The sequence below is a fragment of the Malania oleifera genome, chromosome 8 (assembly GCF_029873635.1).
Source record: "Malania oleifera isolate guangnan ecotype guangnan chromosome 8, ASM2987363v1, whole genome shotgun sequence".
NCBI classification, from domain to species: domain Eukaryota; kingdom Viridiplantae; phylum Streptophyta; class Magnoliopsida; order Santalales; family Ximeniaceae; genus Malania; species Malania oleifera.
Window position 1 is genome coordinate 103,069,836 of NC_080424.1, and position 72,089 is coordinate 103,141,924.

Genomic DNA, 72,089 nt, shown 5'->3' on the forward strand with positions numbered 1-72,089 from the left:
AAACACAACATCTCTGCTTCTCACAATTTTCTTCTCAACTAGATCATAAAGCTTGTATCCAAACTCATCTTGACCGTCGCCAAGGAATATACACTATCGCGTTTTCTCATCAAGTTTGGACCTTTCATATTTTGGAATATGCACAAATGCTTTGCACCCAAAAACACGCAGATGATTATAGGAAACATCTTTACCTGTCCAAACTCGGTCTAGCACATCAAACTGTAGAGGAACATAGGGTGTAAGATTCAACACATGAATAACAGTGCTCAATGCCTCCCCCCAAAAGGATTTTGGCAACCGGGCTTGTGAAAGCAAACATCTCACTCTCTCAAGCAGTGTTCTGTTCATCCTTTCTGCTATGCCATTCAATTGAGGAGTTTTCAGAGGAGTCTTTTGATGCTAAATACCTTGCTGTCTACAATACTCATCAAATGGACTAGAATACTCTCCACCGTTGTCAGCCGGATGCACCTCAGTTTCTTCCCAGTCTGTCTCTCAACTAAGGCTTGAAATTTCTTGAACTCAGACAACACTTGGTCTTTTGAATTCAAGATATATACCCACAACTTCCTTAAATGATCATCTATGAAGGTCACAAAGTATCTAGAGCCACCAAGTGTTCTCGTCTTCATAGGGCCACACACATCCGAATGTACTAAATCCAGTATCTCTGACTTTCGCGAATGAGGGGAATTCTTGAAGGAAACTCTGCTCTGCTTCCCTGACAAACAATGAGTACACCTTTTCAGAAGTGTACTTTTCAGTCCACATAGTACACTTTTCTTCCCTAGTAGAGCTAATCCTTTCTCACTCATATGAGCCAGTCTCTTGTGCCACAACTCTATTGTACCATTATCCTCCATTGCATTAACTGTAACGACCCGAATAAAAACGATATTTAAATAATAAGATAAGGGGAAAAGGAAACCAGAAACAGAAGGAAGCAGTCGACGATATTGAACATTGGAAGGGATAACCGAGGGGAGGTCATCAGGGCTTCATCGACGAATACAGGGAATTCGTCGACGAAGGCTTAAGAGAATTTGTCGACGAATACAGGGGACTCATCGACGAGAAAATACCGAGAGAGGTTCTAGGGCAGTCCGAATTTCGTCGACGAATACAGGGAGTCGTCGACGAATTTACTAAAGGATTCGTTGACGAAGTGGCGTGTCTCGTCGACAAATCTCGCAGAATAAATAGTGAAAAAAACTAGGATATTTTGTCATTTTCAGCACCTCTCCCTCTCTCCTCTCCCTCTCTCCTATGACTCTCCCTCCTTCTCTCTTCGTTTCAGGGCCAGTTTTATGCAAAATCGACAAACCGAAGTCACCACGACGTTTTGGAGAAGTTCTCTACAAGTCTGTCGGAGCGGATCGTTGGTGAAACGAAGTAGGAAATCATCCCTAAGTTGAGTTAAGGCTTTTTAAGCCAAATTTGATCTTATGGTAGTTGTAAGAAATGATGTACGCATGAAAATACTAAAGATTAATACTGGGAATTTTTAGTTTCAGGGTATTGGTCAGGAAGTCCTACGGGAGTTAGACTAGATTGTTTTAGGGACTTTCTCAGTAGACAGGTAAGGGGATAAACTAAGCTAGTATCTTATGAAAAATGTATGTATATTTATAGCACTTGATTTCTGGAAAGAACGTATGTATATATATATATATATATATATATATATATATATGATTTATATTTGGGAAATATTGTTGAATATAATCGTATGTTGAATATGGAAAACTTGTTTAGTGTGGCATCAGTATAAAATGTATGAATTACTGTTTTCTGGAATGGGATGGTGATATGGATTTTTATAATGGGAAAACCGGCGTACGAGCCAAGATTTTTATATATGATATGTTTTTCGGCGTACGGGCCATGCTATGATGTGATTTGCCAACATACGGGTTATGCTATGATATGTTTTCTGGCATACAGGCCGTGCTATGATGTGATTTACCAGCGTACGGGTTGTGCTATGATGTGGTTTGCCGGCGTACGGGCCGTGCTATGATAAAATGTGTAATATTGGCATACGAGCCGATGATTTTCATGATATACGTATATATGCGAAATGATATGATTAATGTGAAAATAAATGATATGAGATATCTATGTATCACAGTTTTAGTATATGTTATATGATATCAGAACCTTGTTGGCTTGATCTAGGCTAGCACTTGCACGGTACCGTTGCTATGTGTCCATGGTCTTCGTGATCATGATATTTGTGTTAACACCGCTGTACGGAGTGGTGTGAGATTGGATGGTCGATGTGGCTTTTAAGAAGTGTGTGTGATCGCCTCTGGTGTACGAACCAGGTCAGGCAGGCCCATTGGACTTACAGACTGTATGTTTGACTTGGCAGTGGTCTGCCAACCATTGTCAGGTCCCGCCTTCGGGCCACACAACCTAGTCATGTGGGGGTAATACATGACAACAGTCAGCTAACCTACCAAGATTGTTTTAATGTTATTATTATTATATGAGATGAGATATGTTTATGAAAATGTTATATGTTCCTCCATGATTTGATATGTATATGTTTTCCCATATTTGACAAAACAGTTCATATGTTCTGTATGGGATATGTATAACACAGTTTACTCATGTTGCCACACACTAGTATTAGTTTATTTCCCTTACTGAGAGGTGCCTCACCCCAAAATTTCATAAACATTTCAGAAGCCCTAGATACGAGAGCGGGAAAAGCCCCGCTGAATTAAAGTTGTGGTCTGCCCTTTTTGAAAGGTAAGTTTTTGTAGGAACAGTTAGATTTTGTGGGAAAAGTTCTTAGATCTCATTTTTGGGTTGTATATATATGGAAATACAGTGGTATAGTGACTCTGGTATTTGCATTAATGTGATAGATGTTTTGTATTTACAATATTGTGGTTGTATGTTTCCTGCTGCTTAGGCTTCCGTTGTGTTCTGATGTATCCCTAGTACCCACGGGTCCAGGTGGATTATGACCTGTTGAGCTGGGGTATGAGATATGTGATGGTATATTTTATTTTATAAAAAAAAAGTGAAAATTAAGCAGGTCGTCACAGTGTGGTATCAGAGCCTAGGTTGCTAGGTTCTATAGACTTTAGAATGCAGCAGAAACAATACCAGGGTTTAGAAAATTATTTAAGGTTGTTCTACAGTCTAGAGGCAGGACTTCCGTGGTAGTTTCTGTGTTTTTCTTGAGGTGATGATTTCAGGAAAATCATGGTAAGCTATTGTCGGGTCGTGTTCCTAGAATGTAGGACTGGGGATTAGAAATGAGTTAGAAATGTTGAGATAAGTAGTGAGGATAGGATTATTGAGTTGCAACTATTATTTTTCAGGATGGATCCAGAGGGAAATAGTGCCCATGCTAGTGGCAGTGATGGAGCAGGACCATCAGGTGCAGCTAGGACTGACTCTGACGCGGTATTACGTAGCGTGGCTCAGCAGGTTATGGCTGAGATCGCTAGGAGCTTGAGGGAGTAGAGTGGTCCATCTGCAGGACATTGGTGCACTATAGATAAGTTTACGAAGATGAATCCTCTAAAATTTTCAGGTGGAGTTGATCCTGTAGCTGCCGAGAATTGGATGCAGGAGACCGAGAAAATCTTGACTGTGTTACAATGTACTAAGGAACATAGGGTTCTCTTTGCCACCTATAGACTGACAGGAGAGGCTGAGAGGTGGTGGACTGCAGTGCGACTGTTGGAGTAGCGGAGGGTGACTCCGACAGCTATGACATGGGATCGGTTTAAAGATTTGTTCTTTGATAGGTATTTTCTAGCTACTTTCAAGGAGGCTAAAGTAGAAGAGTTCCTGAGTCTAAAGCAGGGACAGCTATCCGTCCAGCAGTATGCGGCACATTTTATCGAGCTCTCTCGTTTCGCCCCATACATTGTTCCTGATGAAGTGAGGAAAGCTAGGCAGTTTGAGAGAGGTTTGAGACGGAGCATATTCAAGCAGGTGGTAGTGCTGTGGATCCAGGAATTTGCTGAGTTAGTTGACAGGGAAGCTTTGGTGGAGATTGGTGTGCATCTCGATGCAGAGGAACAGGGACAGAGGAAGAGATCTACATCTACCGACTACCAGCAGGGACATAGACCAGGTCAGTGGAGAAGAGGAAATCATGGCAGAAGACGGAGGTAGGAGACGGGAGGACGCGAGGTGCAGTCAGGGCAAGGTCCTCCAGTCTGTCAGACTTGTGGTAGGAGAGACTGGGGAGAGTGCCGAGCTAGTGGTGTGGTATGCTATCGTTGCGGTAGATCAGGGCACATGGTGCGAGACTGCCCTACCCCACCAGATACAGTTCCGATGTGCTATCACTGCGGTAGACTAGGGCATATGGTGCGAGACTGTCCTACCCCACCAGATGCAGTTTCAGCTCCTAGACCATATCGGGGAGGTTATCAAGCGCCACGTGGGGGCCAGTAGAGGAATACGGCTCTAGCCAGGGTGTTTACTCTAATGCCGGGTGAGGTTGAGACGGTAGGTGACGTAGTGACAGGTATGGTTACTATGTTTTCTTTTAAAGTTATAGAATCGTTTGATTCAGGAGCTACGCACTCGTTCGTGTCATCGGGGTGTGTTAAATTATGTGGAGCTGAAACACAACTATTAGATGTTGAATTGTTGGTATCTACACCGACTGGGTTAGCAGTGAGGTGTAATAGGGTGCTCCGAGGTTGTCCAGTTGATATTCAAGGAAAGACTTTGTCTGCTGATCTGATAGTGCTGGACATGCATGGATTTGATGTTATTCTTGGCATGGATTGGCTAGTGACCCATTTTGCTAGCATAGAATTCCGAGCGCGAGAAGTGATATTCAGACCTCCGGGGAAAGCAGAGTTCAAGTTTGTAGGGTTGCGAGTGCAATCCCCGCCTCAGTTAGTTTCAGCTATTCAGGCCAAAAGATTACTGCTGAGTGGTTGTCAGGGATTTGTGGCGGTTGTGAAAGAGATGTCAGAAAATGAATTGAAACTTGCTAGCACGCCTGTAGTAAAGGAGTTTACAGATATTTTCCCAGACGAGTTACCCGGCTTGCCACCCGATCGTGAGGTAGATTTCTCTATTGATCTACTTCCTGGTACAGCGCCGATTTCTAAAGTACCGTACCGGATGGCGACAGCGAAGTTAGCAGATTTAAAGAATCAGTTGCAAGATCTTCTTGATAAAGGTTTCATACGACCTAGTGTATCTTCGTGGGGAGCTCTAAATTTGTTTATGAAGAAGAAAGACGGGACCATGAAGATGTGTATAGACTATAGGGAGATTAATAAAGTAACAATCAAGAACAAGTATCCTCTACCCCGTATCAACGATTTGTTTTATCAGCTCCAGGGTACACGGGTGTATTCGAAGATTGATCTCAGATTAGGCTATCATCAAGTGAAAATGAAACCAGAAGACGTATCGAAGACGGCCTTCAAGACCAGGTACGGTCATTACGAGTTTCTTGTTATGCCGTTTGGTCTGACGAATGCTCCTGCGATATTTATGGACTTGATGAATAGAGTTTTCCACCAATACCTAGACCAGTTTATTGTTGTATTTATTGATGATGTACTGGTCTAGTCGAGGAGCTATGAGCAGCATAAGACGCACCTGAGGTAGGTTTTGTAGACACTTCGGGAAAAGAAGTTATACACCAAGTTCAGTAAATGTGAATTCTGGCTCGAGAAGGTCGTGTTCTTGGGACATGTTGTATCTGGAGACAACATTTCTGTAGATCCTAGCAAGATTGAGGCGATAGTGAATTGGGCTAGACAGAGAAATGTCCAGGAGATCAGGAGTTTCTTGGGGCTAACTAGCTATTATCGCCATTTCGTTGAGGGATTCTCAGCCCTGTCAGGACCCTTGACACGAGTGATGAGGAAGAATGTCAGATTTGAATGGGACGACAGTTGTGAGCAGAGTTTTCAAGAATTGAAGCAGAGGTTAGTCACAGCTCCAGTACTGATCATCCCGTCTGGGGGTGAAGGTTATACTATCTACAGTGATGCGTCCTTGAAGGGACTTAGCTGTGTATTGATGCAGCATGGCAGGGTAGTGGCATACGCGTCCAGGCAACTGAAAGAATATGAAAAGAACTACCCTACACATGATCTTGAATTGGCTGCAGTGGTACATGCATTGAAAATTTGGAGGCATTACCTATACGGCGAGCAGTGTGAGATTTTCTCCGACCACAAGAGCTTAAAGTATTTCTTCACACAGAAGGAACTGAATATGAGATAGAGAAGGTGGTTGGAGCTGATAAAGGATTTTGATTGCACCATCAATTATCACTCAGGGAAAGCAAATGTGGTAGCTGATGCGTTGAGCAAGAAATCCAGGGAACCTGTGTTGGCAGCTATGGAGATCCAGCATCCGATCATGATGGATTTGGAGAGACTCGGCATAGAGTTGGTAGAGAATAATCTCCCAGTGTGTATTGCCAGCCTAGTGGTACAGCCTACTCTGCAAGAAAGAATTAAAGCCACCCAGAAGGAAGACCCAGAATTAACATAGGTGATGAATAGAGTACAGAGTGGTCAGGGGGAGGAATTCAGTATTGCAGATGACGGGGCTTTGCGATTCCGCTCCAGATTATGCATTCCTACCGATACTGAGATCAGGAAGACTATTTTAGAGGAGGCTCATAGATCTTTGTATACAGTTCATCCTGGTAGTATGAAGATGTACATAGATCTTCGAGAATCGTACTGGTGGAGTGGTATGAAGAGAGAGATCGCCGAGTATGTAGCCCAGTGTTTGACGTGCCCAGCAGGTAAAGGCTGAGCACCAGAGGCCTGCAGGGCAGTTGCAGCGGTTATTTATCCCAAAGTTGAAGTGAGATCATATATCTATGGACTTCGTGTCAAGACTGCCGACGGCATTACATGGCCAGAATGTCATCTGGGTGATTGTTGACCGTCTGACTAAGATTGCCCACTTTATACCTATCAAAACCGACTACTCCCTCAACCGTTTAGCGGAGATCTACATTCAAGAGATAGTTCGTTCTCATGGGGTGCCAGTATCAATTATATCAGATCGAAACCCGCGTTTTACGTCACGATTTTGGAGGGGCCTGTAGGAGGCTCTAGGGTCTCAGCTATTGTTCAGTACGGCATTCCATCCTCAGTCAGACGGGCAGACTAAAAGGATGATACAGATACTAGAGGATATGCTCCGAGCATGCGTATTAGACTTTGGGGGTAGTTGGACTCAGTTCATGCCATTGGTAGAGTTCACGTATAATAATAGTTACCAGTCCAGTATTGGCATGGCACCATTTGAGGCTCTATACAGTAGGAGATGTATATCTCCTTTGTTTTGGGATGAAGTGGGTGAGCAACGAGTAGTGGGGTCATAGCTGGTACAGTAAGCACGTGATAAGGTTCAGCTTATCAGAGACAGGATCAGTACAGCTCAGAGCCGACAGAAAAGTTATGCTGATAATCGCCGCAGGAATCTGGAATTTGATGTGGGAAATCATATATTTTTGAAGATAGCTCCGTTGAAAGGGGTTATGCGATTTGGGAAGAATGGTAAACTTAGTCCTAGGTTTATCGATCCATTTGAGATTCTAGATAAAGTGGGACCGGTAGCCTACAGACTAACTTTACCACCTGTATTATCCAGGATTCACGACGTATTTCATGTTGCTATGTTGAGGAAATACGTCTCAGACCCTTCTCATATCATCAGTTATGATGAGTTGGAGCTTAGTGATTCACTGGTGTACGAGGAGATACCAGTACAGATTCTGGATAAGAAAGTACAGGAGCTACATAACAAGAAGATTCCTCAGGTAAAAGTTTTTTGGAGGAATCATGTGATTGAAAAGGCTTATTGGGAGTCCGAGGAGCAGATGAAACAGAGGTATCCGCATTTATTCCAATAGATCTGATTGGGTAAAATGTAAGTGGATAGGTAATATTTCTTTTGTAGGTACATGTAATGGTTAATTAGGGTAGCACTTTATTTTTTGGAGAAGTTTTCTTTTATATATGTAATCTCCCAGGACTCGGAATGTAACCACGATATTCCTCCGCCACAAGTGAGGGCAGGTAATAAAATAAGTAGACCCTTTTCTTGTTAAGGAATGATGAGCTACGTGAATAGTAAATTTCGAGGACGAAATTTTTATAAGGAGGGGAGAATGTAACGACCGAATAAAAATGGTATTTAAATAATAAGATAAGGGGAAATGGAAACCAGAAATAGAAGGAAGCAGTCGACTTCATTGACGAACGCGAATTGAACTTTGGAAGGGATAACCGAGGGGAGGTCATCAGGGCTTCGTCGATGAATACAAGGGATTCGTCGACGAAGGCTTAAGAGAATTCGTCAACAAATATAGGGGATTCGTCGAAGAAGGCTTAAGAGAATTCGTCGACGAATACACGGGACTCGTCGACGAGAAAATACCGAGAGAGGTTCTAGGGCAGCCTGAATTTTATTGACGAATATAGGGAGTCGTCGACGAATTTACTGAAGGATTCGTCGACAAAGTGACGTGTCTCGTCGACGAATCTGGTAGTATAAATAGTGGAAAAGTCAAGATATTTTGTCATTTTCAGCGTCTCTCTCTCTCTCATACGACTCTCTCTCCTTCTCTCTTCGTTTTCGGGCCAGTTTTACGCTGGATCGACAAACCGAAGTCACCACAACGTTCCTGGAGAAATTCTCTGCAAGTCTGCCAGAGCTGATCGTTGGTGAAACGAAGTAGGAAATCATCCCTAAGTTGAGGTAAGGCTTTTTAAGCCAAATTTGATCTTATGGTAGTTGTAAGAAATGATGTATGCATGAAAATACTAAAGATTAATACTGAGAATTTTCAGTTTCAGGGTATTGGTCAGGAAGTCCTACAGGAGTTAGACTAGATTGTTTTGGGGGCTTTCTTAGTAGCCAGGTAAGGGGATAAACTAAGCTAGTATCTTATGAAAAATGTATGTATATTTATAGCACTTGATTTCTGGAAAGAACGTATGTATATATATATATATATATATATATATATATATATATATATATATGATTTATATTTGGGAAATATTGTTGAATATAATCGTATGTTGAATATGGAAAACTTGTTTAGTGTGACATGAGTATAAAATGTATGAATTACTGTTTTCTGAAATGGGATGGTGATATGGATTTTTATAATGGAAAAACCGGCGTACGGGCCGAGATTTTTATATATGATATGTTTTCCAGCGTACGGGTTGTGCTATAATATGTTTTCTGGCGTATGGACCGTGCTATGATGTGATTTGCCAGCGTACAGGCTGTGCTATGATATGGTTTGCCGGCGTACGGGTCGTGCTATGATAAAATGTGTAATACCGTCGTACGGGCCAATGATTTTCATGATATACGTATATATGTGAAATGATATGATTAATGTGAAAATAAATGATATGAGATATCTATGTATCACAGTTTTAGTATATGTTATATGATATCAGAACCTGGTTGGCTTAATCTAGGCTAGCACTTGCATGGTACCGTTGCTATGTGTCCATGGTCTTCGTGATCATGATATTTGTGTTAACGCCGTTGTACGGAGTGGTGTGAGATTGGACGGTCGATGTGGCTTTTAAGAAGTGTGTGTGATCGCCCCTGGTGTACGGACTAGGTCAAGCAGGCCCATCGGACTTACAGACTGTATGTTTGACTTGGCCGTGGTTGGCCAACCATTGTCAGGTCCTACCTTCGGGCCATACAACCCAGTCATGTGGGGGTAATACATGACAACAGTCAGCTAACCTACCAAGATTGTTTTAATGTTATTATTACTATATGAGATGAGATATGTTTATAGAAATGTTATATGTTCCACCATGATTTGATATGTATATGTTTTCCCATATTTGACAAAACAGTTCATATGTTCTGTATGGGTTATGTATAACACAGTTTACTCATGTTGCCACACACTAGTATTAGTTTATTTCCCTTACTGAGAGGTGTCTCACCCCAAAATTTCATAAACTTTTCAGAAGCCCCAGATACGAGAGCGGGAAAAGCCCCGCTGAATTAGAGCTGTGGTCTACCCTTTTTGAAGGGTAAGTTTTTGTAGGAACAGTTAGATTTTGTGGAAAAAGTTCTTAGATCTCATTTTTGGGTTGTATATATATGGAAATACAGTGGTATAGTGACTCTGGTATTTGCATTAATGTGATAGATGTTTTGTATTTACAATATTGTGGTTGTATGTTTCCTGCTGCTTAGGCTTCCGTTTGTGTTCTGATGCATCCCTGGTACCCATGGGTCCAGGTGGCTAGGGTATGAGATATGTGAGGGTATATTTTATTTTATAAAAAAAAAAAGTGGAAATTAAGCAGGTCGTCACATTAACTATGTCGTTGGAGATCTTTGCTTGCAGAATGTACAATGCAGAGTGCTTCATGCCACGAGCCACAACCATAGCACCCCTGGTGAGCTTCCACTGGCCATCACTGAAAGTGTTGCAATACCCTTCGTCATCAAGTTTACCTGCGGAAATCAAATTCAAACAAATGTCAGGAATATGCTTCACATCTCTAAGAACTAAACTCGTGCCATTATTTGTCTTCAGATACACATCCCCAATTCCAATGACTTTAACCAAGCCATCATTGCCCATCTTTACTGTTCCAAAGTCACCAGATCTATAGGATGTAAAGAGATCCTTCCGAGATGTAGCATGAATGGAGGCACCACTGTCAATCACCCAAATGGTCTCATGATATGCAACATTTATCATCTCATTATCATAAACAATGAGGAATTCTGCAGGAGTGATAGTAGCAACTCTATCATCACCATCTGTCATCTCCATTCTTCGTTCCCTTCCCATTCTCATTCTTGTTTTCTTTCTTCAATTGCCTGCAATATTTCTTGATGTGTCCCTTTTTCCCGCAATGATGACACTCAATATTTGCAAACTTGTTAGACTTGCTTCTACTATTATCTCCGTTCTTCGGACCTCTACTCTTACTTCTCCCCCTCTTTTCTGTAACCAAGATCTCTGACTGTGAAGAGGATCCCTGTCTTTTTCTTCTCATCTCTTCATTTAGCAAACAACTCTTAGCCATATCCATTGTGATTACACCTTCTGGAGCAGAGTTAGACAATGAAGTTCTGAGCGTCTCCCACGAGCCCGGTAATGAACCAAGCAACCATAACCCTTGTATCTCATCATCAAACTTAATACCCATTCCAGCTAGCTGATTAATAATTCCTTGGAATGTATTCAGGTGATCAGATAAAGGAGTCCCGTCTTGGTACCTCAAAGCCATCATTTGTTTAATTAGAAACAACTTATTATTTCCAGTCTTTCTAGCATATAACTGTTGATTACGTGTCAAAATTGCGTAATTGGGCACTTTGATCCGATCTTTACAGCTTATATTTTTAATTAAATGTCCAAATTTGTCCAATATTTTAATAAAGTTCTGAAATTATCATTCTTGAGTTTTATTGTGCAATTTACGAGTTTTTGATAATTTTTTATCGCAGGAAAAGTCTCGGGAACCAAAACTGACACCTGTTTATATTTCATGCATAACTTTTCCTTCCGAATTCCGATCGAGGCGATTCAAATTTTTGGAGAAATAGGAAAGGATTATCTACAATTTTTGTGTTTTGAGTTTTGTGATAAACTGGCTTCAAAAGGGTCAAATATTGCGGTGAACAGAGAGCAAAAATGTGACCCGGCCATGCAGGCCGGGTCGGGTTGGCTAAACCAGGTCTAGGGCTTCCCCCAATCTCTTTTAAATTCTTCTTCTTCTCTCCCTTCTTTCCTGAACAGCCCTGCGGGCTGCTCTCCATCTTCCCCTTCTTCATCTCTTCTTCTTCTTCTTCTTCTCCTTCTCCTTACCTTGCTTTATTCTCATCCTCTCTCTCTCTGTTTCTATTTTTATTTTTCTTTCCCTAAGCCTAGCACCTCCACAGCCTCCCCTCTGCAACCCCTCTACTGTAATTCCTATTCCGGTGACTCCAGCACAGCACCAGCCCGAGAGCCACACACAGCAGCTTCTCGGCAAGCCCTATTGCAGCAATCCGAGCCCTCCTTTGCCCCAGCAACCCGAGCACTGCAGCAGCAACCAGCCAGCCCCGGAACCTACCTGTTCAGCAGCAATCCAGCCGCTGTTTCAGCCATCTGAGCAACTCCACACGGCAACCCTAGCCTCTACAGCAGTCCACAACTCACGGCCAGCCTCCACAGCTCCATGGATCTCTCTCTTTCTCTCTCCCTCCCTCTCCTCTTATCTCTTTCTTCTTCCTTCTTTTTATTTTATGTTAAATGTTATTTCTTTTTAAACCATTGAAATTTTATTAAAGACTTGGTTCCCTTATTCTGTTTTATTTATTTATTTATTATTTATTTAGATGCTCATTTAAGTGTAGTTTCTCTTTAGTGTTTAATTTTATTTAACTTATGTATTTAATTAAACGAAGCTTGGGTTAGTTAGGATTGGTTCGATTAAAGTTCGTATTTTTCTCATGTTTCAATATCTTTAAGTGTTATGTTTGTTTTATTTTGATGTCTTTCGTTTTATTGATGCAATGAGCCACCATGGAATTAATTTAACCCGAAAAGTGTGTATTGTTAGCATGAGTGGCTAAGTTCGGTAACTCGGGTTGTGGGTCAATGTTGTTTGTTTTCTATGGTTTATTAGTTCTCCTAAGAAATTATTGATAAACTTTTATTTGGTTGAACCCAAAAATTTAAGGTATCGTTGATAAATTGCTAGCTCTTATTTCTTGTTTTGTTGTTGATGTTAGGCACATCAAAACCTTGATTTAATCTAGGATTTTCATCAACTAGTTTACATGACATTCGGTTGATGCTTAATGAGAGTTTTTATTTTCTTCCGTTTGGATGTGGCCAATTTACTCGATCTTTAGTAATAAAATTTCATCTTATTAATGTCTTGATTGGATTAACAAGAAGAGGAATAAGGCCTAGGAAATTAGTAAACGGTGGAAGAAAACAGACGTTGAACTCGTAACCCGAGTGTTTGGTAAAATTGTTTCAATTAATCTGTTTAGTTTTGGTTGCGTTATTAGATTTACATTTTTGGAAAATTGATAAAATTTCAGTTTCATTTTGATAGTTTACTCAAACTTCTCTCACTTTGTTTACTGTTTTTAAAATCGTAAAAGACAAAAAAGATTTTCAAAACCCATTTTTCAGCAACAGGATTTCACTAAACTTTTATAAATACTTTGATACTCAGTGGTCCCTGTGGAATACGATCCTGGACTCATTCTTGATACAACTTGACACTTCTAGACTTTGAAGCACAACTCAGAACGAGTTCAAGCTTATTCCATAGAGAACGTGCATTTGTTTCTCCACTAATATGATTCAAAACATTATCATCTACCCATTGCCTGATATACCCACACACTTGTCGATGTAACAAAGTTCATTCCACATTAGACTTTTTTTCTGGTTTTTCAACACTAAACACCGATAGGTAATAATATTTCACATAAATAAGATTAATCATTTTTCCTTTCCATATGTAATAATTTGAACCATTGAGATTAATCATTCTACTAGTATTTACTTCCATAACTCAAACTGCCAACCTGACAATCTATTAACCGAGCTCTGATACCACTTTGTTGGGAGAGATATCAATAAACAATCACAGCGGAATAATTCTTCTCCCTATACGCAAGCAAATATAGTATATCTATACTTTTATGCATGCTGGAAATAATAAAAGAAATAATCAATCACACCAAGCCACAAGAACACAAACAATTTTTTTACGTGGAAAATTTCCCCAGTGTGAGGAAGAAAAACCACGCTAGTCCAGTTAAAATCTCCACTATCAATCAAATAATGGGTACACAAAGTCTTCTTTAATCGTAATTAGAGGATACAAATATCTCTCATTAAGATATCAACAATCTTGGCAAATACAAAGAGAATTTCAGAGAATATACCAAATTCGTGATTACTGTTCACGGGCAAAACCCCAACTCCCGAGCTCCAAATCCGATCTCCACCGTTCATATTGTAGCTCCTTGAGTCGTAAATCTCTCCTCCAAATTTCAGCTCGATCGGACCACAGACGAAGCGGGATCAGAGTCTTGATGAAATCTGGGCAGCATGAGAAAAATCACGTTTTTCTCTCGTTCTTTTGAAACGTGACGGCTCCTCTCTTCTCCCTTCTCTTTTTATAACTTCCTTTAGGTTTTTTCACACTAAAAGGATTGGGCTTTGAGCTTTTAATAATGCCCACTTGGGCTTTCCTCCACATGAAAGGAAATAACCCAACACAATCTGCAATCTAAGGCCCAACTTCAGAATCTTCAACTTTGATGGTGATGGAGCAGATAACGAGGTCATGGAGGGTAATGAAGGACAATGAGGTCATGGATGACAGAGAAGGACGACGAGGTCGTGGATGGTGGTGGCAACATCAACAATGGCGAAGCAAGGGTCATGGAAGAGGAGGAGGAGGAGAAGATGAAGAACTAAGATTGGGGGTATTATAGGAATGTCATTGCACATAATGAGAAATGATTTCATTCCATTTGGATAGAAATCACAATTTCCTCAAATAATAAAATTAGTATTCTGGCGAAATTCCGCAAATTAAATGTAAGAATATGATTTAATTCCTGAAATTTGATTTCATTCTTGCTCTAATTGTGCAAATTAAATGATGGATATTTCTATTGTTATGTTATGCGACATAAATACATATATTCATACATGCACACACATATAAATTCAAACAAATAAATTCTAAAACTTCATTAATATTACCTTTAATACAAAAACAAATAAACCTGTATTTCTAGTGAACAATATACTCAAAAAAGTGAGAAGATAATAAATACAAATATTAAAATTGTGAAAAACATATAAAAATAATAAATAAAAAATTATTTCCCTTATTTCACAACTTAAAATTACAAAAAGAATTCTTTTATTATCGTTGTTATATTATTTTGCAAGCATGTGTGAAGATTCAAGTATTCAATATCATTTATATATAGCAAAAATCATTTTGTTTAACGATATTTAATCTTCAAAATTATGACAGTTAAGTACAAATCATTGAATTAATTTTTAAAAATAATTAGTTTTTGCTGTATGAACAATAAAAATCTTCTCATTATGTACTTTTTTTTCTATATGTAAAATATACATGTTACAATAATAAAAAATGAATTATAAAAAATTGTGTTAAGATTATACACACACACATTCATTTGCGGTGAATGGGACTAAAGAAAAATACAAAGTTATATAGTAGGAGGTTGAAAATGACAATGATACAATAGGATATCAAAATAGCATTAAAAAATGTATGCAATTGCAATTTATATAAAGACACATAGAATAGATCTTTTTTTGAAGTAAATCTTTCCAACTCTATAATTTTTGAGTATTTTTTACATGTTAAATACAAATATTTGAAGTCGTTTACATGTAAGAACAGTAAAAGGGTGCTTCGAATTGGTTATTTTTACTTACTAAGTAATTGCTGGTTTCTTACTTTTTAAACAATATTAATAATTTGTAACGAGCTATGGGTTTTGCTGCTGTTTTTAACGTTCGAAAAGTGAATGTGATTTCATTGTTAGAAAAATTATTAAAATTTATAACGATAAATCTTTGGGAAAATACAGGGTATAAAAATTTGAAAATGAAATGTATTCAGGGTATAGATCCAAAGCAATCACAGAATTGATAAGAACAAATTGTTCGAATTATTTCTAGCAATCTTTTAATTATAAAAATCATAAATGATAAATAATATTATCCATGAGCCCGGGATCGCCTTGGTGTCTCAAATAAAGATTTCAAAAACAAAGAGACCCATCCCAGAGTGCGAGCCAGCCTGCCTTGTGGAGAAAACATAGAACGAGACAAGAGCGCGGAGCAGGACAAAAAGCGCTCACATTACAGAGAATCTCATGCCTGAAAGAGCAAAATTTAAATTGCTTAAAAACATCTTATAAACATAACAGTTTACATAATTTCTAAAAAATAATATTTGGGAACAAAAATTATGAGACTAAAATTAAAAATTTACTTATATTTTAAAAGATTATATTTTATCTAAATTCACATAAACCCAAATCAAAGTTTCCAACCTGAAAAAATAATATAACCAAGAAGAATAGCCGAATAGAATTCCATCATTCAGGAATAGTACAGGAAATTGTTCTTATATTACATTTCCTCCCACACCCTGCTCCCCTCTTTCATTAACAAGCATAGAAAGGCCACCCATCCCCAACAACCAAGAACATTATTGCAAGATTGTAAAAACAATACAAAGACCATAGCTTGCTGAAATGACCAGGAAAAAAAAACAAGGGAAAAAGAAAAAAGAAAGAAGCAGAGCAGCAACAAAATAGAGGTCGGCTAAAGCCTCATTTAGTATATCAACGAGCAAACAGGAGCTGAGACTGATCAAACCTTACTCCAGGTTCTGAGGTGTTTTGGGGGTAAGGCGTGACTTTTTAACCCTCATAAGCCTCCTCGACGTCATCCTCATACTCAACATCATCCTCGGCAGTTGCATCCTGGTACTGCTGGTACTCGGACACCAAATCATTCATATTGCTCTCTGCTTCCGTGAACTCCATCTCATCCATTCCTTCTCCAGTGTACCAGTGGAGAAAGGCCTTGCGCCTAAACATGGCCGTGAACTGCTCGCTCACCCTCCTAAACATCTCCTGGATTGAAGTGGAGTTCCCCACAAAGGTGGATGCCATCTTCAGACCCTTTGGTGGAATATCACACACGCTCGACTTCACGTTGTTGGGAATCCACTCCACAAAATAGGATGAGTTCTTATTTTGAACATTGATCATCTGTTCATCCACCTCCTTGGTGCTCATCTTTCCTCTGAACATGGCAGAGGCAGTCAGGTAGCGCCCATGGCGGGGGTCAGCTGCACACATCATGTTCTTGGCATCCCACATTTGTTGGGTCAGCTCTGGGACAGTCAGAGAGATGTACTGCTGGGAGCCACGGGAAGTGAGCGGCGCAAATCCCACCATGAAGAAATGAAGACGTGGGAATGGGATCAGGTTAACAGCTAGTTTCCGGAGGTCTGAGTTCAACTGGCCCGGAAACCTGAGGCAGCATGTCACCCCACTCATAGTTGCCGAAATCAAGTGGTTGAGGTCACCAACTGCAAACATCACACGCAACATTAGCATCATTTTATTGTGTTTAGTCTAAGACTATTGATTCCCATAACAATAAGTCACTCACAGCTTGGGGTGCTGAGCTTTAAGGTCCTGAAGCAAATGTCATATAGTGCTTCATTATCAAGAACCATGCATTCATCAGCATTCTCCACCAACTGGTGCACAGAAAGGGTGGCATTGTAGGGTTCCACAACTGTGTCGGATACCTTTGGAGAAGGGAAGACAGAGAATGTGAGCATCATTCTGTCAGGGTATTCCTCCCTCATCTTTGATATCAAAAGGGTTCCCATGCCAGAGCCAGTGCCACCTCCAAGTGAGTGACATACTTGGAAACCTGTCACAGAAACAAGCGCAACATAAATGTAACATTACTCAACTCTGGGTGCAACACTGAAATCCCCCCCCCCTCTCTCTCTCTCTCACACACACACACACAACTGCAAAAGAGGACATTCTCCCCCCCCCCCACACAAGCTTCATTTGTCTCATAAATTCATGCCATGGGAGTAAGCAATGGGTCTGAAATTTTTCGTAAAGGAAAAATACCTGAAACATCAATCAATCAAAAGAAATCTAAAAGAAATTTATGTTGTCATTACTATATTTCCTGGAATGCAAACTAGTTAACTGAATAAATCCTAGTGTGCCAAAAACACACTTTGCCCTAATATTTCAAATGCATTAGCATCATCAATTCTTGGAAGCATATGCCGAAGTTAATAACTGTTTCTCTTTTTCCCAGTTTTTTTCTTGCAGACAGTGTGTTCTGGGGACCGCTAACCATAAAAATAAAAGCACCCATACATATTAAACCCTATATGATGAGAAATTTAGAGCCATGGTCCCTGCCAGGTGCCCCCTGGCCCCCCTGGACCACCACAGACTTCACTTTGGAAGATCCAGAACCAATATAAACCTTTGGATATGGAAGTTTAAAATAAAAAAACTCAGTGACAAATGCGTGGGCAATTTCTTTACACAGCTCACTTGGAGTAAATGCAGTTAAGGTTGACAAATTAAATACATCACCATATCTTATAAAATTTAATACACTATTTCTTCCTCCCCAAGAAACTTGAAAAATTATCTGACATGATCCAAACATTAAATCCTAAAAAGAGATGGAATGAACACGCAAATGAAAAATGTAAACATAAAATAAAGAGAATGAAAAAAGGTAACCATTATGATTGCCAATCAATTTATACATTTAAAATGCGAAGGCATGAACTTAGTCTTACCAACAAATAATGAAAAAGAAAATTTCCATATACATTTCAACAACAATACTGCCCCTCAGAAACCAGGACTAAAATGTGCGAGATATATTATATTTGGTTGGTTTAAAGTGATCTAAGTCTACAATCTCCATGGTTGAAATAAAATTTGGTTTAACATAACCATAACTAGCATGAATCCTGAATTTCCAAGGGAATAAAATCTCTTGAGCACTGCCTTGCGCATACAAGGTTGTAAAATTTTATTTAAAGTCAGCTGGAGAGATCGCATTTATAGAATTCTTGTAAAATCAACTCTCAGGATCTTGCTCATCCTCCTAATCAGGGATTCTTTTCAACCAATTCTCTTTGAAATGCAATTATGCAAGACAAGAAAAACTCAAGCATTCACAATTAAACCGCAAATTCGAAATGCATGAAAACGGAATAAAAATCACAATAACACATTAATACAAAACACAAAACAAACACAAAATTAAAACATAGCAGAAGGCAAAAGATTTCAACAAATCAATCTCCAGGCAATGCCGCTCAGTAAAATCTATACCAGCTCATCACAAATTCAAAACAACAGATGCAAACAGCGCTCGAAGCAATCCGACACTAAAACATATAATCTAACAAAGCAAAATCATTAACCGATTGGAAAGAAACAAGATCTGAATCAAATATACCTTGCAAGCAATCACAGTTCTCAGCCTCCTTGCGAACAACATCAAGAACGGAGTCAATCAACTCGGCGCCTTCGGTGTAGTGCCCCTTGGCCCAGTTGTTTCCTGCACCGGACTGTCCAAACACGAAGTTGTCAGGGCGGAAAATCTGCCCATAGGGGCCGGATCTGATGCTGTCCATGGTGCCGGGTTCAAGATCCATAAGGACGGCCCTGGGAACATACCTTCCTCCAGAGGCCTCATTGTAGTACACATTAATGCGTTCAAGCTGCAGATCGGAGGAACCGTCGCCCTTGTAACGACCGGTGGGGTCGACGCCGTGCTCATCGCAGATGACCTCCCAGAACTTGGAGCCAATCTGGTTGCCGCATTGCCCACCCTGAACGTGGAGGATTTCTCTCATGGCAGATCTGGATCTGGATCTGGATCGAATCGTTCGGTTAGGGTTTGGGAAGAGAAGAGGAAGCGACAGAAAAGAATATGAAGTATGGAGAGAGGGAGAGGCGGGAGGGTGGTTAAGAAGTGTAGGGTTAATAATAGAGCGGGATATTTTTGAAGCGTCATGTGCGTGACCCGCAGGTACGGACAAGTGGACAACAAGCGCCTAAGTCTTGACATGGACGTGTGGGGCCCAAGATGGTGCACGTTAAGACTGTACGCCTCGGGTGCGCACTGGTCCTCATTTATTTCGTTCCTCCGGTTTTTTTTTTTAACTTGTAATTATCAATTACTAAATATACTTTTATTTTTTATAGTTAATTAATTTTTTTATAATTTTATTTGTTTGTTTTTATGTATTACTTAAATTTTTTATGTCTATATTTACAATACATACATATATTTCTTACTATAGAAATATGAGTTATTATAAGTTATCGGATAAAAATTGAAAATCAGTCAATATATTTTTATTGAAATTTCAAAAACACTGAAAGACTAAAATTCAGCCCAAAAAATTAATTTATGAATCAATTGTATCATATTTATATGTTGTATGTAGTTTTATTTGAGTTATTTGATTTGCATTTTTGTATTACATCAATTTTATTATGCAAGTAATATTTATGTAGCAATATGATAATAATAAAAAATGAACTAAAAGAACTTGAACATTTTTAAAAATTGAAAATATTTTTTTTTAATTTAGTGGTAGTTGAGCAAATGCATATATAATATATTTTTTTCATAAAATTAATTTATTATTTTTGAATTATTTATTTTTATAACTTACTTTAATTTATTTTATGTAGCAATATAAACTAAAAAATGATCTAGAAATTGGAGATTTTTTTTTTAAGTTAAATTCCAGCTACTCGGTGGGTCCAAGATTTGTCATGGTGTTTGTTTATTAAATAAGCAAATAATTTGGTATGTGCATCTAAGTATCTTCTATAAAAAATCAAAAAAAATAAAATAAAATCAGTTACATTTCTATAATTTTTAAGTATTTTTATATAAACTAGTTGTGTACACATGCAATGTTGTACTCCGCAACTTTTGAGCGATAATTATAACAAAAATTTTTTAATATTTTTTAGAGTAATTATAAGGTTATTTTGGAATATTAAAAATCAAAGCAAAAAAGGAAATCTTCTTTCTCTTAGTAGAGATATCAAAAAATTAAAAAAAATAAGGTAAATTTTGAAAATTATAGTTTGCGAGGTCTAAAGGCATATTCATTTATAAAAAAATACAATTTTCATTTTTTTTTTTAAATTAAAAGTAGATCATTTTTTAACTTTTCTTTATAAATATTAAAAAATAAAAACAATGAGGCTATATTTGTAATCTTATAAAAATAAAATAAGAATAAGAATAAAAATTATTTCAAGATTGCCAAAAATATTTTTTATTTTTTATTTTAAAAAATTATAAACATATCACCGTCACATTTTATTTTATTTTTTTTCTTAGCATCTACATTTAAAAATTTAAAAGTTATTGCTTAAATGTCTTTTTCTCATTTTCTTATTCTTTTATTTTATTTTTTATTTTTTTCAGGAGAGGGGAAGAAGTATTTCAATGATGCGGGATGGAAGGAGGAAGGTGGTGGGCTGGCTCATGGCTGTCGGCATCCTGTAAGGACAAAGCTAGAAGTAATAATCTTTGCCAATTGATGCTTGTCTGAGAATACACAAATATATTTTTTCTTTGTTTACTTGTGGATGAACATTACGTTTTCACATCAACATTATTCTTCTTCTTCTTTTTTTCTTTTTTTCTTTTTTTTTGTGCAGTATGGGCTTCTAAAGGGTTGGAAAATTTTTTGGGTTTATTCGCAAATGTGAAAGGCTACAAAAATATGAATTTTACATATTAAAAAGTTTTTTTTCTTTCCACAAGTAATTTAAGATTAATAGTCACACCACACTTTAATTTTGGGATATTCCACAGGACTTGTCAACAAAAAATTAGAATTGACAAACAGATGATTAAGAAAGATTAACAATACATTCATTTGTAAAAAATAATTTTATTCTTATTCTTATTTTTTACAATAAAAAAATACAGACAAATAAATGAGTTGATTAGTTACAGAAACTAATCCTCATTTTCAATTTTTAAATTTCTAAAAACAAATACGACATCATGCCTTGTTTTCTTTAACTTAAAATATGATATAAAAATGAAAAATCTAAAACATAAAAATATACTTTCTAAAACAAAGGGCCATTTATAATTATTTTATGAATCCTCAAATGACATTTATTTTATAATTCCCAACATTCATTGAAATCACAATTTATTTGGAGTCCTCATTTAATAATAATAATAATAATAATAATAATAATAATGGTATCCCCTTTCACTTAAATATCAAGATATTAACTCGAATAAATAAATAAAAATGACCACCTCATTTTCAATCACAAAGAATGCCAAACCAAAACTTCAAAAGATTCCAAAAAGCACAAACAATGCAAAGTAACCCGTCGTGGAGAATCCAATGGGGTCCCTTGAAAAATGATAAGCAACTATTATTTTCAATTAAAATGGCAGGCATCACAAATCCCACACAAGGCAGTAACATCTTTGCCGACACTTAAAACACATTCCAGATTGGGTACTTTAATTTTTAAGCACAGCACCCGAGGAGAATAAGAAAACCCACATACAAATGAAATTAAGTTTCAATAAAGTCATTTCAGTACTGAAATTAATCCCCCTAGCAGACGCATTAACATACTTCAAATCATCCCTTTTTGGCACAAACTTTGCTGAACACTGTTTTTGTCAATCCTATATGGAGAGAAAATTTAGTGACCAAACGTGCATTAGATGAAAATCAATCATTCTTGGATATTCTTAGGTCATCAAAACACCAAATTCAGTTCTCATGCAACATTAAATCATTTTAAAGCAAACTACATTATGCAATTGATAACAAGCACAGGGAAAATAGATGGCCTTTATTGACACTGGGGCTAGTGTTGTGAAGTAATCTCATTGCAATACTTTTTGAAGTTCAAGCACTCTTCCACCAAAAAGTCACTGCCAAAATAACTCATCCCATAAGAGTGGAGCGAGCAAAAATGACATAAAACAGTACAAATCGTTGAAGATACTCACAAGATCCGCTCAGCCATCAGCAATGGCTCCCATCTTGGACTCCATGGAAAATCTGTTACAAGTGGTGACTTTATCGGGGCACCTTGCCCATTGAAATGCTACAAAAAACCAAAGATGACTAGATCAGTGAGGAAATGGCATTTAGATCGTCCAACTGCTCATGAAATGATGGAAAATGGATGGTTCTACAAGTTCTTCGACAATGCAGGTAAGTCTTACGCTGTATTTGGTAGGAGGGAAAGGGAAGGAAATGTAGAGGAATGAAAAAATATGAGTGGAAAATATTTTTTCCTCTACTTGGTGGATGGAACGTTGAGGAGAGAGAAAAGGGATGGAAATGGGGCCTTCTTTTTCCCTCCCAAAGCTCCGTTCAAAAACAAGAGGACTATGAGTAGAAATAGACTTGCCCTTCCCATTGTACTATTTCCTTCCCTCTTATCCATACCAACACTGTTAATATTTATTCACATGTAAGGCAGATCTGGGCGACAAATACTATTTATTCCACTATTTGTACAACATCTCCAGTCACTTTTCATGCACAATCCACCACCCACACCTAGCCATTTAAGGGTCGAACACCTTGCACATTGATCAGAGGACAACCCATACATAACCAGGAGTACATCTTTATTGCAAGTCTAAGGGTATCCAAAAATAATTTTCCACAAAATGCAAAGCACGAATGGTGTTGATCCATCAACCTCCACCTATGGAGCGCGAAGGAATTTAGGGCACCATTTTTCTGCTTTCCAGGGACCAGAAAATTCAACCATAAAATTGCATAACATTAAAAAGCAAACAATGCAGCCCAGTGCAGAATAACCAGTTTCCTTGTAGAAATGCAGGGGTACAAACACAAACACACAACTTGCAACAGTACATGTACAGCTGATGCATTTAACTACATCTTTCTCCATAAATATCAACAACAGCTGCACCAAATTCAACAGAAGTATATAGAAAAATACAATAATCTGTTAAATGGGAAAGAAAACAGACAAACAAGCAGACAATTATCACTACCTGACTACTTTGAAGTGTCAAAGCTGGCTGTTGCTTCGGAAACTGAGTGGGAAACTGAAAATGCACCTACAACAAACCAACTCTTATGATTACCCTCTCACTTGCCCATATAACATGTAAAAAATAAAGCATAGGATGATTAAGCCCACAAAACAACACCATCCATCATAGACAGCTAAAATCAGAAGCCAACCTCTCAATAGACAACCAGAACCCAGAAGTGCATAGCAAAATAGAACCACCACTAGATGGGTCATGGTTTAGGTTTCATTGTTTCAGAAAATTGCTGGCTTTGATATATATTCTCTTTTAGGTTCATTGAGGAGTGGTATTTTAGACAATTTAATATTTTCGGGCAGAGGCTGTGATTTATGGAACAAGATTTTCTTAGTATTTGGGGTTGGTTAGGTTACTGGGATTTTTCAAGTGACATTTAATACTAATAAGGCTGGTTCCAAGTCAAAAATTACTCTTCTGTACGAATATTTAGTCCCACTGCTAAAAGTCTTCCAAGGATATATATTCTAGTTCCATTCAATTCAATGGAGAACAAAGTTTTAAGAAAATTTCTCATTAAATTGTTCTCCAGGATTGTGCAATTGCAACCCTGAATCTATCTTTGATGCCAAAACAAGTCTTAGAGTGATACCTAAATCTGCTTCTTCTAGATTCAATACTTTTTCACCCATACTAAATCACAGTGGCACTCGTTGATTTAATTTCCATCATCAATCCTCTCCACAAAACCTTAATCCCTTCTCCAATATTGATCTTTAACAGGAACATCATGAACCCCAAAAAATCCCATTCATGACAGACTTGACAGTAGTTTTCTATTATCCATGTTTCAATTTACACTTCTAATGGACTAAAGCAATTTAATTTAAGCTAATAAGGTTTTTTGTGAGAGAATCATGGTGGCCCAGAAGGTCTCCACAGTATCTCCCTTGTGCTGTCATATGACTCAATGACTAGCATCCAAAATCATGCAGGTAGCAGCTCTTCCATTATTTCCCTTGAAAAAGAGTTTCATCAATTCCTTTTTTACACTCTTTAAGGAGTGTTAGGTTTCACCAGAGTTCGTCGGCTGCATTATCCCACTTCCACCCTTTTGAGTTGAGGCCTTAGCTGTTTGGCTAGCCTCCCTTGGGGCATGTCAGCGGGAGCAACCAAGCTACCTTAGGCTTCCAATGCCTTATATACTTAGTCGAGGTAGAGATTCCTCAAATCACAAGCTACTCCTCTCCCCACTCAACGGGTTGCCCTCAAACAAGGTTTGGACATTCTTTGCTAGCGTTCCCATTCGACTCTACAAGGCTTGAAATAGTTGAACACATGCCATGCCAAAGCTTGGGGCATGGGTTCTCCTTGTTGGGAAAGATTGCGAAGAAAAGAGAATATGAAGATGTGTTCTCGATCATCCTCAATACTGGCCTTTCTTTTTCTCTTTTAGTGGGTATATGATCAAGTCATGACTATGTTGGGGTGTTTCTGAGAGCACCAAACATTTGATGCAAAATTTGGTGGGAAGCGCCAATGATCACAAACTTGGTTTACAGGTGCTCCTAGATAGATGATGGTCTTTTCACGCAATGGATGGTTTCCGACAGGTGGGCATGGAGTCACAAAGCAAAGCTCCAAGAAAACCCTCTTATGCTAAAGTCAAGGGTGATCAACAAAAAGGACGTAGGGTTTCCCAAGTACTTGCGTTTGATGGTCTTTCCCTAAAATGGATGGTTTCCAACATAAAGGAGTGCACATAGTCACAGAGCAAGGCTCCAAGAAAACCCTTCGACGTTGAAGTCAATAGGGTGATCAATGGAAAAGACTTAGGGTTTCCCAATGCACTGGTGTTTGTTCTCCCTCACCTTAATCTTATACAGGATACTCATTAATTCTCTGAGCAAAGATCTCGAGATATACCCTTAGACGGTGAATGAGGAGCCGTTAGTGTAGGATCAAAGGAGCTCTTTGCGCCCATCTCCATAATTTGTAGCACTTGTAATGGTAATCGAGTCCTCATAAATACAGATCTCCCTTGGCATGCTCACTCCCTAATCAAAAGGCAGAGTTTGAAGGGCCTATGGAAGTTGCATCTCATCCAAGACTTGGACAGACCTCCTCCTAAGAAACCAAGGGCTGCTGCCCTTGCTGGATGAAGCCTCCACCTCCGTGGGTCTCCCTCTCCCAAGAGAGGGCCGAAGGTGGAACCCACACAACAAGAAGCCTAAGATTCTCGTCCTTCAGTCAAAGCTATGAAAGTTTAAAATGGACAAAAAAATAACCCTAGAAGGAAAGAAGAAGGACAAAGGGACTAAAGGCAGGAGAAAGAAAGAAATGAGGAGTGTTGTGGATGATTCCTGGAAATGAAGGAAGACCAAAGATAGGCAGGAGGGTGCATTCAAGGTTGAAGAAGCAGAAAAGAGAATGGATGACTAAAAATTCAGCTTAAATACCCAACGGAAAAAGAGAGAAGGCTAATGCCATTGCACACATGACGCAATTTGGGCACCTAAGGATCCCAAACAATAGCAACATGTCACGTCTACATAAGTTCAAAAAAGCAAAAGGGAAACCAAGGCAAGAATATGATGGTTGTATTGCGTCTCAAGGCATTTCCCACTAAAACGCATGGTCCAAATGTGGTCACTTGCAAAAGGGACTTATGACATGGGGTTACAAGTAGGAGATTCCCATCCTTCATAGCCTGGACCACAGATATCCATAATGGCAAAGAGTAACTATCCTATATAAGATTGAAGCAAACGGGGATGAACATCAGTACATTGGAAAATCCTAACACTATTGCTCTCTCATCTTTTCCATTGATTACGCTACTAATTTTGGCATAAAATATTTTTCCCAGAGCCCAACTCCATTGACTCTGTGTGCGCCCCTTTATGCAAGAAGCCATCCATCTCATCAAATTTTGCATCAACTACTAATAGTGTAAAGCAAATTAATTTATGCTAATAATGTTTTGTGAAAGTAACTTATGCAAGTGCATAGAGCTTAATAAGAAATCCTATTGAGATATAGAGGTTCATCATTCACTACTGTCAATGCTTGAATTCATCATTGGAGACCCCATGAATTGGAGATTAGAGGTTCATCATTCACTATTGTCAATGTTTGCAGATTTAATTCATTGATATGAAATCCAAGCAAGCTCACAAATTCAACTTTTAGTTAGGCGAATTGCATTTTGGCATGGGTAAAGGTTTTAAAATTGTATGTTGAGAGACTCAAACCCTTGATACAATGGGTTATCCCCACCGTGGGCACACACTATGTGTGTGCTCCACAGCCCTAAATTTACTGTTTTTAGAAAGATAATGGGCGAGTTATTAATTTAAACTTGTAGGAGGGCATCTAAGAAACAATGAGGGGTGAATGCATATTGAAAACTGTCTTCTCTTCCCTTGACTAATAGTACAGATATGCTTCAATGCATTCGCTCAACATGATTACACTCTACTATTATGCATAAATAAAAAATACATTAAATACAATAGATGCTCTACATGTTAAATATAAAGGATGTTCTATACTATGTATTAATATTTTCAAATCGCACTCCCTCGCTCTACGCACATAGTTCATTACTTCACTCCATGAAGCCTACCAGGAAATATAGATAGTTGTGGCATTCTATGGGCCTATGGATATAGAAGGGGTAAAATATATGCGATTAATATAGTTTTCCCGTACATATGATAATGTCATAACTCTTTTTTTTCTTACTTATCATATCACTCAGAAGAAACAATTTTGTTTTTCCTTTTTGGAAAGTGGGGGTTGTCAGTCTGATACCAACATGGATGTGACAAGATACTGACATAGCAATATGGAAAATTTTGAAAAAAAAAATGAGGATACAACATGGCTGAGATACATTAAGTAATTAATATTTAAAAAATACATATGAAAAATTTATCCCTTTTCAATAAAAATATTGAGGTAATTTTATTTTAAATGAAATATAGGCATTGCACATTTCACTAACTACAGTTATACAATCATCAACTTAGTTCATATTAGAGGACCAAAAAAAAACACTTAAGCATATAAATTAATCAAACATTTCATTAACTACAGTAATACAATCATCAACTTAATTCATATTAAGAATATTCCAACAAAAAAAAATTTCAAGAAGCATGTAAATTAATCAAAAAATATTGTCCATAAATTTATTACAAAAAATGAAATCAAAAAAGGCAGACAACCCTGGCAGTGAGGCAGAGGCAGTGACCCATGAGGCCATCAGTCACTCTATTATTCGTCAAGTTCACCCACCAAATTTATAAATAAATAAATATGAACAAGAAGAAAAAGAAAGACAAAGTGTCTAGGACGAGAAGTTGAATGGGTACAACCCTGTTGGAGACTAACAGGAGGAAATGGATCAAAGGTTGTTTGTGTTCAATGAATTTATGTGTGCTAGTTTAATTAGCAGTAGGATTATGTGTATTTGGGAGTTTGGTTGTAATATTTTGTGCATTTTAGGGGCTATTTTGCAATTCCATGCATCTTTAGGGGTATGTGTGTAAGTGTGTAGGACGAGAAGTTGAATGGGTACAACCCTGTTGGAGACTAACAGGAGGAAATGGATCAAAGTTTGTTTGTGTTCAATGAATTTATGTGTGCTAGTTTAATTAGCAGTAGGATTATGTGTATTTGGGAGTTTGGTTGTAATATTTTGTGCATTTTAGGGGTTATTTTGTAATTTCATGCATCTTTAGGGGTATGTGTGTAATTTATTGTATTTTAGGCTTTCTTGTAAATAGGGTGTGACTGTGAAGCCATTTAAGAGTTAGTTTTACAGTGATTCGAATTGAAAGTAAACGTGTGATTCTCCCATTGTATCTCTCTCTCTCTCTCTCTTGGCTGCAATTCTATAATGCTGTGTCCTGCATCATTGGAGCCCAACACGATCTCCATCCATCCATTTTCAGTCCCTATTTTCCTTCCAATAACTCTTCTTCTTGCTTTCCTTCTTCAATTCTCCTTCTGTCCTTTCTCTGTTCTGTTCTATTCAAATATGATCAGTTCTGCTCTCTTCTCTGCTGCCAGCAGCCCTCTTTTCCTCTCTCTCCTTCTCTTTTATTCTTCTCCTCCTCTTATTCTCTCCTTCTTGCTAATTCTCTCCCTTAATTCACTCTCTCACTAATTCTGATTTTCTGTCCTTTGTTCTCTTTCTCTTCTACTATTTCTGATTTCTGATTTCTTTCCTCCTCTTTTTCCCACTTCCTCTTATCACTGTGCTCCCTATTCTCCAGCAGAGTTCTTGAACCAAGACTTTTCTTGCATCTTTCATTTTCTCCATTCATCACACTCGCTCACTGTCAATCTCTCCTCTTAGCACCACCCATGAAAGCCCCTTCAATCATCTTATCTGCTATTAAATTTCAGTACCAAAAAAACCAAAACATGCAACCTCCAGCCAAAATTACAGTTGTCCCACTCATATTTCAAACCATCATCATCAAAAAATGCCAACACCCTAGCAAACCACATGTAGGTACAAACATTCTGAAACATGGTACATATTTTTATCCAAATCATTAAATCTAATGATCCAAACTTTTAATTAAATATTTATCACATAACTTTTTATTAGTTCTTTTTGCCAAACATCAAGGGAGGTCAATGTCTTTTGCCCTTTCTATTTCTATCATTTTTAAACTATTTCACAAAATAAAATCTCTTCTATATTTAGAAACACCACAACATCCTCTTCAAAATATACAAGTGCCATGACAGTTTTTTTTCACCTTTTTCACCAATATACATATTTAAGTATACCCCTAACCTTCCACATTTTAAAGCATGTGCCATACCGCAAACCTGTTCATGTTCCACAAACCAGAACATCCACATTCTAGGGAACATTGTTTCAAGCATTATTACCCCAGTAGATCTTCATGACACCACCACTGTAACTAGAAACAGAAACTGGCAGATAGCCCTTCCTCAAAAATTCATTGCCATCTGACAACACATATAGTCCCAGCACCCCTGTGCTTTTCTCATCACACCACCACAACCACAACCATTGCCATCCCCATTCCCTTACCTAACTTCGCTATAAATTTCATTGTCATAAAGCCACTGCCAGCGACATGCGCCTCACGCACTGGTGATGCACACAAGGAAAACTGCCAGAATATCCTGCAACTTCCCAACTCATGATAAATTGATTCCAGCCACAATATTTTTGGTATTTTTCCTGAGATTGTTATATGGAATGTGACATTTTGCAAACACAATATTTTAAAACAAAGAGCTAGATGTGTTCCATCGGCACTTGGGAGCACCAATTTGTCACTGCCAACAATAAGAATCAGATTCTGCAGCATTAGTTGAGTTTTCTAAGGGCCTGGTCCTCCAACATTTCAAAGTTCAGAATCAAATATTTTTTCCAACTGAGGGATATTTGATGTAGGACAAGAAGCTGAAAGGATAGTGCTATTCATTATGTGTGCTTAGTTTAACTAGTTGTAGGATTATCTGTACTCATGTGTTTGTAATATTTATGTATTTTAGGGATTCTTTTGTAATTTTATGTATCTTTAGGAGTATGCGTGTAATGTATTGTTTTTTAGGCTTTAGGCTTTCTTAAAATAGGGTGTGAAAGCCGTGTAACAGTTAGTTTTATGACGAATTTCAATTGAAAGTGAATGTGCAGTTCCCCTTACTATCCCCTTCCTCCTCTTCTTCCTTCTTCTTCTTCTTCCCTTTTTCACGCCTCTTCCAGTCTCTCTCGATGCAATTCCATGATGCCGTCCTGCATCACAAAGGAAAAAAAGAAGAAATACAGAAAGGCATTACCAGAGGCTGCCAAACTGTCAAACTGGCAAATGAGGGGACGGGGGGGAGCGAGGTAGAGAAGGAGAAGAGGGAATGGAGTTTATAAGTTGCATTAGCCAGGCAGAAGCTGATGAAAATTCATGCGAACACATCCAAGGAAACAGCAAGGAGTGAGGAACTCTCGAGGCCTCATGACTTCCCCCAGTCTTTTTGTCTCCCGAAAAACAAGGGCTGGGAACTCCGGAGGGCAAGGATCTGACCGTCTAACACAGTAGCACTTTGTGCTAAGGCTCTAAAATGGCAAAGCCCTCAACTCTGCTCCCTGTGTCTGTACCCTTTCATTGGGTTTTTTGAAAAAGGAGCCAAAGGTTAACAAAACATTGCATGCTTATGCAAGTGTCCCAGACATGTCGGCTCTCTGTCACGTTGTGTCAATGTGTGCCCCATTATGTCTGAATTTTAAAATTTAAAAAAAAAAAAAAGCAAAATACAAAAAACAAAAAAATATTGAAATGTTTCCCAACACGTGTCAAGAGCCATATCAGGGTGTGTTGGGCACATGTTGCCATGTTGGTGTCTAACACACGTCGGGTACAAACACTTGGGCCTCTTAGGAGTGTTGTTTTTCCTAGGTACGCATCCAAGGACTAAAATCAACAGTTTCAGCATGCACATATGTAGGTAAACATTGGTAAAATTATCAGCACAAAAAAAAAAATTAAATCAAAGAACCACAAGTCACACAAGGCAGCAATACCACTGGTAGCTGCAATGGAATTGTTAGCTTGACTACAGCTTCAGCTCCTCAATGAAGATTCAAAAGTACAGCGTATATACAAATGCCCGAGCATAAATCACAAGAAATTATAATTAAAAGGCTCTAAACATGTCATAACGTAATAGAAAAAAAGCTGGATTGACAATCTAGCAGATTGACAAATAGACATGAAGCATGGTTCACATATAGTCAATTTCCACTTGAGGGTGCATTATTCATCAATAAATATGAATATGAAGATTTTGTCATACCAGAAATGTAAAAACCCCAGATGCAGCAAGAAATGTTGCTTTTCTGCAAAAAATCTGTCAATGAAGCAATTAACACTTGCCAATTCTCCACTAATTTTATTTCTTGGTGCAAATAAAGAAATGCAAACTGAGCATACCGGATCAGCTTCCACAGGCCTTCCAAATACAGTAGCTAATGCCTCAATAAAACGCCTTCTATGTTCAATTAATGAAACTGCATCCAAAATCTTAAGAGAAAAGGAAAAGGAAAGGGGGTTCTCTAAGATCACAAATCATGCGTGATTGACGAGCATGAGCAGACATAAAAATTGTAAAGCTGTGAGCTGAGAATGAAATGGAATGTTTACCTGTCCCTGGAGACTGTCCTCTAAATTGGGAAGATATTCAGCCATGCACCTTAAAAGGATAAAACAATAAATAAATAAATGTGATGTCAGCAAATTTCAACCTATCTGCATTTCACTTGGGAGATGCGCAAAAAGAGAAAAACACTACCAGCAACATCAACAAACCAAAGTCTCACTATATGAAGTCAGTCATGATGCCCCTTTTCCACTGCTTGATCCATAGCAATCAAATGATCACTTACTAAACCTATCCAAATTAATCAAATTTTGCCACACCCCCTCCTAGTCCAACCTAAACAAAACATTATCTCGCGGGTGCTCTATTGTCTATGCTTTAAGAGCTCAAATCATCTCTAAAATGCCTTTCCCACATGCTGCCCTCTAAAAATTTTACAATTCGCTAAAACTATGTTCTAAAAAGCAAAATTTATTTTTTTTTAAACAATTAAAAGTAAATTTTATTTAAAAAATGATGAAGATAACAATGATGCAACAATTTTTCCCTGTGTTTTTCCTTCTACTTTTTTGTGCGGACAAACTACAGCAACAATTAACACTTGGGTGGACACAAGTTGCTTATGATAGAATGGAAGTTAAGAAGACAACACTTGGATAACAACTAAAGAAATATCAGGACCTAAACAAAACAAACTTTCAATAGATAAATATTAAAAAAACGAAACAATCAAACTATGCCATTTTACCCTTGTTACTTTACCACATACACCTGTATTTTGGGTACTTTAAGGTTCTAAAATTCCAAACTTTTCTTCCATCTATTTCTTTCCACTTACGGACGGAAACAAAATGGGACATTTGAGAGGGACGATTCCCTCTCCTCTTTCCTGCACTGTTGCCCTTAGGTTGTCCTGAAAAATCAGAATTTTCTATTTTCTACTCTTTTCGATTAATACAGCTCCTCAATCCTAACAAGTTATACCTTTATTTCACCTATTTGTTGTCTGCTCTAAGGATCTTTCGCCTCCAATCAATCAACAGGGAAAAATAAAATTTTAAAAAAAAAAAAAAAAAAAAAAGCTGAATGGGAAGACACATTCATTCTATGAAAACAAATAATTTTTTGCCGAGTATGAACACAAAAAATATACATGACTTACATGCAATCCAACCATGGTGGAAGCTTGACATCTTCAATCGAAAATAGAGCCTTCAACTCAGAAGAAGCTACCAACTTTAGACGAGGAGCTGTAGGTGCAGATGAATACTTTCTCCCAACAGGAAATATCACCTGCATTAATCACTAAATCCATTATGACAAGGAAATGAGGCAATAGTAATTGTCACAGTGAAAGAAGCTGGTCAGTAATATAAATGAGGGAAAGATTTCCCTCAGGATTTAAAAACTGGCATGGGGATTCAAGTGCACCAATCTTTCAAAAAATGCTTGGCTGACTAAAAATTTGAGCTAAGCAAAATCACAGTGCCCAGGCAAGGGTGGCTATCTTAAAATCTAGTAGTCCAAAATCTGTTTTGGAGCAGAAGGATTTTCAACAAGCATGAGTGAGAGATAAAGAAACTTCAACCCATGGGCAAGAGCAGCAGAAGCTTCCAATAAGGCATAGGAAAGACATTTTATACACTTAAAAGGCTAGATAGGAGTGCACTATATCTAAAATTAACTCCAGGCATTACACTGCTGACTGCTCCTAAAAGTCTGATCATTTTTATTAGTAGTCAAGAGAGAACAAATTTTAATATGGCATTTCTGCCCTTGAGAGCTTTTTAATCTCGAACTATAACTTCAACTGTGTCTCCATTACAAAGTCATTTGCACATCCTTAGAAGACTCCTGAGCATTCTGAAACAACTGCTAAGGTCCAACATCAATGAAGTGCTTCAAATGTCAGGGTTTTGGGCATCAAACGGCACAATGTCCTAACCATGTCGTGGCTATTGCAGAAAAAGAAGATGATGATGATGTCATCCAAATAATTGAAGATGAGACACAAGTCCCAAGTGAGTTAGATGACAATGTCTACGAGAAAAATTGATTAGTTCTTCGACCTATCCTCTCTTCCCACAAGGTTGAATAAAAAGAAGATTGGAGACAAACCAGCATCTTTCAAACTCAAGTGATTTGTCATATGCAATTTTGTACTTTGGTTGTTGATCATGGTAGTTGTACAAATATAGCTTCTGAAGAAGCTGTGAAGAAGTTAAATTTGGAAGTTCAACCACATCCCCATCCTTGCAAAATTGCTTGGGTGAACAATACCAACTTGAAGGTCAATAATCGTTGCTTGCTTACCTTCAAGATTGATTCAATTGTGAAGACAACGTACTGTGATATCCTTCCTCTCAAGATTTGTCAAATAATTTTTCAGCCGTCCAAGTTGTCTGACAGGGGGATCAAGAATGATTCCTATGAGAATTCTTATACCCTCTCCATTGACAAGAACAAGTATAAGTTGATGCCATCTCGAGCTCTTTCACTCACCGAATTGAAGCGTAATGAAGCAAGACGATTGTAGTCATGGTGACAGATTCCCTAGTGCGTCAACTTCTTATTAGAAAGAGGGAATTAATGTAGGATAGGAAGCAGGTACCTTGATGGATCATTTTGACATAATTTGGAGACCAATTTCAAAGAATAGGGTCCAAGGATTGCTGGGTCCTAAATCCAAATGTGTATGTTTATTTGTAGTATGCTTCTATGAATTCAATGAAATTAGCTTTTAATGAATATGAATTGAAAGTGAACGTATGATTCCCCTCATTTTTTTTCTTTACATATTTTTCTATTCATCACCCTTGCTACAAGTATTGCATCATTCCCCGTCTTCTCCTTTTCTTTTTTTTCTTTTTTTTATTTCAGACTCTAAGGCCTTCGCCTAATTTTGAGCTCTACACCCTTGGGTTTTGAGGCTAACAAGTGTTCATATAAATAAATCAGACTCTTCGCCTTTAACCCAATTCCAACCTCAATGCCCTTGGATTTTGGAGGCTAACAAGCTTTCATATAAATTAACCAGGTTCGCCCTTTACTCAAATCCAAGCTCTATGCTTTTGGGATTTTAAGGCTAATAAGCCTATAAATACATAGTGTTTTTCACGCTTCGCCCAATTTCACAATCTATGCCCTTTACCTAATTATGGGCTCTATTCTAATGAGATTTTGAGGCTAACAAGCCTTTATATAAATAATTTGAGTTCTTCACCCTTTACCCAATTCCGGGCTCTAGGCCTTCAGAATTTTGGGGCATGCAAGTCTCCATATATTTATATGGAGAGAAAAGAACTGAGTTAGCATTAAATTCAACCAAATATTTACATCAATATTTACAATCCATATACAAAGGTGCAAATGTTCTTCCATTCTAATTGAAGCATTTACACAAATTTTTCAAGTCCCAGGTCCTGAGTGCAGCCTCTTTTAACCAACATAGATAATTTGTATGTTCCTTGATGAACAACTTCTCTAACTTTGTAAGGGCCTCCCGATTTTTCCAAGAGCTTTCCATCTTCTTCCCCAATTCGAGACGCTATAGATTTTCCAAGTACAAAGTCCCCTCCAAAAACACGTTCTTGAACCCTTCTGTTATACTACTAAGCAGTCCATTGTTGAAAGGTTGTTGCTAAGCTAACTCTCTACTTTCTTCATCCAAATTAGCTCATAAGTCCTCGTCATTGGTAAACCAATTTCCACTAAGACAATGGCCCCAGCACCAAAAGCTAGGATAAAAGGACTCTCTCCCATTGTAGTGCAGCTGGTCATGGAGTAAGACCAAAGGATCATACGAAGTTGGTCCACCCACATTTCCAAAGCTCCTTCAATTCTTGTCGATAGCATGAAGGATGGTTCTACTTATCACCTTTGCTTGATCATTTGCTTGTCAATACCTCACCAAGGTTACCAAGTACATATATACAACTAAAACACAAAATTCTCTAAACATTTTCTATCAAATTGTTTTCCATTATATACAAGATAGCTCGCGGTATGTCAAACTTGCAGATCACGAATTTCTGGATAAGTTCTCACGGGTTTTCTGAGATCCGAGCTAAGGCTAGTGCTTCATGGAAAAAAAAAAAATCAGTGGTCAATTCCAGAAATTATAATTGCTCGGTTTATTTTTTGAATGGTCTGTGTAGATCCACTCTCCACCAAATGAAAAGCCATGGGATTACAACTGGGTTGAGGAGCATCGTCGAAATTCAAGGTAATAAGCACACATGCTTTTGATTTTTTGTTAACAAAAGAAATTCATTGATAGAATAGGAATGTACAAACAGGAGAATAAGTCACCACAGAAAAAGTGTAAAGGGTAAACCCAAAATAAATAAATAAATAAAACCTAGAAACAACCCAAAAAAATCAGCATGCCCTATCAATTCGACAAGGAAAGCCAATTATGCTGAATATTTGAAAAGCACATCTCCCCCTGAAGTTCCTATTACCAATCAACAAAGAGAAGCCAAATAGTGAATCTTTTCCCAAACCTACAAAAATGATAGCTTCTTCCCTCAAAAAAAATCTGCACGTTTTGTTCCATCCACAAACCCCAAAATAGAACAAATAGGGAACAATTCTATAACTCTTTACCTTCCTTTTTTCTTGCCAAAACTGATAAAAAGAATTGCCATAAACTCCTCCACTGCCTTTGGACAAACCCAACATTCCCCAAAATAATTAAATAACTTGTTCCAAATCCTCCAGGCGAAGTCACAATGTCAGAAAAGAGTGGAGCAGTTTCAGAGCAATTAAAACAAAGCAAGCATACATATGGAGAGAGAAAGCCTTTAACAGTCCTCTAATCTATAAAAAGTTATTGGTATTGATCCTATCAAGCACAACCAGCCAGAGAAAAGCTTTGATTTTAGGGGGGAGCACTTTGGCCTTCCAAATAGTTTTATAGAGATAAAAACAAAGACCAGAGCTAGCCCACATGCTTTTGACAAGGATTGCATTTCAATAGGAATTCCATAGCATTTTTCTAAAATGTGAAGTTGTAATATCCTTGGCGGGGTGTCCTTTATGCAAGTGCTTTCCCTCCAGGATGATTCCCACAAATGCCATCTTCGCAGCCTCACTTTTGTCAGCAGGAAGGGATCTGTCCTTTAAGTAAAAGGAAACTGGGTCATTCGACATGTAAAGGAAACTAGGACTTTCATCATGGTATTTGTTGCCACTATATTTTCTTCTTCTTCTTCATCTTTCTTTTGACCCCCCCCCCCCCCCCCCTTTTTTTTTTTTTGGCTTAGCACACTTGTGCCACTATTCTATCTCCTTTCTCCGTGCTCCATTGGAGCCAATTTTCAGTTGTTGCAGTCCACTTGATTCTAGATGATGATGTCGTTGCCAACTTTGAAAGAGCACCAACTTTGGCATTCTATGCTTAGGGGGATCGAGGATATTCTGAAAAATTTCAACTGAGTTATTTCCCCTGAAGGCAACAGTAAGGTTTTGTTTCATTATTTGTTCCTTTGCTTCGAAGTTCTTCAAGTAGCTGCTTCAACAGACACCAACTATGAATCACTGTTGACCTCCGGGTTATTGAAATGAATATTTCTTTTTTCTTTTTACCATACCATATAATATCAACTTGCCTATTTATTTCTCTATCTTAAAAGTTAAAAAAATCACATGGTTCCCATAGTTTTCTTGATTGCTTTCCCCAAGTCTAATTCTCATGTGAATTACTTCAGCCTTCCAAATAAAAAAAGCGAACTTTGTCTTAAATTTTATATAATGAAATGAAAATCTCTATAATCAAGGCTCACTGTTTCTATTTCTATGTTAAGCACTGTGTCTAATTAATTAAAGGAAAATCTCATTAAAAATCAAAAAATATTTTCAATTAAAACATAAAAGAAATATTTGTAGTTAAAAATTTTCCTCAAATATTTTTTTTATTAATTAACATTATAATATATAAACTAATTATTATTAAAGAACTTTTTAAGACACCAAAATATTTTTACACATGCAACACACATGCTTTGAATAGAACAACTTATAACTAGCAAAACATTATTGAGTTTAATTGATTTTAAACCTTTCATAAATTTAAATATTATAGCCCTAAAAAATGATCTAGCGAGTCTTCAAGACTAGGAGAACAAGAAGTAGCTTATATGGTAAAGCCCCCATGCAACAATGATATCACACATTCAAATTGTTGCATTCATTAATCAAACCAGCTTATAATGAAAAAGGATTAAACATCTATAAAAAAAACAAAAAATATTTGTTTAACACAAATTAGTCAAGGAATAACCATACAAACATCTAAGATATAAAGGGTCGTTTGGTATCATTGTCAAAAATTAGAGAAACAAAAATCAAAAATGAAAACCAAAAACTAGGAACAAAAATTTAAAACTAAAAACTAGCAACCTATGTGGTTAACATTTATAAATAATACAAATTAAAATTTTAATTAAAAAATGAATCATTTCATCTTTAAATCAAATAATATTATAAAAATATGATTAAAATAATAAAATTACAAATAATACACATTCAAAAAATCACTATTATAAAAAAAAAATTTATTATAATTATTTTACTAAATTGTTCTACTTTCAAATTTTACTTTACAATAAAAATTTTATTGGACATAATAATTGAAAAATAGTAAAGGTATTTGTAATAGGCTTTATTATTATTTTTTGAAATTTATGTATATTTTTATTTTAATTATATTTAAATTCATATGAACATTTCATTTTCATTCAAATTTAGAAATGTATAAAATGAATAATTTAATCCAAAAAAACTACTTCCGAGTATTAAAATTTCTGACAATAGGTTGTCAAAACAACTGGAAACCATAAAATCTGGTTTTCAATTTTTTGACGAACAGCTGAAAACCGACAACAAAAACAGAAAACTAACAACATAAACAAATTGCGTTTTTATAATTTGTTTCTTCGCTATGAAGAAACAAAAATAGAAACAGAAAACAACGACACCAAACAGACCCTAAATTAAACCAAAAACAAAAAACAAGATCTAAACTATCGAGCCGGCTAATTAACAATTGTATTAACATTTAGCCACTATTTGGTTCATTAGTATCTTGGTAATCATCATTGATTACACAAGTCAATCATTAAAATCTAGGGGTGGCAAAACGGGTCGTGACCCAACGGGTGACTTGTTACCCGCCCGTTTGGGTTTTGGAACTAAGAGTGACCCATTTATAAAAGGGTCAACCCAAACCCAACCCAATTAAAAAACAGGTTAGCCGGGTTTGGGTCCGGTACTCGCTGAGTCACCCTTTAGCTTTTTATAAAAAATATTTAAATTTTCTATATATGTATAAATTATGATATTTGATGAATGTATGATGTAGCATATATTTTTTAAATAAAAAGAGATAAGATACAAGTTATATAACTACATTTTTTGAAATATTTAGATGAAAAAAAAATGATAAATAGGTTGTAAGTAATATTTTTTAAATTTCAAATCACTTTTTCTAAAAAATATTTAAAGAGAAAAATAAATTAGATAATAAATAAGTGTTACTAACTCACAAATGTTAAGAGTGAGAAAGGATTAAATGAAAAAATAAATGTGTTTTTTTTTTCAAAAAGAAGATTTATCTCAATTTTGGTGAAATTTTAAAGAAAAAAATTAAAATAAATATATTATATATTTCTTAACGAGTACTTAAAGTATATCAGCTTCTAACCTGTTTATTAATTGGGTGGGTTTAAATTTGTGATTTGTTCACCCATTGGTAAACGGGTCAATCCAAACTCAACCCGTTTAAGTCCCACTCGTTTATGACCCGACCCAAACCTGACCCATTGACATGTTTTGACATCCCTATTAAAATCAACGTTTTAAAAGGCATAATCGAGGCTCGCCTCAAGGCATGGCATGTCTAGAATGCCTTGAGGCTCAATCTCAAATTCCAAATTCCAAAAAGGTTAATACATTACATGCTAAGGCTTATGCATTTGTAAAAAATGTACGCCTTTTGCGCCTTTTTAATTGAGGATTACGCATTTTGGTTGTGATTCTCAAGTTAGATTGGGTTAGAAAATTTTACCTACATGTTTATATAAATGAATGTCATAATATGAATTGATTTCTAAACCTTTCTAAAATAAATGACTTAGATCATGAAAATAATTTGAACTTTGTAATAGTACAACTATCTCTTGTCATGATTTACGTCATGGATTCATGTTAGCAAATTTTGAGCGGCCAACAATTTGTTTGTAAAGTATGTTTAATTTTCTTTACATTATATGTGTGTTTTTCTTAATTTTTTTCTTAACTTTTAGAATATATGTAATTCATTCACATATTTTTTATCTAAAAATAAAATTCTTAGAAGGCTTATGCCCCAATGCCTCAAGCCTTATGCCTTGCTCTTAAGAGTTAAAACGTCTCACCTTATGCCTTTGCCTTTTAAAACATTGATTAAAATCATAGTCACCATCTTCACTATTATTGGAATTAGTGTATTAAATACATATTTATGTGCTATCAAAAAAAAATTTAAATAGATGTTTGTAACCTCGAACTAAATATTTATGTTTGAAGGTTGAACCACATAATGAACAACAATTTTTTAGGCTCATAATTTTGTTAGTGTAAAATTAGATCAAACAACTAACTGAGTTTTTTCCTTGTACAAGTCATACAAGACAAAAATCAAGCCTATAGAACAGGTAATTTGGTAAAAATTTAAAAATACTATGTATTTAGGATTTTATGATCCTACCACTGATCCTACTTTGATCCTATCAATATGTGATTCTACATAGGATCAGGACCATAGTAATAATGATTTTAACAAAAATAACCACAAACAAACAAGTCTTTAGGCCCACTAGGTGTTGCTAGCTACAAGAATTATTTTCTATCATCTGCGCAATTCAAGTCAAAGGATAACATCCTTTGATAGATGGAAGATTGTCAAATCCTTACCTATCACCTCATGATTTTAACAACAAAAAACAAGCATTGAGTCTCACTATGTGCGGTCAGCTACATAAATCCTCTTCTACCATTTGCGTGATTCAAAACAATATCCTTTGATTGATGGCAGGTTATCAAATCGTTACCTATTGTCTCACTCTAAGTTATTCTAAGTCTACCCCCCTCTTCCTACACTAACATTAAGTCGCTCACGTCTCACTAGAGCATTATATGTACTCCTCCGTTGGACAAACCCAAACCACATTAACTGCCTTTTCTTTAACTTATCATCTAAAGGTGCTAGGCCTAACTTAGCATGAATATATTCATTGCTTAATTTATCTTCTAATTTATACGATTTATTTACCTTACCATTCTCATTTTGACAACTTTTACACATAGTATAATTGGTCTAATAGCCACTATAGAACTTTCCTTTTAATTTTAAGGGTACTCTATGATATTCAAAAAACAAAATGATTATGATGATAATAAAATTACACATGTGCATGTGTTGTGTGTGTGTATGACCCAACTGAGTAGAAGAGTATTAACCTGTAGGTTTATCTTCTGTTGATGTCTCCACGTGCACCCCATCACCATTTTGTTAATATCAATATCAAGTAGAGGCACTGCAAACTTAACTTCCTCTGGCTACACTAAAATTCAAAGGCATAGAAACCACAAAATATAGTCAAAAGTCAACACTGATGGAAGAACAACTACTGCATGTTCAGGAAATGAATTGAAACAATGTGAAAGTATGTTCCTTTCAGGAATACCTTGTCAATGCCTGAGCTCATATACATTTCAATTCCCTGCAGAATGATGGAAATTAAGAAATAATCTTATGCTCAATCAAAAATCATAATATATATATATATATATATATATATATATATATAATGTAAACAGCTACAAACTTGTGATCCAGGTTGAGAACGCATTGATGTAAGAAAGGCAGCTAGGCATTGAATGGATTAAATTGACCATCATTGGATGACAATTTCAAAAAATAGGGTTGAAAGTTTGTTGGGTTCTAAGCCTGTTGAGATTATGTGCATTTAATTAGTTAGGGCTGTGTTTATGTGGAAGGTCTGTTTTTTAATTGCAAGTTTTAATGGTTTTTATACAATTAGTGAAGGGTTCCGTCGTAATTTTCCTACTTCAAATTTTTCTTATAAATAATTCCTTGACACGATAGTTAAGTTGGTTGTTGGTTATTAAATTTAAGTAGATGTGTTTTCCCCAAGTGACCACACCACATTACTCGTATGGTAAACAAGAATTTCTCCAACTACTAAAGCTTTTCAGCCTTTTGCTAATAAAGTCCTCGAGGCAGGAAGAAAACACAGAATTAAACTGCAGTCAAGAAGCAAGGAACAATTAATAATGCTTATCAGGGCGTCCTCGAGCCACAAGGCTACCAACTTTGCGAGGGTAGGGGGAGGGTCTTCACAGTGAAAATAGCCTTACCCCTGCTTTTATGCAGAGAGGTTGTCCTCCTTGGACTTGAACCCTTGACCATTGGTCACAAAGGAGCAGCCTTACCGTTGATCCAAGGCCCACCCTTAAATATAATGCTTATCAAAAAAACCAAAAATAGAATAAAAATTTACCCTCTGAAGCAAATATAGGAACAGCCTTATGACATTCAACAATTAGCAATTCCACAACACTACAGATTATAAAAACCAAAGTCAAAATATCCTAGGTTAATGAATATGCATTTTTCGTTTTATAACACAAAGTTTCCTTTTGAGAATGACAATCACTATGACAACTGATGAATAGCACAATTGATGCTACTTGTCCAATATTTGTATAAATGATAGTGTTATTATAAAATTTGCATGAAATTTGTAACAAGCCAATGTATCAAAACTCAAATGGATTATCTTTTTTCTACCCCCTAAAAGTTGGGCAAAGCATGATTTCCCACCATCACATGTCAAACACTCAAACCCACACAATACAGAATGCACACATAAGTACTGATCATTACAAAGTGTCACAAGCCAAGTTGTTCAAAGTATAATGCTTGCATGTGACATCTTGTCTTGTGCATGTGGATGGGTGATCATTATGTAAATAGTATTGTAAGTTTTGCTCTCTAAGTAGGACAATGGCTTAGTCAAAAAATGGGAGCATGACTCCTCAATCAGTTTGATGGTTCCTAATGCCAAAGCTAGAATAGCAAATAAAACTCTTTAGGGGAGGGTGATTGTTCATCAATCATTGTAAAATTCACTAGCTATTGTAACATGTTTAGCCTTCTTGCCTTCCCTGAATAACTTTCTTCTATTCTAGCTTTGGCACTAAGAAACATCAAATAATCGGCACTAAGAAACATCAAATTATCCGGGGAGCTACTCCTTGTTTTTTGACAAAGGCATTATCCTACACAAGAATAAACCTACACTACTATTTACATGATAATTACCCATCCGATATGCAAAAGACGCAGTCACAAGCAGGCATAATACCTTAAAGAAGCTTGTGAAGGGCCAAAAACTTCACACCTTGTGTAAAGCTGCGCGGCACTAGTTATATAGCACACTAGCTAACTAGTCATCCGAAAGTACACAATAGTCTCACCCACATGAACAGATTCACAATTATCAAATACAAAGTAAGTGGAGGCAGTAAACAAGCATGTATGTAAACACAAGTCACATGGTAAATCAGAAAGCAACACAACTCATTATTCACACTTCTGCAGGCAACATTCGTTTACAATATTTAAACATTTACAATAGCTAGTGGGTTTACTAAATGTAGAAACATAGCAAAAATGTACAAACATGGATAACTTTGAAAAGTATAAAAAGGTGAGAAAAGATGCAAAAAATACTGTTAGTTAAACTAAACATAGATCATTTAATAATTGTATGCTAGATTAGATGCAAAGGAAGGGGAAAAAGATATACTTAAACTTGCTATGGCTAGAGAAAGAAAGAGTAAGGATTTTGGTAATTTAAAATGTATAAAAAGTGAGGATGATGCTGTCTTGGTTAAGGAAGAAGACATAAACAAAAGATGGTAAAGTTACTTCAGTAAACTATTTAAATAACAAATCAAGTAGAACGCTTAAACTTAGAATTGACAAATGAGGAAAAGACTAAAAATATGATATTTATTCACAAGATTAGAATTACCAAAGTAAAATTTGTATTAAAAAAGATTAAAAAAATGGAAAAACCATAGGACCAGATAACATCCCAATTGGAGTTTGGAAATGCTTAGGTGATAACAGAATTATATGGTTGACTAATTTATTTAACACAATTAGAGAAACTAAGAAAATGCTAGACAAAAGGAGAAAAAACACTTTAATACCTATATACAAAAATAAAAGAGATATTCAAAATTGTAATAACTATCGTGGAATTAAACTTAAGACTCATGCAATTAAACTGTGAGAAAGGATAGTTGAACAAAGATTAAGGCTAGAAACAAAAATCTCAAAAAATCAATTTGGTCTTTATGCCTGGAAGATCTACTATAGAAGCTATATATCTTTTAAGAAGATCAATGGCCAAGTTTAGGGAAAAGAAAAGGGACTTGCATATGGTATTTATTGACTTAAAGAAAACGTATGATGGGATATCTAAGGAAATTCTATGGTGAGTTTTAGGAAAAAAAAAAGTGTATGTAGTAGGTATACTGATGTCGGATATGTACAATGGAGAAATGACTAGTGTTAGGACTATAAGTAGAGAGACTACAGAATTTTCAATCACAATAGATGTACATCAAGGATCTACTTTATATCCTTATCTTTTTGCTTTAGTGATAGATCAACTGACTAGGAGCATCCAAAATGAGGTTCCATGGTGTAAGTTGTTTGCCGATGATATTGTCTTGATTAATGAAACTAGGGGTAGAGTAGAGTCTAAATTAGAATTATGGAGAAAAGCTTTAGAACCTAAAGGCTTTAAGATAATTAAAAATAAGAGAAAATATATGAAATGCAATTTCAATTTCAGTAATAGTAAGAGGAATATTGAAGACAAAGATAAACTTGATGATGAAGAAATCAATAGCACTAGTAGATTCCAATAGCTTGGACCTATTATGCAAGCTAAGGGAGAAATTGAAGAGAATGTAACGCATATAGTTAAAGTAGGTTGGATAAAATGGAGAAGTGCTTCAAGTGTGCTTTGTGATCGTAAAATACTCTTAAAATTAAAAGGAAAGATTTATAGGGTAGTTGTAAGACACGCTATACTATATGGATCAAAATGTTGGCCAACCAACAACATATCCAAAAAGTAAAAGTTGTTGAAATGAGAAAGCTTACAGGGATGAGTGGCATAACATTAGAAAATAAATTAAGAAATTAACATATTCGCCGTAAGTTAGACGTGACTCTTATACAAGATAAGATAAGGGAAGAACAACTCAGATGGTTTGAGCACTTACAACGTAGGCCACATAGTACGTCAGCGAGGAAGAGTAAGTTAGTTACTGTGAAGAGCAATAAAAAAGATAGGGGTATAGAAATTGCGGAAGTGACTTTCATTGATACAAAGATGTCTTATATCATGTAGTTGTAACCATCTTGATTTCCTTGACCAGACTAATTGATATATAAAGGAAGTCATGTTGTTGTAACCATCTTGATTTCCTTAACCAGATTAATTGTATTTTATCTCTTGTAAATCTGCTAACCGATAGATTAGGATCTTCTTGTTACGTTATTTGAATATTTTTTATATTGTTGTGTGTTTGAATTTGTAACCGCAATACTCTGTACAATCCTAATATATAGGACTTCTTCGTATCAATGAAAGTCACTTCCGCAATTTCTATATATAAAGGAAATCATGTTGTTGACATGTTGTAACCATCTTGATTTCCTTGACCAGATTAATTGTATTTTATCTCATGTAAATCTGCTAACCGATAGCCTAGGATCTTCTTGTTACGATATTTAATATTTTTTATATTGTTGTGTGTTTGAATTTGTAACCACAATACTCTGTACAGTCCTTATATATAGGACATCTTCGTATCAATGAAAGTCACTTCCGCAATTTCTATATGGTATCTAGAGAACGTTCCTCTAACGAGTTTTGTTTTTTGTTCCTCATGGCCGCATCCCCTAAGTCTATGATTGTCAATAATTCTGAACTTACTGGCAGTGGCGACACTCATCTTGTTGCCATCAATGCGGACTCCCAGCTTCCTCTGAAACTAACCCCTTCCAACTTTCCTTCATGGCGTGCCCAACAGATGTCCTTGATCATTGGCTACGATCTGCAGGGCTATCTTGACGGCACTGTCTGTCTGTCACCGACGCTCCCCACCAACACCTCCTCTGCCGGATCATCTTCTGCATATGTCCCCATTCCGGCCTTCTGGCGTGGGTTCAAGTAAGATAAGTTGATCCTTCACGCCATCTTCTCGCATCTATCTCCGAACCAGCGATGCCACTCATTGCTGCTTCGTTCATTACTCGTGATGCATGGTCCAAGTTGCAACGATTGTATACCAACCGTTCACATACTTGTGTTATGCAGCTTAAGGAGGAGTTGACTCTCATTCAGCGAGAGTCCCACTCAGTCTCGAAGTATCTCCATGCCATCAAGGTTTTTGTTGATGAACTTGCAATGATTGACTCTCCCGTCTTAGCGGATGACATCACTCTTTATGTCTTCAACGGCTTCAATCCTGAATTCCGTAATATTGCAGCACCTCTTCGGGCACGTGAGACTTCTCTTACGTTTGAAGAGCTTCATTACATGCTGGTTTGGCCACGAAAGTTACTTGAAACATCTTGAAGCTTCCAAACTCCGCCCTAGTTGCTACTGCAAACACCACTCAGTGCCGCACTACCACTTGCAAATTCAACCTCAAACAACGCTCCAGAACCGATTCCTCTAGTCAAACTCTAGTCGCTATGTTCACAAAGAGCAGTCTGGTAAGCCCCACAATGTTTGTCAGCTATGTGACAAAGTGGGACACTCGGCCAAGACTTATCGCTCGATTTTCGATGAGAAGTCTGTGAATTGTGCCACTATTTGCAGGTCCAACGACAAGAAGTGGCTTGTGAATTCAGCTGCCTCCCACAATATTACCTCTAATCTTGTCAATTTATTTGTTCACTTGTAGGATGATGGCACGGATGAGGTAGTCATTGGCGATGACTTAGGTTTGCGAGTCACACATGTTGGCACTATGACTCTTCCCTCTTCCTCGAAACCCTTTACATTAGCCAATACTCTTTGTGTTCCTAATATTCACAAGAACTTGATCTATGTTCATAATTTCACTCGTTCCAATAATGATTATCTCGAGTTTCACCCATTTCATTTTCTTGTGAAGGATTGGAGCACGGGGGTGACTCTTCTTCGCGATAAATGTCAGGATAGTGTCTATCCAATGTCAATGGTTTCTCCCGCTACCAATTCTTCTGTTTTAGCACTCATTGGTGAACAAACATCATCTGACACTTGGCATAGACAACTTGGGCATCCGTCGAATAAAATTTTTGATTTCGTTATTCGTCGATTTTCTCTTCAAGTTGTAGTGTCTTGTACCCCTTTAACATCTTTTTGCACTGCTTGTCAATGCAATAAAAGTCATAAATTGCCTATTTCTTCCACTTCGCTTATTAGTACTCATCCTCTTGAATATATCTATACAGATCTTTGGAGGCCTGCGTCTTCCACTTCAATTGAGGGGTTTCATTTTTATGCATTATTTGTTGATCATTTTACCAAGTATTGTTGGTTGTTTCCAATCCGTCAAAAAAGTGATGTTCGCTCCATTTTCTATCGGTTAAAAGGGCTAATTGAAAAACATTTTGGCTTTCAAATCAAGTACTTATACTCGGATAATGGGGGGAATATCATGCTCTTCGACAATATCTTTCTTTTAATTCCATTAGTTGGCTAACCACCGCTCCTCGTACACCTCAACAAAATGGTACAAGTGAACGTCGGCATCGTAACATCGTCGAAATAGGCTTAAGTCTATTGAGTCACACGAGTCTTCCTCCCTCTTATTGGTCCTATGCGTTTTAGGCAGCGGTTTATTTAATAAATCGTATGCCCACTACTATTTTAAAAAATAAGAGTCCATTCGAGTGTTTATTTGATCGTCTATCTGATTACAAGTTGCGAATTTTGGTTGTCAGTGTTACCTATGGCTAAAACCTTATTACACAAGTAAACTACAACCAAAATCAACGCCTTGTCTCTTCCTAGGTTACTCAAGCTCACAAAATGCCTATAAGTGTATGGACCTTGATACATCTCGCATCTACTTGTCTCGACATGTGATCTTTAATGAATATATTTTTCCTTTTTTCTTCCTCTGCCCATGTCATTGTGCCCTCTCTGTCAGTACACAAGATCTTGCCATACCAGCAATACCTTCCATTGGACCGATAGCTGCAGGTGTGGCGGGTGGAGTTATTTCTGTTGGCCAATATTGAGCAAGGGAAGAATATGGCTAGGAAAATGGAGTCGGAGCTGCAGGAGCGTTGTCTGTGACGATGGCAGGAGAGGAGGGTATCGGTCCAATGGAAGGCACCGTGGTATGCCAAAATCTTGGGTGTTAGCACCTAAAACTGACAGAGAGGGCACAGTGACAAGGGCAGAGGAAAAAAAAGGAAAAATATACTCATCAAAGACCACATGCCGAGACAAGTAGATGCAAAATGTAGGCAGTAGGCCCCCAAAGATTTGTATAGATATATTCAAGAGGATGGGTACTAATAAGAGAAGTGGAATAAAAAGGCAATTTATGACTTTTATTGCATTTACAAGCAATACAAAGAGATGTTAAAGCGGTACGAGACACTATAATTGGAAGAGAAAATCGACAAATAACGAAATCAACAATTTTATTCAACGGATGCCCAAGTCGTCTATGCCAAGTGTCAGATGTTGTTCGTTCAACAATGAGTGCTAAAATAAAAGACTTGGTAGCAGGAGAAGCCATCGACATTGGATAGACACTATCCTGACATTTACCGCGAAGAAGAGTTGCCACCATGCTCCGATCCTTCACAAGAAAATGAAACGGGTGAAACTCGAGATAAACATTAGAGAACAAGTTCTTGTGAATATTAGAAACACAGAGAGAATTGGTTAATGTAAAGAGCTTTGAGAAAAAGGGAAGAGTTATAGTGTCAACATGTGTGACTCACAAAGCTGAGCCATCACCAATGACAACCGCATCTGTGTCATCATACTCCGAGTGAACAGATAAATTGGCAAGATTAGAGGTAATATTGTGGGAAGCAGTTGAATCCACAAGCCACTTCTTGTTATTAGACCCACTGGTAGTGGCACAATTAACAGACTTCTCACTGGAAATTAAGCGACGAGTCTTGGTCGAGTGTCCCACTTTGTCACATAGCTAGCAAACAATCTAGGGCTTACCAGACCGCTCTTTGCAACCATAGCGACTAGAGTTGGTGCAATTCTGACCAGAGGAACCAGTGCTGGAACGTTGGTTGTGGTTGGATTTGGAAGCAGTAGTGCGGCACTGAGTGGTGTTTGTAGTAACAACCAGGGCAGAGTTGGAAGTTTCAATACGTTTCAAGTAGCTTTCGTGGCCAACTAACATATCATAAAGCTCTTCAAACATAAGAGAAGTCTCACGTGCCCGAATAGATGCTGCAATATCACCGAATTCAATACCGAGGTCGTTACGGACATAAAGAGCGATATCATTCACTGAGACGGGAGAGTCAATCACCGCAAGTTCATCAACAAGAACCTTGATAGCATGGAGATACTCCGAGACAGAGCGAGGCTCTTGTTGAATGGAAGTCAACTCCTCCTTAAGCTGGCATAACACGAGTACGTGAACGATTGGCATAAAATCGTTGCAACCATGCTTCACGAGCAGTGGACGAAGCAGCAATCAGTGGCATCACTAGTTTGGGACAGATGCAAGGATGGCGTGAAGGATCAGCTCATCTTACCTGAACCAACGCTAGATGGCTGGATTGGGGACATCTGTAGAAAATGATCTGCAGAGGAGGTGCTGGTGGGGAGCGTTGATGACAGACAAACAGTGGTACCGTCAAGATAGCCCTGCATATCGTAGCCAATGAGCAAGGACATCAGTTGGGCGCGCCATGAAGGAAAGTTGGAAGGGATCAGCTTCAGAGGAAGCTGGGAGCCGGCATTGATGGCAACAAGATGAGTGTCACCACTGCCAGTAAGCTCGAAATTATTGACAATCATAGACTCAGGGGATGCGGCCATGAGGAACAAAAATAAAAAAACACTCGTCAGAGGAACGTGCTCTAGATACCAAATAGAAATTGCAGAAGTGACTTTCATTGATATGAAGATGTCCTATATATAGGGATTGTATAGAGCATTGCGGTCACAAATTCAAACACACAACAATATTAAAAATATTCAAATAACGTAACAAGAAGATCCTAGGCTATCAAATAGCATATTTATAAGGGATAAAATACAATTAATCTGGTCGAGGAAATCAAGATGGTTACAACTACATGATTTCCTTTATAAGGGGTAGACCTAAAATGAGATAGTAAGGATTTAATAGCCCTAAATTTATCAAACAAAATTGTCCATGATCGCATAGATTGGGGAAAAATGATTCATGTAACCGACCCCACCTAGTGGGATTTAAGACTCGATTTGCTGTTATTTGTTGTTGTATTATCCTATTCAAACAATAAAACTTACACTACTATTTACATAATAATTACCCATCCAATGTGCACAAGACAAGTTGTAACAAGCATAATATCCTAAATAAGCTTGGTATTAGGGAGTGACAATGTAATGGGAAAAGGGGGGAGAGAGATACTGCTATAATTGTATTCTCCAGGGATTTAGAATGAATATATAATTATCTGTGTTAACGTTTGTATGGTTATTCTCTTGGATTTGAATAATACAAGTAGTCCTTTTCAGAGTGTTTTTTTGCCTTAGATTGTGATATCCTTGATTGTTATGGTCTTATTCTATGTATGAGAATATATTACTCGTGTGATATCCTATTGTTCCTTGTTTTCCTTGAGTATTGAGACTCACCTGGCGCTCATGCTTGCAGGCTTGAACGTGTGAGATTTGGCTGACTTGTCGAGGGACAGCTCTCAACGAGTGCCACACGGCCCTTACTTGAGTCCCATTTTGGGGGTCCGTAACAGTTGGTATCAGAGCACAGTGTGAGCGAGCACCATGAGTGGTAATATAAGAAACACGTCAGGAAAAGTGGAGCGCATTGAGGCGCTTGAGACAAAACTTGTAACCCTGGAGACAACGTGCAGTGAACTCCAAGGGTTGGTGGAAACATTGATAAAAGAGAAAGGCACAAAGCTTGAGGCTGCTGAAGAAAACCCCAGAGAAAATCTCTATGGGGTATCAAAATTTGTAGAGAGACTTGAGGAACTTGAAAAATTCATTCCACGTGTGAAATCCCTGGAGAAAAGGCCAAGAGAGCTTGAGACCTTCCAGAAGAGTATCGAGCAATTGGAAGCCTTTGAGAGTAGGCTGGAACATATTAAGGGCATATAGCCATCTCTTTCGTCCCAACGGGGAGTGCCAATAGAGCTTAAGGCCTCCTTATGGGAGCTAACGGTTAATTTTGATTTCCTTGCAGAAGATGTTAAGGAGTCCATTACTGCTTTAAAGGAAGATTCGAATGAGATGGGCAATGTCCAAAGTGCTATGGACCAGGTTCAAAGGGATTTACAAGAGATGATGGTGAAAGTGAATGCAGTGGCACAAATAGCCCAAAGGCCGGTTGCAGATCCAAGTGAAGGTTTTCAATTGAAGGTACCGAAACCTAAAAGTTTTGGGGGTACGCGAGATGCAAAGGAACTGGATAATTTCTTCTTTGATATGGAGCACTACTTCATGTGCTCACGAGTGGATCTAGAAGTGGATCGGGTAAATATGGCAACTGTATACCTGGTTGGGGATGCAAAATTGTGGTGGAGAACTAAATGGAATGATATTCAGCACAATAAGTGTGTCATTTACACTTGGGAGGGGTTGAAACAGACGTTGAAGACCCAATTCTATCTAGAAAATATGAAGTACATAGCAAAGTGCAAAGTAATGAAATTGCAACAAACCGGCTCAATAAGGAGTTATGTACGGGAATACCAGGCCTTGATGTTGGACATCATAGACATAACCGAATCGGATAGACTATTTCATTTTCTCTGAGGTTTGAAGACATGACCAAAGAATGAACTGCGCTGCTGGCAAGGTGCTGGTGATCTCTCTTCTGCCCTCGCTGATGCTGAACGGTTGGATGATTTTTCAGACAATTCTGGGAAGTGAAGTTTCCCTACGTCCGCCAATAATGATTCCAGACCCAATAAAGTGTATAACCCACAAATGGGAGAAGGAACTGGGAGACAAATAGTTCTTGGAAAGATAAAAGAGCGCCCATGAATAGGGAGTAGAGGGGGAGACGAACGGGTGGTGAAGAGCGTCAAGTGCTGGTCTCATGTTTTCTTTGCACAGGACCGCATTGAGTGGCGGAGTGCCCTGAACGAAAGGCTTTGAATGCTCCTTCAAGGGGAAACCAAAACCCCGACAGCATCCCCAAAAGAACAACAGAATATGGTGGGAGCATTGAGATTTTTGGGGGCATTAGAGCGCCAAGTAGTTACCAACAAGTCTCAGTAGAAGGGCTTAATGTACGTTGATCTACTTTTGAATGGAAAGAAAATCAAGGTCATAATTGATACAAGGGCCACCCATAATTTCATTGCTAATTCAGAAGCCCAACGGTTAAAATTACAAGTAGATAAGGATGTGGGGAAGTTAAAAGCAGTGAATTCTCAAGCGTTAACCACGGTGGGAGTTGCACCTAAAGTAGCCTGCCAAATGGAGTTGTGGTTTGGAACAGTTGATTTCACCGTGGCACCCCTTGATGACTTTGATGTGGTATTGGAGATGGATTTTCTTAAAGTGACACGCTCAATGCCGATCCCAACTGTGGATTGTCTTGTGATAATGGGAAATACACCTCGTGCGGTCCCCGCAGCCTACAACAATTTCGATGAGAGAAAGTTACTTTCGGCCCTCCAATTCAAGAAGGGAGTAAAAAAGGGAGAACCTTATTTTGTGGTTCTACCAATAGTTTCAGAAGATGAAAAGATAGGGAAATATCCAGTTGAAATTAAGGAAGTTTTAGAAGAGTTCAAGGAGGTAATCCCAGAACAGCTACCTAGGGTTTCACCACCTCGACGACAGATTGACCACGAAATTGAGCTTTTGCCGGGGGTAAAGCCGCCAGCACGTGCCCCTTATCGAATGGCACCGCCTGAGTTAGCTGAACTTAGAAGACAACTGAATGATCTAATTGCAGCAGGATTCATCCGCCCTTCAAAAGCACCTTTTGGGGCCCCATTATTATTCCAGAAGAAACAAGATGATCGTTTGCATTTGTGTGTAGATTATCGAGCTCTTAATAAGGTGACGGTTCGCAACAAGTATCTCATTCCACTGATTGCCGAATTTTTGATCAGTTAAGTACAGCTAAATACTTCACTAAACTGGACTTGAGATCGGGATATCATCAAGTGCGCATTGTAGAGGGAGATGAACCGAAGACCACTTGTGTCACTCGGTATGGAGCATTTGAATTCCTTGTCATGCCTTTTGGGCTAACAAATGCACCTGCTACCTTTTGTTCTTTAATGAATCAGGTTTTTTGGGACTACCTTGATCAATTTGTGGTCGTTTACCTTGATGACATAATGGTTTTCGGCGCATCCTTAGAAGAACATAAAGATCACCTTCGGAAGGTTTTTCAAAAACTCCGAGAAAAACAGTTATATGTAAAAGGAGAAAAGTGTGTTTTCGCTCAAAAGCGTATTAAATTCTTGGGGCATATCATTGAAGAGGGCCAGATACAGATGGATTCATCTAAAGTACAAACCATCAATGAATGGCGAGCACCTACATCCGTTAGAGAACTGCAATCTTTTTTGGGCCTAGCCAACTACTATCGAAAGTTTATAGAGGGGTACTACAGAAGAGTTGTATCACTAACAAATTTACTGAGGAAGGGGGTACCATGGGGGTGGTCAGAAGAGTGTCAATCAGCATTTGTTGAATTAAAGGAAAAGATTGTATGAGATCCTGTGCTAATCCTTCCTGATGTGACAAAGTCGTTTGAAGTACAAGGAGATGCCTCAGACTTTGTATTAGGGGGTGTTCTTTTGCAGGAAGGGCATCCAGTTGCTATTGAAAGTAGAAAATTAACGAGTGCCGAACAGAACTATACAGCACAGGAAAAGGAGCTTCTCATGGTGGTACACTGTCTCCGGAAATGGATGCACTATCTCTTGGGGTCCAAATTTGTGGTAAAAACCGATAATGTGGCAGTTACTCACTTTTTGTCACAACCTAGACTAACTTCAAAACAAACCCGTTGGCAGGAGAAGCTAGCTGAATTTAATTTTGATTTTGAATACAAAGTAGGGAAGACGAATGAAGTGGTCGATGCTTTAAGTAGAAAAATCGAATTGGCAACATTGAAACTCATCAGTCATTTATCAACTAATAAGGTGGCGTTACCTTTGAAGAATCTTATCAGGGAACATTTAAGTACAGACCAGCAGGCGCAGACACTGAGCAAACTAATAGAAAAAGGGAAGACACGACAATTCTGGGTAGAAGATGGACTAATAATGACTAAAGGCAGGAGAGTCTATGTGCCCAAAGCTGGAAACTTGAGGAAAACCTTACTAAAAGAGTGTCATGATACATTGTGAGCTAGTCATCCGGGATGGCGAAGAACTCATGCCTTGATTACACAGGGGTACTATTGGCCGAATATGCAAGATGATGTGATGAGTTATACCAAAACTTACTTGATCTGTCAACAAGACAAGGTAGAAAGAAAGAAGACCTCAGGTTTATTGGAGTCATTGCTATTTCCTGCCAGGCCATGGGAGAGTGTCTCTTTGGATTTCATTTCCTCGTTGCCAAAAGTAAAGGAATATGACACAATTTTGGTGGTGATTGACCGGTTCTCAAAGTATGCAACTTTCGTACCAGTCTCGACGCCATGTTCAGCAAAGAAGACAGCTCAGTTATTCTTCAAGCATGTGGTGAAATATTGGGGTGTTCCAGAAAGCCTAATCAGTGATAAGGATGTCAGATTCACTGGGGGATTTTAGGGTGAACTCTTTCGCTTGATGGGTTCAAACCTTAATTTGTCCACCAGCTACCACCCATAGACAGATGGTCAAACCGAAAGTTTTAATGGGATGCTGGAAGAATACTTGCGACATTTTGTTAACTCAAATCAGAAGAATTTGGTTACTTTACTGGACACGGCACAATTTTGTTTTAACCCTATGAAATCTTCTGCGACTAATAAAAGCCCTTTTGAAATTGTGACAGGTCAACAACCAACTCTCCCGCACACTCTGGATGGTCCATACAAAAAGAAATTGCCCGAAAGCATACCAATTCACGAAAAATTGGTTGCAAAACATCGAAGTCACCCGAGCTCAGTTAGAAAAAGCATCGAAGAGCATAAAGAAATGGGCTGACAAAGGGAGACGACCATAACAATTTGAAATTGGAGATCTAGTTCTTGTAAAAGTGCCGCAAGAGACATTTCGATTTCTTTGCGGCAAGGATAAAAGGCTTTTACGCCGTTACGAAGGTCCAATCAGAGTGATCGAGAAGGTGGGACATGCATCTTATCAGCTTGAACAACCCGAGTGGATGAAAAGCCACAGACGTACAGTCCATCCCGTGTTTCATGTAAGCAATTTAAAGTCATTCCACACTGATGAAGCAGATCCGCACCGACAAAAGGTAAGGAGATCAACAATTTCCAAAAGGCAACCTGTAAACAAAATGTCCACGAGATCATTGAAGACAGAGTCGTCAATGTAGAAGGTCGTCAACAACAACAATATGTGGTTCAGTGGCTGGGGCTGGGGGGAAAAGAGAATAATTAGGAAAAGGCAGAAAACCTTCAGCATGCCATACAGAAAATTGAAGATTTCAAAAATTCGAAGACAACGACATCAACTTCAACATCAGCAGAGTGAGACGGCCTTCTACAACACATCAATGAGGACGTCGATAAAATGAATGGGTGAGGATGTTAGGGAGTGACAATGTAATGGGGAAAAAGGGGAGAGAGATACTGCTATAATTGTATTCTCCAGGGATTTAGAATGAATATATAATTATCTGTGTTAACGTTTGTATGGTTATTCTCTTGGATTTGAATAATACAAGTAGTCATTTTCATTATGGTGTTTTGTTGCCTTGGATTGTGATATCCCTGATTGTTATAATCTTATTCTGTGTATGAGAATATATTGCTCGTGTGATATCCTATTGTTCCTTGTTTTCCTTGAGTATTGAGACTCACCTGGTGCTCGTTCTTGCAGGCTTGAACGTGTGAGTTTTGGCTGACTTGTCAAAGGAGAGCTCCCAACGAGTGCCACACGGCCCTTACTTGAGTCCCATTTTGGGGGTCCGTGACACTTGGCTCATGAGTCATGACACAAAGTCTTAAAATGATTATATTTTTTAATAGATTAGTATCTAAAATACTTAAAATAAAATATTTCTCTCAAACATAAACCACACGATGGCTTTCCTATTGAGTAACTGAAATATGCCAATAATTCTAAGCACCACCAAAATTTTATCTCTCAACAACAGCCTCCAACCATCCTTGCATTTAATTCTTTATACTCGCCATCAATGTTTAAAAGGGGGGAACATGTTAACCGGTGTTGTGCAGCATATGACATAAACAGACAAGTTGCCACTTGAAAATGAAGGACTCAAGTCGATATCAGCATTTGTCAGCACCATTTTCATGTTCTTTTGTCATTTCCTTCATAATGTTCCACATGCCACAACAAGCAGCCATTCTCCACAGTTTCACCCTTTGTATATCTATTTTTTCATGAATGTTATTTATACAATTAGGCGTGGTGCCCTCTGTTTTAACACTACCATTTTAAACAAAAAATCAGCAGCACAAATATCACCAACTTCAATAACTTTAAATTTGTTTTCTCTTCATGAGGAGTGCTCATTAAGAATATGTGTATTTCACTTTGTTTATCAAAATACATCATTTTTTTCAAGAACTTAAGAAGCTCTAGTAAGAATTGAGGGAAGTAAAAATAATTTAGGATATGTAACAACGGCATTCTTTCCTACAAATTCCTATTATGGAGCTTTCATCAAGCACAGTGAATTTGGGTATGACACCTTCCTGTGAAAGGTTTGGAAAACCAAAGCTCCTTCGAAGATTGCACTTTCTCTTGGCATCATATTTTACAACTACACAACTTGCCAAAAATGGAAGATCTTGGCATTGCAACAAAACGGGAGTTGGTTAATCACATTCTTTCGCATTTTAAAAAAAATGATTGCCAGAAGTTACCGAGAATTGATTTATACTATGCTGGGCATTTGTTGGGTGCCATCCAAATCTATGAAAGGAAAGCTTTTGCTTGGCAAGGGTGAATTAGGAGAAAGACTATGAAAAGGAGTGAAGCAGGTTTCACAGATTTTGAAGGAAAGATAATCTCAAAGGCTCAAACACTTGCTTTTGGGATGGGAGCAGTTTTACCGTAAACTCTAATGACGTTGTGGATTTTTTCAATGCCTCTTTTTAATTCTGATGTTGATGTAATGCTTGAATTGTGCTGCGTCCAGTTTTCTTGGATTTCTAATTTCTCTTCCCGGAAATCCTTATTATGAATTTGCACTTCTACTGATAAAAAATAAATGCATGCAACATAACTGAGGAGTCAATATTTTTTACCTCCCGCGGAAGAATAGTACTAATTTCAAATTTTAATCTATCATCATCGACTTCTCCAGCCCGCTTTCTCTGGTAGGCCCTGTACTGATCCCTTTACCCAAAACATATAAAACTTCATGAAAAAATTCAAATTTCAAAATGCTTGAATGTTTAAAAAATAAATACTCAAAACCCTAACCTAAGCTCAAGAATGAGAGACAATAACCGGGAAGGATCTTTGCTATTCCAATCACAAATAATATTCTTGGGTGACTTATTAGAATCACCATCTCCTTCACTTGTCGCTCTAAATGGTCGAAATGTCTCATCTTCTGGCGCGAATACAATATCTGGCGCGGCTAACGGACACTGTGCATTGTATATCACATCCCCTAAACATACATCAAACCATCAAAATGGCCGCAAGAAACAACCTTGAAATCTAATACTTAAAAAAAAAAATCCAAGAAGTTTCACTAACATCTAAGATAATCAAGGCAGAACGGGATGAGTAAGGTGAACCGATCGAGCAAGCCATGAGCCTTAGAACCAGACCACATATGATCAACCTGAAAAATCAAATAAAAATTATAGTTCGTCGCATACTTAGAGAAAACAACGAAAACAGAGTTCGCCAAAACCAAACCTGTGATCTAGGGTTTTTTTTGTGCATTTGTGAAGAAACAACAATAACAACAACAACGAAGTTCGTCAAAACCAAACTTGTGATTTAGGATTTTGTTTGTGCATTGTTAAGAAAAAGAAAAAGAAAAAAAAAACACTAATTTGGTGGGATGAACAAAGATTTACCTTTATGGACAGAGGAGAGTGAGTGAGGAGGTAAGTCAGTTGGGCACCGATGATAGGTGGAAAGCCATCGGAGGCCATGATCGTTGGGGGCTTCTCCGGCGGCACAGAATCGGGTTAGGGTTCGAACGCCAGCGATTCAACGGAAGTAAAAGTGGAATAGATTGCGAGAAGAGAAGACTGTATGTAATCCTGGGAGATGAGCAATCTCGTACTCTCGGATACTCCTCGTCTTTGATTGACTGACCGTTCGGTACTTTCACTGACGACGTTGCTCAGTTGCTCCCAAGATACACTGTCACTGATCTGTCTGATCCTCTTTCGTTCCAGGAGAGAGAGCCCTACTCTTTGGACCGACTCACTCAGATTGTTCGAATTGAAAAATATTTGGTGCATCTGTTGTAAAATTTAAGATGCTAAATGATAAAACTGGATACCAAATATAATTTCATTTGTATTTAAACTAAATTAAATAATTATAATTTTTTTGTCTTATAAATTATATTCATGATAAAATTATATTAATCCGAAAATACCAATTTACTAGTTTAGTAATGTACAAAATAATTCCTCTATTTACTAACTCTCTCAAAATGTTTAAATTCCTTCAAAAGGAATATCTAGGCTAAGGTTGAGGTTGAAATAATTTTGTTAAGTCATGCAATTAATTTTAGGAGAGCATTTTGTAAATGGTTGTATTAAAAAAAATCAAAACTCATAATGAAGTAATTTAGATTGAAATCTTTTGCCCATGTTGTGTATTTCAATTGGTGTGTGCGTTTTTTTTTTTTTTTTTTTTTTTCACACTCTCATTGTAATTTGTTGGCTGAAAACCAAATCTATAAATAGTTTTATTTGTTAGTTTAATTTCTTATTAATTGATTGTAATTGGGTAATATAGGAGTTAAGTGTCTCAGGTTAAAACCTAGGTATATATACATTAATATATTGCTGCCAAAAATTTAAATTGGGAGAATAGAATGGTTGCCGTGCTTGTGTTTCTTTGTGGATTTCTTGTTTTTGTTTATTTTTTTCTTTGATATTGATTAAATAATATTTCACTGAGTTTTGTTTTTCTACGGTTGGTATCAAAGCCTACATTCAAATATGGCAGGGATTCAATCAATGATCTCACATTTCGATGGTAAATCAAATTTTGAATATTGGTAGATACGTATGTAGGTGCTCTTTGAGTTCCATAATTTATGGGACATTGTGGATCAAGGTTACGAAGAACCAGAAGACAAAACATTTTTACCGACAGTAGAGAAAACGAAGTTAGTTACTTCTAGACAAAAGAACGTCAAGGCCCAACATTATATTTTTCAGGCCATCGATCCTATAATTTGTAATAACCCGAACCGTGATATAGGGAATTAATTAATTAAAAGAGGGGTAAATTGGTAATTAAGCAAACTTCGTCGACCAAGTCAAAGTTCGTCGACGAAGTCTTTGTAGTTCTCAGCGACGAAGTGCAGAGTCTCGTCGACGAGGAGTAGCTGGGTCAAAGGGTTATGAATAGATATTTTTATTACTTCTCAACTAAGAAAAGTCAAATTCTCTCTTTATTAATCTAGAAACTCAACCTACTCTATATCTCTCTAGATTTCTTCGTTGTATGTAGTGAGAATCGTAGATCCGACGTTACCACGAGGATCAAGGAAGGATTCTCTACAAGTTCTACAGATTGAAATTTCATTTTGGGCATTCTCGGGTTTTGGCCCAAAATAGAGGTAAGACTCAATTTTCAGTTCTGATTCGGTAATCTTGTAAGTAACAGAGTTGTGAACGAGTTTTGTACCTTGAGTTGTAGGTTTTGGAATTCGATTCGCGGTTTAGGGTCCTTGGAGTTTGGGATTTGTTATTCGGGGAAAGGTAAGGGGATTCAGTTTATGTTGGTTATTTTTGAAATCATACTCGATAGAACTGTGGTTCACGGTCCTGTGTGTGTTTTGGTTACTCATTTGGGAAAATCTAATGGGTAAAATTGTGGGTTTTTATGTAACAGTTTTTGGGAAAAAATGGGTATTGGGCTGCAATCCAAGGTTTTGTTGGAAAACCTTTGGTATACTGTGTTATGTATTGTGTTAGGGATGGTTATGCATTGACTTTATTAAATTGTATATGTTTGGAAAATCATGATTTATAGATTACCAAATGGATGTGATTTGTTTGGCAAGAGTGTCCGGCTTTATATACGAAGGCGTGTGTTTATCGCCTGCCATGTTTGGCAAGAGTGTCCGGTTCTATATCTGAGGGTGTGAGCCTTACCGACTGATCACCAAAGGGTATGGATCCACCAGTTTGTACTGGTACGATGCCATGGGAGCCTGGGGTTTGCCATGTGTCGAGGACGCCGTGTATCACGGGCCGGCTACGGGCCGACGCCGGGTATTGCGGGCCGGCTTTGGGGTGAAGGGTGTGACAACACCGGGTTACTTGATCATGTGTGTATGCGTGTATGCACTGTTTTGAAACTATTTTGTGAAAGTACTAAAACTGCATTTAACTGTGTATGTTTGATGTCATGATAATACTCAAATGTCACACACTAATATAACTTGTATCTGCCTTACTGAGGGGTGTCTCATCTCTACTGTACATACATATTTTTCAGGTCCTTCGGGTAACCGGAGCTAGCTACCTAGTATAGGAGCGTAGTGTTGGTGTACTATGGGAAGTACCAAGGTAAGTCCTAAGCTTATGCTGGGTGGTCTTTTGGGGGTTTTGACTGCCACCCAGATTTGTGTTGTATTTTATGGAGTTAGACTCCTTTGTATAGACTCTGGTATGGTACTGTTCATGTATAGAAAGACTTATCTTCCGCTGTGTTTCTGTGGTATATGTGAATGTGTATAGGGTGCCTCGAAACCCCATGGGGACGGACCCTCATTCATTGTACTGTATCATTGGTGATTTGTATGATATAGGGACAGGATTAGGTAACTTATTCACCATCGAGTCCCATTACTAGGTTTGGGGCTTGACAACTTAGTATCAGAGCTAACCAGGTTGTTAGGTATTGTAGACTTGGTTAGGCATTCTTGTGTGTACATACCAGAGCATAGGAGGTTGGATGTGGGTAGAGTTGGTTGAGGGATGTCTTGTTGCTAAACCGGGACTCGTCAGAGGTGTTATGTGTTTGTCCTAGAATGACGATTTCAATAAAATCACGACAAACCATTTATGACTTTCGTGTTAGTGTGATAGGACAGACCTAGACCTGATAGGTGATAGTTAACATGATTAGGGTTAGATAATTGTGTAAACTGTACATGTTGTAGGAGTCCTGATAAAACTCTATTGTGTTTTCAGAATGGAGTCCAAGGATAATGACCTGGGAAGTGGCTCCTAGGAGACGGTGAGTGATGAGTCTCCTATTGTGCCTCGAGGACTGACAAGACAGGTCCTACGGGAGATCGGGCGGAGTGTTAGGAGACGCGAACGTTCTCCTACGTTTGTGGGATACACCATTGAGAGGTTCACACGCATGCATCCTCCGACGTTCTCAGGGGGACATGACCCGATGATAGCAAAGGATTGGGTCGAGAAAATTGAGAGGATCTTGGAGGTCCTACACTGCACAAACAGGCAGAGAGTTCTTTATGCTACCATCTAGTTATCTGGGGAGGCAGGGCGATGGTGAACCGTCGTGAGTCTACTGGAGAAGCAGAGGGCTGGTCCTGCGGAGATGCCTTGGAGCCATTTCAAGGAAGTGTTCTTTGACATATACTTCCCGGCTTCTGTACGTGACGCTAAGGTGGATGAGTTTTCTGTGCTGACTCAGGGGAGTATGATGGTGCAGGGCTATGCTGCTCAGTACAGCTATCTCAGTTTGCGCCGTGTTTGATCTTGAACTAGTACGAGAAGACTCGGAGGTTCGAGAAGGGCCTGAGGAAGGACATCCGCAAATTAGTGGGTATGCTTCAGATCTGTGAGTTTTCAGTTTTTGTGGATAAAGCCACTGTGATTGAGACTGGTATCTGAGACGACGATGTGGATAAGGAGCCGAAGAAGAGGCTAGTACCTTCTGGTTCTCAATTTGCATCTCGTCAGGGATTGTGGAAGAAGAGGAACAGGGGCTCGGGTTATCGACATAATACCAAGCATCAGGGTTCTCAGATGAGCTAGGTGGGTGATTGTTGTACCATGTGCCGTAAATGGCATAGCGGTGAGTGCCAGTCGTTTGGGGGTAACTGCTACAATTGTGGCCAGTCAGGTCACATGGCTCGGGATTGTCACGCACCAAGGAGGGGTACACCTTCTTCGAGTCAGAATCGGGGAAGTAATCAGATATCCCGGGGAACCCACTAGACGAACACAGCTCCAGTGAGGGTGTACTCTCCAGCGGATGCTGAGCATACGGGGAATGTGGTGACAAGTACTATGATGTTATTTTTAAATAAAGTTGTGGTTTTATTTGATTCGAGTGCAACCCAATCCTTTATATCTGTTAATTTTATGAAACTGTGTGGGGTGGAGACCCAAATCATAGAAGAGGAATTGTCTGTAGCCACACCATATGGGAGTATATCATTCTGTAGGAGGATGTTGGAAGACTGCCCAGTGGTAATCCAGGGGAAGTTGCTACCAGCAAACCTTGTAGAGTACGACATGTCAGGGTTTGATGTCATATTGGGGATGAATTGGTTATTCTCCAGTTATGTTGTGATCAACTGTCATGGGAAGGTGGTAGTGTTCAGACCTCCTGGGGAGCAAGAGTACGAGTTTTTGGGATCGTGTGTGCATTCGACGCCACAGATTCTATCAGCATTGCAAGCGAGGAGATTACTCTTGGACGGATGCCAGGGGTACTTAGCTTGTGTGAAGGAACCGCCGCGAGATAAGTTGAGACTCGAGGATATTTAGGTAGTTAGCGAGTTCCCAGATGTGTTTCAAGATGATTTACCCGATTTACCTTCGAATCTTGAGGTGGAGTTCGCGATAAAGCTGCTGCCTAGCAAGGCACCGATCTCTAAAGCTTCGTACCGGATGGCTCCAGCAAAACTTCGGGATTTGAAGGAGCAGTTGTAGGAATTAATGGACAGGGGTTTCATTCGACCTAGTATTTCGCCCTGGGGAGCTCCAGTACTGTTTGTGAAGAAGAAGGACGAGTCGATGCACATGTACATTGATTACCATGAGATTAACAAGGTGACTGTGAAGAATCATTACCTTTACCTCGTATAGATGATCTTTTTGGACCAGCTGCAAGGTATGCAGGTCTTTTCGAAGATTGACCTACGGTCAGGATATCATCAGGCGAGGGTAAAATCTGAGGATGTAGCGAAAACTGTTTTCCATACCAGATACGGCCACTACGAGTTTCTAGTCATGCCGTTTGGGTTGACGAATGCTCTGACAATGTTCATGGATCTTATAGACAGGGTTTTCCATTAATACCTAAATCAGTTTGTGGTGGTGTTTATTGATGATATTTTGGTATACTCAAGGAGTATGGAATAGCATGAGAACCATCTGAGGTTAGTATTACAGATTTTGTGAGAGAAGAAATTGTATGTTAAACTAAAGAAGTGTGAATTATGGTTCAATCAGGTGGCATTCTTAGGCCATGTAGTAACTGGTGATGGTATATCAGTTGATCCTAGCAAGATCGAAGCTCTGGTCAACTGGGTGAGGCCGAATAGTGTGCAGGAGGTTTGGAGTTTTCTGAAACTGGTAGGTTATTATCGTCGGTTTGTGCAAAGGTTTTCTAAGTTGTTTGGGCCTTTGACTCGATTGACCAGGAAGGGGGTAAAGTTTGAATGGACTAGTGATTGCGAGCATTGTTTTCAGGAGTTGAAGCATCGGTTGGTTACTGCTCTAGTGTTAACTATTCCTTCTGGGGATAGCAGTTTTGTGATTTATAGCGACACGTCTCTGAAAGGTTTGGGTTGCGTGCTTATGCAGTAGGGTAAGGTAATAGCTTATGCTTATCGACAACTGAAGGATTATGAGAAGAATTATCCTACGTATGATTTGGAGTTGGTTGCTATTGTATATGTACTGAAGATCTTGCGACACTATTTGTATAGTGTGCATTGCGAGATTTTCACTGATCACAAATGCCTCAGGTACTTTTTTCACGCAGAAGGAGTTGAATATGAGGTAGATACGGTGGCTTAAGTTGATTAAGGACTACGATTGCATCATCAGTTATCACTCGAGAAAAGTTAATGTGGTAGCCAATGCGTTGAGTCGGAAGTCGGAACATGGTACAGCATCTGAAGTCGTAGCTCAGCATCACATCAGACAGGATCTGGGGAGCTCAGATATAGAGTTGGTGGCCGGTGACCATTAGGCTTTTATTGCTAGCTTGGTGATCCAGCCGACTTTGTTTGAGCGTATTAAAGCCGCACAGGCTAGTGATGCCGAGTTAGCTAAGATTACAGAGAAAGTGCAAGTGCAATAGGGGTTGGCTGCGGACTTTAACATCTCTGAGGGAGGTGTGTTAAGGTTTGGGACTAGGCTATGTGTTCTAAATGACGATGAGATCAGAAGGACGATTCTGGAGGAAGCGCATCGCTCTTTGTATATGGTAGATTCAGGTAATACAAAGATGTATTGGGACTTGCGCGAAAATTTATGGTGAAGTGGTATGAAGAGGCAGATTACTTAGTTCGTGGAGCAGTGTCTAATGTGTAGCAGGTGAAAACTGAACATCAAAAGCCGGCAGGGCTGTTATAGGCCTTAGCTATTCCAGTGTGGAAATGGGAGCATATTTCCACGGACTTTTACGATCGGATTGCCGCTAGCACTTCACAGGTAGAATGCTATTTGAGTGATCGTGGACAGGTTAACGAACTCTGCTCACTTCTTACTGATGAAGGTCAGCTACCCTTTGAGTAGGCTAGCAGACATGTATGTGCATGAGATAGTTAGAATGCACGTGGTATCGGTGTCCATTATATCAGATCGAGACCCGAGGTTTACTTCTCGATTTTGGACGAGCTTGTAGGAAGCATTGGGGTCGAAGCTTACTTTCAGTACAGCGTTTCACCTCCAGACTGATGGACAGTTGGAGAGGACGAAACAGATCTTGGAGGATATGTTGTAGGCTTGTGTGTTAGATTTCGATGGTAGCTAGATACAGTTTATGTCATTAGTAGAGTTTGATTATAACAATAACTTCCAAGCTAGTATCGGTATGGCACTGTCCGAGGCTCTGTATGGTCGGCAGTGTCGATCTCCTTTGTATTGGAGTGAGGTTGGTGAACACCAGGTGTTAGGACCTGAACTTGTGTAGCAGGCATCTGAGAAGGTAGGCTTGATCCGAGAAAGGATTAAATCAACTCAGAGTCAGCAGAAGAGCTACGTAGATGTTTGCCATCGTGAATTAGAGTTCGAGGTGGGGGGTAAGGTATTTTTTAAGATTGCTCCGATGAAAGGGGTGACGAGATTTGGGAAGAAGGGCAAGCTGAGCCCGAGGTACATCAGACCATTCGAGATTCTTAAGCAAGTGGGTCCGGTAGCCTATAGGATTGCACTACCCCCAGCACTCTCGAGGGTCCACGATGTGTTTCACGTATCCATGTTGAGGAGGTACGTGTTGGATCCTTCACATGTTATTAGCTACGAGAATATGGAGATTGGGAATACTTCAGCGTATATGGAGATACCTGTTCAAATTTTGGACCATAAAGTTCAGAAACTACGTATTAAGGACATATCTTTGGTGAAGGTATTATGGCGGAATCACGAGGTTGAGGAAGCTTCTTGGGAATTTGAAGCAAAAATACGCTGGAAGTATCCACAGTTATTATGAGTTATGTACATTACCCTACTTTGTATTGGAATATATGGTTAGTCTTGGGGAGTGTGTGTATTTGTGAACTCCTGAGATGGTTTATATTTGTAACCACAGTATTCCTCCGCCATAAGAGAGGGTATGTATATATTGTAATGGGGCTATGTTATAGTAGTCACCGGTTTTTCTTCCTAAAGTTGGGTATGTGTTTGACTATATGAATGAGTTTATGAGTGAGATATTGCAAATTTCAAGAACGAATTTTTTGTAAGGAGGGTAGGTTGTAAGAACCCGAACCGTGATATAAGCAATTAATTAATTAAGAGAGGGGTAAATTAGTAATTAAGCAAACTTCGTCAATGAAATCAGGGTTCATCAACGAAGTCTTTGTAGTTCTCAGCGACGAAGTGCAGAGTCTCGTTGAGGAGTGGCTAAGAAAACTCAAATTCTTTCTCTGTCTCTCTAGAAACTCAACTTACTCTCTATCTCTTTAGATTTCTTCGCTGTGTGTAGCGGGAATCATAGATCCGACATTACCTCGAGTGTAACAACCCGACCCTTTACACGGTGGCTACCGAACATACGGAATACCTGTATCTGATAAACATGCACGAACAACCCGCCCTAAACAAGGACAAACGGGTGTAAAACATACATAACTAGGATAGAAATGTTGTGAAAAAACATAAACATCCATCGGGATTTCCTATTAGACATATACCAGAATTTACTAACCAATTTACTAACCGTAACGTCAAATACAAACGTCCATACTTAGAACATCACCAGTTCTTACAATCTCCCAAAAAGGGTACTCCGAATAAGTCTATTACACAAATAAAATACTTACATAATCAAAACTCAAAACAACTCCCCAGTCCCTCCAAGCAACTAGGACCGACGTCCAGAAGGACCTGAAAACAACGGTTGTATAATGGGGTGAGACACCTTTCAGTAAGGAAGAAAGTGTTACAACAGTGTGTAACTGCATATATGCATATTTTCATATAAACTCATACGTTTGAAACATTTGTTTATAATACTGTATCGTATAACATTTATCAGCACATCAAATATTTAAATCATGCATATGAATATTAGAACAACTACCAGTTTGTCATACATGTATTGCCTATTTACCCAGTGGCACAGGTTGTGCACTAATATCTCCAACAATGTCCTGTTCGTGCAGGCATATGTCAAGTATCTATATATAGTCCGACTGCCCTCATCTGGTTTATTATTTCACCAGTGGTTTCATTACACCTGCTAGCCGACCATCTATGTACCCACACTGATTTTAAACATGAGTGTTTGCACTGTACCCTTCCAGTTGAGGAATATTCCCTGCCATTGGGGGTTATCTTTCAACCCCATAACAAAAAACTTTTTCAACTTCTAACTAGAGTATCTTTCAACTCCTATTACTGGAGTATCTTTCAACTCCTTTAGTAGCAAGTTGTGGTTCCATTTATCATATATACAATTTATAACAAAATATAGTAACTTGTGCAATTCCAATATTTTCACAAATTCAAATAATCACATCGGGTTCAAACCGGCGCCTATCCACTCAGTTTACCCCTTTTCACAAATACAGCTCGGTGTATCACCGGCCTCTGTTTTCCACATACTCAGTATAATAAATTGGAACTCTGTTCTCATAATCTATATCAATAGTATAGAAAATTCATACGTATCCATTTCAACATATATCACACGAGTTTAATTCAAAAATCCACTAAATGATATAAATCTAGTAAACATCTTTTGAAAGGAAAAGTAAAGGATTAAGCATCTCTTATTACAATATAAATGCAAATAAGTGATTTTCATAAGGTTTGGAGATCATACGCCAAAATCCTCGTTTTTACCAAAAACCATAAAATTGTAAAACCGGCATTTATACTCGGTAGAATTTAGCAAATAAGCAGTTAAATCATACATATAAATATAAACTAGCTTTTTAATGGTTTAATTTTTCCAAAAATGTTGTTGTAATCAAATTCCCCTTACCTTAAACCCAGAAATGAAGACACAAATGGTTTGGTCTAAAATAACGACCTTGGATCCTCGAAACCTAAAAACCACGGAATATTACCTCACTGCAATCCCGACTACTATACAAATACCTAATTGAAATCAGAATTAGATCCTTACCTTGATTTTTGGGGAAAACCCGAAAATCTTCAAAACGATGATCTGATCAGCTATAGTTGTAGAGTTTCTCCTTCTGATCCACGTAGGAACCTTCGATCGTCGAAACGGACGACGAACGACGAAGGATCCTAGAGAGAGAGAGAGAGAGATAACGAGAGAATTTATAGAATAAAACCTAACTTAACCTTTAAGTAATCTAAATAAATGTCTCCTCTGAGATATTTATATACAAATATCTCAAAATATCTCCTCCAAAATATCTTTTTATTTATTTATTTATTTATTTATTATTTATTATTTATTTATTATTTATTATTTATTATTATTATTATTATTATTACTATTTTTTTTTCGGGGTCGAGTTACTACATCGAGGATCAGGGAAGGATTCTCTACAAGTTCTATAGATTGGATTTTCGTTTCGGGCATTCTCGGGTTTTGGCCCAAAATAGAGGTAAGGCTCAATTTTCAGTTCTGTTTCAGTAGTCTTGTAGGTAACAAAGTTGTGAGCGAGTTTTGTATTATGGGTTGTAGGTTTTGGAACTCGGTTTGCGGTTTAGGGGCTTTGGAGTTCGGGATTTGTCATTCTGAAAAAGGTAAGGGGATTTAGTTTATGTCGATTATTTTTGAAATCGGACTCGGTAGAACTGTGGTTCACGGTCCTGTGTGTGTTTTGGTTACTCATTTGGGGAAATCTAACAGATAAAACTATGGATTTTTCATGTAACAGTTTTTGGAAAAAAAGGGTATTGGCTGCAATTCCTGGTTTTGTTGGAAAACCTTTGGTATATTGTGTCATGTATTGTGTTAGGGATGGTTGTGCCTTGACTTTATTAAACTATATACGCTTGGAAAATCATGATTTATAGATTACCAAATGGGTGTGGTTTTTTTGGCAAGAGTGTCCAGCTCTATATCCGAGGGCATGTGTTTATCGCCTGCCATGTTTGGCAAGAGTGTCCGGCTCTATGTCTGAGAGCGTGAGCCTTACCGGCTGATCACTAAAGGGTGTAGATCCACTAGTTTGTACCAGTATGATGCCATGGGAGCTTGGGGTTTGCCATGTGCCAGGGACGCCGTGTATCGCGGGCCGACTATGGGCCGAAGGGTGTGACGACACTGGGTTACTTGATCATGTGTGCATGCGTGTATGCACTATTTTGAAACTGTTTTGTGAAAGTACTGAAACTGCATTTAACTGTGTATGTTTGATGTCATGATAACACTCAAATGTCACACACTAATATAACTTGTATCTGCCTTATTGAGGGGTGTCTCATCCTTGCTGCGCGTACATATTTTTCAGGTCCTTCAGGTAACTGGAGCTAGCTAGCTGGTGTATGAGCGTAGTGTTGGTGTACTACGGTAAGTACCTGGGTAAGTCCTATGCTTATTCTAGGTGGTCTTTTGGGGGTTTTGACTGCCACTCGGATTTGTGTTGTATTTTGTGGAGTTAGACTCCTTTGTATAAACTTTGATATGGTACTATTCATGTATAGAAAGACTTATCTTCCGCTGTGTTTCCGTGGTATATGTGATTGTGTATAGGGTGCCTGGGAACCCCACGGGGACGGACCCTCATTCATTGTACTATGTCATTGGTGATTTGTACGATACAATGACAAGATTATGTTACTTATTCACCCTCGGGTCCCATTGTTGGGTTTGGGGCATGACACAATTTTTTAGAAGGTTGCGCACACCAAAAAGGCAAACTAAGCATGGGATGCTTTGTTGAGATTGTATCAAGATGTTGAAAGAACGAAGATGGTGCATCTACAAACATTGCGGAGAGAGTTCGAGCTTATTCAGATGGAGAAATCGGAAACAATTTCTAATTATTTTTATGGGACATTAGCTATCGTAAATCAAATGAAATCTAATGGTGAAAAGATGAAGGATATGCAGATTATGGAGAAAATTCTTAGGACCTTGACGATTAGATATATGAGTACATAGTTTTCTTAAAATTGAAGAGTCCAAGGATTTGACTGTGATGATGCTAGAATAATTGTTGGCATCATTACAGACACATTAGCAGCAATTAAATGAGAAATTGCAAAGCGGTGTTGAACAAGCCCTATAGAGTCAGTTGAGTATTAACAATAAAAGGGATGAACCTCATAAGCAAGTTAGATCAAATTAGGGAAGTCAAAATTATGTGATAAGGGTTAAAAAAAAAAACTGAATCAAGTTCTATAAGAGGATAATGGAAGCAAGATAAATCCAAAATCCAATGCTTCAATTGTAAAAAATTCAAGCATTATAGAAGTGAGTGTTGGTTCTTGTGATAAAATAACGAGACTAATTATCGAGCCAAAAATGTGAAAAAATTATTAAGAAAAATCAGAGACTACCTTAGTAGCATATTTAGGGATCGAAGATGATCACACTGATCATTGGTGTAACGACCAAAAAAATAGTATGCATGAAAACGTAAAAAAAAATAAAAATAAAATAAAAATAAAAAGAAAATAAATTAAATTATTAATTTAATAATGTAATATAATATAATATAATATAATAATATTAATATATATATATATATATATATATAAGTTACCTGAAGGATCCTTCAGGAATTCAAATTGAATTGAATTCTCTCTGTCTCTCATGCCCCTCTCCAACGCTCTCTCTCTCCATCCCAACTCTCTTTCTCTCTCCTCACGCCTTCCCTTTCTCTCTCCTCGATTTTCTTGACCAAACATGCGTCGATCAGAGAATGAAAAATACTCATGTGTTCCATTCTCCACAACTGACATTTTAACCGGAGTAGATTTGTTGTAGGAGCAATGTAGGCACCACTCCTGGAGTAAGGTAACCTCTCTCTCTTTCCTTGATTTCTCCTTAAATCCTTAGTCAAATTGACAATAGGATGCCACCACAAGGTCTTAAGTTCAATCCTCATCATGTTAGTAGGAGCAGATTTTTGATTTGGGGTACCACTTAAAGGCTAAGGTGAGGAGTACAAATTATGTCAATTATTTTAGAAATTGTTGACTTAGGTGTGATCCCAAGAGAGAAGGCGAATTGGGTTGTAAAACATTTTGACTAAATTAAACATTTACATCGATTCACCACATATCATATCTCATTCAATATTAAACGCGTGTGTGTAAAAGGATAAGCAAATTGGTTCATGCATACATGCATATCTCATTTAAAGTAAATGTGTGCATGCAACTAAATATAATAGTAAATAAATAGACACACACATAATGAATTTAAAGTACATTAATTTAAATAAGATAGGGATAGAGAGAGAGACACGAGATTTGTTATTGAGGTTCGGTCAAACCAGCCTACATCTCCGCCTTGGGTATGCCCCCCAAGGATCCTACTAAACCTGCTCACTTAACCGGGCGAAGCATAAGCTGTTTACATCTTCTCCTTATGGGCGAGGAAAACCCAGCTCAATTACTAGGCTGAGCCGAACTAGTCTCACTTACGGGACTGAGACTCTCCATTTCAATTTTCGGACTGAACCGAACCGGTCTCACTTATGAGGCTGACACTCCCCAGTTCAATTTCGAACTAAACCGAATCGTTACAATAAAAACATTTTTATACATATAATAGTGCTTCTGAAATACAAGCAAAAATGTACACAATAAAGCTCAAATATATGCACTCTAATATGATGTGATTTGTGCTCAGCAGAGTAAGGGTGTTTATGTAACGATCCCGACCCACCACGTGGGCCCGGAGTGCTACTTTAGTGACGTCAGTGTACCTGATACCTTATTCATCAAATATAAAATACATATACACAGTGGAAATAAAATATAAAATCCTCAAACCAGAGTTTTAATTATTTTTATACACAAATATATCCATTTTCACATAATTACA

At 38.0% G+C, this 72,089-nt stretch overlaps 2 protein-coding genes across 2 annotated transcripts; both read right to left on the reverse strand.

The window, feature by feature from the left end:
• Positions 1-16,112: 16,112 nt before the first annotated feature.
• Positions 16,113-22,160, reverse strand: LOC131161433 (tubulin beta chain-like). The gene is made up of 3 exons (XM_058117183.1): positions 19,079-22,160; positions 17,231-17,500; positions 16,113-17,147 (listed from the first exon to the last, which is right to left on the reverse strand). The coding sequence occupies exons 1-3, from the start codon at positions 19,476-19,478 to the stop codon at positions 16,471-16,473; spliced, it is 1,347 nt and encodes a 448-aa protein (XP_057973166.1). The 5' UTR covers positions 19,479-22,160; the 3' UTR covers positions 16,113-16,470.
• Positions 22,161-22,174: 14 nt separating this feature from the next.
• LOC131161434 (uncharacterized) lies at positions 22,175-58,759 on the reverse strand. Its single transcript, XM_058117184.1, has 13 exons — positions 58,334-58,759; positions 58,005-58,092; positions 57,723-57,915; positions 57,545-57,635; positions 41,545-41,580; positions 41,318-41,416; positions 32,979-33,109; positions 31,861-31,909; positions 31,651-31,740; positions 31,514-31,567; positions 23,672-23,737; positions 22,646-22,743; positions 22,175-22,567 (listed from the first exon to the last, which is right to left on the reverse strand). The coding sequence occupies exons 1-13, from the start codon at positions 58,409-58,411 to the stop codon at positions 22,501-22,503; spliced, it is 1,140 nt and encodes a 379-aa protein (XP_057973167.1). The 5' UTR covers positions 58,412-58,759; the 3' UTR covers positions 22,175-22,500.
• Between the last annotated feature and the right edge of the window lie 13,330 nt (positions 58,760-72,089).

Bases quoted from the DNA above. Each gene is read 5' to 3' on its own strand.
- LOC131161433 (XM_058117183.1), bottom strand. From the start codon at position 19,478: ATGAGAGAAATCCTCCACGTTCAGGGTGGGCAATGCGGCAACCAGATT. The intron at 17,501-19,078 runs GTATATTTGATT...TTTCTGTGACAG, and splicing joins GAACTGTGATTGCTTGCAAG to GTTTCCAAGTATGTCACTCA. The intron at 17,148-17,230 runs GTGAGTGACTTA...TGATGTTTGCAG, and splicing joins AAAGCTCAGCACCCCAAGCT to TTGGTGACCTCAACCACTTG.
- LOC131161434 (XM_058117184.1), bottom strand. From the start codon at position 58,411: ATGGCCTCCGATGGCTTTCCACCTATCATCGGTGCCCAACTGACTTAC. The intron at 57,916-58,004 runs GTTAGTGAAACT...ATGTATGTTTAG, and splicing joins CTGCCTTGATTATCTTAGAT to GGGATGTGATATACAATGCA. The intron at 22,744-23,671 runs GTAGTGATAATT...GGTTTTTTGTAG, and splicing joins TGACACTTCAAAGTAGTCAG to CATTTCAATGGGCAAGGTGC.